The sequence below is a fragment of the Capra hircus genome, chromosome 7, assembly GCF_001704415.2.
Source record: "Capra hircus breed San Clemente chromosome 7, ASM170441v1, whole genome shotgun sequence".
NCBI lineage: Eukaryota > Metazoa > Chordata > Mammalia > Artiodactyla > Bovidae > Capra > Capra hircus.
Window position 1 is genome coordinate 107,400,820 of NC_030814.1, and position 70,533 is coordinate 107,471,352.

The window sequence follows — 70,533 nt, forward strand, 5'->3', positions numbered from 1 at the left end:
TGTTGCACATGGCCCTACACTCTGCTTCCTGAACCCAAAGGCTGACTGCAGCCAGGCCTGAGCACACGGCTCCTACCCCTAGACCCAGGCTGTTGACCCCCGCAGAGCAGGTTTTCTCTGTGGGTGCAGCTCTGCACACGCCCTGCCCAGTGTGCGTCAGCAGCTTCCGTGTCCCCCTCCTGCCTGGGGTCTTGAAACCTCACTTCCTGTGAGAGACTTAAGTGTTGGGAAGTTCCGGAGTATGGCCTCGGCCCCATACCTGCCTGGGGAGAAGCCAGGAGGCTGAAGCAGTGGTTGAGGGTCACATTAATTCTCTATACACAGTGTGGTTTTCATTCTTTCAGGGATTTATTAAGGCATTGAGCATAGTGTGATTCTTTTTAGCCAACTGAAATGAATACAAGGAAACATATCAGGACCCGAGGGATATGTTTTTAAGGTTAATGGTGAGGATGACGAGCTGGAAGAGAATTGAGAGGAACGTCTGTGCTGGAGGTAACCCACCCTGACGCAGTAGATGCTTTCTGCCCGTGTCCTCAACCAGAAGCAGGCTCGGGGCTCCTCGAAGGCATCTCGACGCTCTCACCACGGTGCCCAACAGGCACACCGCCTCCCTACCTGGTGCCCGGTGGCAGGAAAGCCCCCAGAGCACGCGGCTGCAGGGGACGAGGAGGAGGACAGGGCGTGGCCTGGCCACAGTGCAGGGCAAGCAAGGGCAGATCACAAGAGCCCCCGACACTGCAGGGGCCAGGAGGCCCAAGGCAGAATGAGGGGCTGGGCACCCCTGCCTTGGCCCCAACTGTGACTGTTCAGCCTTCTTTCCATTCACAACTCAATTCTGGGGAGAACTGGAGGGATGTGTCCTTAAGGAGAAAACAAAGGGAAGAGGGGAGAGAGGCCAGTCCGCAGGCCTTGGAGCCCTCAGCCCAGAACCACAGACTGCTCATGGCCACTGGAGGTGCTGAGCTGTCTCTCTACCTTCCTGTGGTCCTTGATCTTGAGTCCAATGTCTACCCTCTTCTCAAAGAAGTTCACCAGCACAGACTCTGTCAGGATGGAGGCCAGGATCTGCTCGAATGAGATGCACCAGTCTGTGTCAACAGCACCCCCACCGTGGGTGGTGGCCACAGGGCTGCGAGCCTCCCCGCCCACCAGCACTGTGTCGTCAGCCAGGTCTTCACACTGCAGGGAGCCAGTGCTGACCACGGAGTAGGAGGACGTGGACAGGTCGTCTTTGGTTTCGTCGTCGGACAGAGGCTGGGAGGGAGAGCCCCGCCCCTCCCCGCCGCCCCCCTCGCCCACCACCTGGCTCTCCTGTGGTGTTTTCCCAGGGTGGGTGTCTCCACCTGCTTTGGCTTGGGGGTCCCCTGCAGCTGGTGGCTGAAGTTCCCAGGCGGGGTCTTGAGGGGGGTCTGGGGCTGGTGGCTCATCCTCATCGGGGGCACTGTCCCTGGACTTCCTGCCTGGCCATGCAGAAAACCTCTTCCCCACCTCCCCGATGCGGAGTAACAGGCTGGCCACCGTGGCGATAGCGTGGTACAGGTCCTGCTCCATGGGGTCTTCACTGAACATGTTGTAAAGCGTCTTGCACAGCTCAATGAACTGCTCCTTTCGAGGGGAAAAACAGAAAAGGGGTAGGGAGATGATGAAAGGTGGGTCACACTACCTCCAGTCAGCCACTCACGGTGCTGGCCATTCCGATGGGGTGAGGGTGTTGCCTTGTTAGTTATCTTCATATTCCTGTGCCTTGACGTAACCCATTTCACAGGTTAGGACACTGAGGTGCAGAGGGAAAGGCTTTCTTTTCCAGCTGTCTTTCTTTCAGCACATGCAGAGACATCTGGAGTCTATGCCTGTTCTGTTAGCAGAGACAGACCTATGTCTACCATAACTTTTCAATCCCAGTGACGGCAAGGACTTCACTGTGTTTTAGAATCAGTTTGAGCGTCTTAGATCTTTAATTAGAAGCCACTTCAACTCTCCTTAACAAAGCTCTTTAGAGAGTGATGACAAGGTAAGGCAGCCTGGGTTAGTTGAGAGGGATGAAGAGGTCAAGTTCAGATCCCGAACCCACATTTAGGCCTCTTGGCCTGAGAATGGGATGAAGCCTGCCTCCACAGGGCATCCCATTCTTCAGGCCTGTGGGTGAAAGAGCACCCAGATGGCAAGGGGCCCCTCTGGGCAGAGCAGGCCGTGATCAGGCTGCCGCTCAGCAGCGGCCTTTGGTTAGATGTCTGTGGTCCCGGCTGTTAAGACCCTGGAGGCCGCAGTCCTGACCTGGAGACCCGCATGTGACTATCGGGCAGGGGGGCAAGCGGGCCTGTGTGCGCGGCTCGGAGCCAGGCCGGGGGGACAAGTGCCATGACGCCAGCTCATGAACGGCAGTGTGAGTTTCTGCCTATTGAGGCTGACCTTCCCTAGCGCTTCTCCGGTTCACGGATGCCGATCAAGTCAGCACCAAGGGAGTGTTCTGGACAAGGCCCTGGAACAACCGGCCCCTATCCTCCTAGGCGGTCCCTGACTGCCGCTGACTGGTGGGTCTAAAGGTAGGCAGGAGAATCTCTCCATTCCAGGGGTGCAGGGAGGGTGGGAGAGTCCAGACTTGGTCGGAATTTTCCAGAAACATCTCTTGGGTGTTCTGATTGGGCCTACCTGGTTCATCTTGGGAAGATCCTTAATCGTCTCCTTTTGAACCTCTTTCTCCTTGGCCCACATTCGAAGGTAGTGCCGATAGTCAGGAGGGCTAGTTCCCTTCTCCTCTGTGAGTTGGAAGAAAAAGATTAATCTCCATCTGTCAAACGAGAGAAAGAGGGCTGGGGGCTGGTAGCAGGGGATAAGGGGGTTTAAGGATTATCTGGCGTGAAGTTACCTGGGCCCTATTACAAAGCACCCTGGTGTCTGGGGAGGTAGTGATGGGAAAAACACACAGCAGCCCGCAACCTTTTGGCACCAGGGCCCAGGTTCATGGAAAACAGGTTTGCTAGAGACTGGAGGTATGGGGGTGGGATGGTTTCAGGATGATTCAAGTGCATTACATTCACTGCACACTTTATTATTATTATATCTGCTGCAGCTCAGATCATCAGGCGTTAGATCCTGGAGGCTGGGGACCCCTGCAGGACCACTCAAGGGTCCCCCCTGAGCTATGCTGAAGTAGGTTTGGGCTAAGCTCATGATGATGGCCCCATTATGTTCTCCCCAAGATGGTGATGGGACCACGTGGAGGCTGGAGAAAGGGTGGCATGGAGAGCCAGGGCACCCCCAGAGGGAGGCAGTGATGGCTGGGGGTGCTTGTGGCCACAGGAAATTCAGGCCTGGGACTGATGAGTGAGAGCTGGGTGGCTGATGGGTTGGGCCTTTACCTCAGCGAGAGCTCTGCTATCGGGCGTGCACCTGCCATAAGGTACGGGGGCTATTCTGCAGTGACAGGGCGACCAGATCCCACCCCCCCAGGACCTCTACCAGCATCAGCAGACACACTCACTCACACACACACACACACACACACACACACACACACACACACACACCTCTTCTTTTATCTTGGATGTCATTTCCAGCTTCCTCTCGCTCCTCCTGCTGTAATACTTCTGGACAACAAAAAGGACAAGAACATTCTTCTGTTATGACTCCAAACCACTAAGGTCTAGTCTGTGCTCTCCTGTGGACGTGGACCTGGTCCTGGGCCCTGGCCCAGCAGGTCCTGCAGGCTGCTGCTTCTCTGCCCCACACAGGGCCAGCTCACTCCACCTGGTTACGTTAAACGAGACAGCCACCGAACTCACACATTTCCTCTTTCCAAAGAATACGAGTCATACCACACAGTTCTTAAATCAACGACGATGCATGTTACAGGCAAAAATTCTGAGACCAACAATTTTATACTTTCCTCCGATAAAGGTCAAACTCGGGGGAGTCTCTGTTACCAATTCAACTTGTAACTGCCACGCCAGCTGATGAAGAATTTTACGTCCCTGCATCCTGTGCTCCACACTGCATCTCTCAAAGTGACACATACGTGTGCACCGTGGACCTGGGGAGAGCAGGCTGCCCAGCCCCCCAGACCTGCCCCCTGAGGGGGTGCGGCTGGGGGAACGTCAGGTGGGGACAGCAGGCTGCCCAGCTCCCCCAGACCTGCCCCCTGATGGAGTGCGGCTGGGGGAACGTCAGGTGGGGAGGCAGGTGCCAGCCCCGCCAGACCTGCCCCCTTAGTGGGTGTGGCTGGGGGAACGTCAGGTGGGGAGGCAGGTGCCAGCTCCCCCAGACCTGCCCCCTCAGGGAGTGCGGCTGGGGGAACGTCAGGTGGGGACAGCAGGCTGCCCAGCTCCCCCAGACCTGCCCCCTGATGGAGTGCAGCTGGGGGAACGTCAGGTGGGGAGGCAGGTGCCAGCCCTGCCAGACCTGCCCCCTGAGGGGGTGCGGCTGGGGGAACGTCAGGTGGGGAGGCAGGTGCCAGTTCCAAACGACCCTCGGCAGCCCTCTGGGCTCAGGGTTTTCATCAGAGAATGGACCGCTGCCTGGAGGTTACGTGAGCTCCGAGGACAGGGCTCTGTACCCCCAGCTCGTGGCCTCTCCTCAGGTGCCTGGGACAAGCCTATTTGCTTAGGTTCCAAGTATGACAGAAGATACCTCTGTTTTTTTAGTTTGTATAATTGAAATCAAGGTCCCCAAGCTTCACAGTCAAGTAAGCCTTTGACACTGTTAGTAGGATTGCTTTGGGCATCTTGATAGGATCTTTTAGTTTCCCTTTTGAGTGTGTATTATCCTTGATGTGTTATTACCTATCCCCCGTGAGCAATGGTAGGGTGGTGTTTTGGTAGGTTTTCTGGGTGCATTACACACTGCCCGCTTGACTGCCAGATCCCAGCCCGGAATACCCCACCGCCCTGGGCTCAGTGCTCCCTGCGGGCTTTAAATGCAGCACAGGGCTGACTTCTAACAGGCACTCAACACACACATTTTTCCTCAACTAAAAAGCTGTGTGGAACATGAAACTGTTTCCTAGGAAAGCCTTCACCACTTTTCTACTTCTACTCATCCGTGTCATCACAATGACAGCTTTGCAACAACAGTATTTCGTGTTTTTCCTATGACCACGATGACAGGATAGTTTTCCCATGTGGCCAGGAGGTGATATGCTGGTACCTATGCAACACCACGATGCTGTGTGTCACCACTTTCTGCCCCTACGACAAGAACGGCAGCTGCCGCTCTCCACCCAGGTCTGCAGCTGGCTATTCAGAACTTAGCCACACAGGAGCCATCTCGGGGACCAAGAGCTTCCAGGCCTCTTGACCATGCAGGGGAGTGTTCAGAGGACGAAGCCCAAGGCCCTGGGGAAGCCAAGTGCAAAGGGGGCACCCTTGCCCCCCGGCACTGACCTTGAACCTTCCAGGGCAGGAAAAGATCCAGATCGGAGGCCAGAGGAGACGCTGGAAGGGACAGCGAGGAGGAGCAGAGGCAGAGGGAAGGAGGAGCCAGGATCCAGGGAGGCAGAGACAAGAGAAGCAGGAGTGAGAATACTCCTGGGGCGCTGGCCTCTGTTCTACAGCTCCCCCGTGCAGCACACCCCCTACGCCCGGGGAGGGCTGCAGGCCACCCGCACGGCCCTCAGCAGCTCTGCTTGGCGCAGGGCCTGGGGCCAGTGGTGGAGAGTGCTCACCTTCTGAGGAGCTGTCCTCGGTGAAATAATGGGCTGCTTCCAGGGCTGACTCAGCCTCCTCGGGGCTCAGGGCTGTGTTTGGAGAGAGAGGAGAGTGACGGCAGGAGGGAACAACCTGACTCTCACCAGAGGAAACCTCCCCGAGTCCTGGACAAAGTCCCTCCCCTCCCCCACTGAGCGTGCCCATCAACACGGTGTGTCGGCACAGTGCTTAACAGCCGGTGACTGCTTCCGCTTAACTTGTACACTGTGTTTGAAACTGCAACACACATCCAGTCAGAGGAGTCGGCTGAACGGCCATCCTTTTCCCCACTCCGTGATGCTGTGGCCCAGAGGATCCTTTCAGGACGTGCGCGGGGCCAAGCAGGCACAGACAACCTGTTCTCACGTCATACCCTTGGGCACTGTCCCACACCAGTACGTACTGGCTTGTCTCACTCTGCGACAGTCTCTGTTCTGGTTCAGTTCTCCCCACTCTGTGTAGGGGGAGGGAGTGAGCAAGGTTTAATGGTGCATGGCCCGTGGGGAGGTGGTAGGTATGGGCCGTCACTAGGCCCCAGGTGAAGCAAGGTGGGCAGAGGTGGTTTGGGAGTGGCAGGGCCGGCCCCATGTTTCCTCATCTATAGGGTCCTGGCCCAGCGGGGTCTGCCCAGATCAAGCCTCTCTCAGCAGAATGAGAAGTGCCTGTGCCAATCTTCCCAAGGAGGTGTAACCAAGACCACTGTTGCCTGTTGCAACAGGGAAAGACCAGCCACAGGTAAGAATCCCTGTGCTACGTGTCAGGAGCAGGGCTCTCCAACTCTGGATGCAGAGAGCCCTGTAGGGAGCTTTAGAACTACAGTCTGGGCCCTGTCCCCAGTCAGTCAGGTCTCTGGGATGATAAATAACTCCGGCCAACTCTGAGGCAGCTCCCGACTCCATGGGGGGGGCAGGGTCACGGACAAAAGCAGGAACCCAGGACAGCTCTACCCCAGAGCAGAACCCCTGGGGCTAGAACTTTTGCCTGCCCCAGTCTCAGCTCCCTCTGTAAAAATACGGAAGCCCACCCCTGGCCCTAGCAGAATTCTGAGTGGCCACGTCCGCTGAGCCAGGTGAGCTAGGCTGACACAGGGTACCCACTGTCCGTGTCCCAGCGGGCCCCGCACTGCGAGAGAAGGCAGGGGAGAGAGCCACACAGGCTCCTTGGCCTCCCCTGGGCCTCGGCGGTGCCCCCAGGCCGCCCCCAGGCCGCCCCTCTGGTGACAGACAGGAGTCCCTGACAGATTTAAGGACTAGCCAATGAACTGAGAAGACTCAAACCTGAGTCTCTACGCCTGTGGCCACCCCCAGCCCCGAGACACCCGCACGTCCCCCAGGGGGCCTTGCTCTCAGACAGAGACTGGCCCGGCCTCAGCCCCATCCGCTGGCTGCCCTGCACTCTGTCAGGATAAGGGGGCCTCCGCTGTGCTGGGAGCCCAGCAGCCACAAGGCCCAGCAATGCGCAGAGGCCTGTGCCTTGGAAGGCCGCAGCTCCGGCTCTGCACCCTGGAGAGCCGTTGCCGGGGAGTGGGCGAGGTGGCGCTCACCTGGAGGCAAGTGCAGCTTGTAGAGAACCTTGAGCTTCTCCGTCAGGTCCCCATGGTACATCCCACCTGTGGGGAAAGGCCAGCAGGAAGGCAGGCTGGCAGGAGGGCACAAGAGCCCCATAGCCAGGCCAGATCCGAGTCCTCCTCCTCCAGGGGGTCCCAGCGGGATGCTCCTCACCACCCGACTCTCTCCCTGGAGAGGCCCCAGGGGTGAGCACCAGGCCTCAGGCCTGCTCCTTCTCGGGGGCCTGCAGACCCAGCCTCTGGCAGCAAACTGAGGGAGGGGAGGGGAGAGGAGAGGAGGGGAGGGGAGGGGAGGGGAAGGCTCCCATCACCTATCTCTGTGGGAAAACTGCCCTCCTTTATCAAGGGTTAAGGGCTCTAGGCTGCCCTGGGCTCACTATGGTGGGCAGGCTGGATGGGACTGGTACCTGGAAGTTTCCTGAGAAAGGGCAAGGGTAGGGACGAGTCCCTGCAGGCCCTAGAGCCACTCACTCATCCCCGTCACAAACTCCTTGAAGTTGATCAGCGAGTCCTTGTTTTCATCCAGGAGCCGAAACATCCGCCCTGCCAGCACAGGTGTGTGGGTGCCACAGGCCCAGGGCGTCAGGCTGGCAAAGAGCTCCCGGAACTGGTGGGCGTCAATGCGGTACTGCTCCAGGTAGGGCAGGCTGGGGTCCCGACGCACAGCCGCAGGGCGGCTGCTCCCCCAGTACTGGCTTGCTAGGTGCTTGGCCTGCAGGGGGCACAGCCTGGTGAGACGGCCTGGCCTCCTGGGCCCTGGGTGCTCAGGGTCACCAGGCTGACTGGTGTGTTTGCCTGCCTCCTCCATCCAAGTCCACAGCCTCCTGCACAGTGAGCGCTGGGCTAGACACAGCATCTCACAGAGCCTCCGGCGCTGGCACCGTCACCCCCTTGTTTAGAGCCGTGGGAGTCAAGACAGGGCCCGAGGAGCACCAGGCACAGCGGGCCACTGGCTGGATGACTCTGACCCGAAGGCCGTCCCAGGGCGGTTCCCTAGGGGGCTGAACCCTGGGCAGCGGGAAGGGCAGATGGGACATGACAGGGAGAGCAGGCAGGCGGTGCAGACGTGGCTATCTCTGTTTGTTCTTCATACCCTTTCCCGTTCCTCGGTTACCAGCACCTGAACTTCTCCTGGAGGAAAAGCTCCCAGCCCAGGCCATGGAGCGTGCATGTGGCCCAGCCTGGGGTCAGCCGTGAACGGCGTCCTGTAGCCACAGCACCTAACCTGAGTCACTCCAGCAATCAACCCTGGGCTTTTTGTTAAAACCACCTGGGAGGAGAAAGTCTCTTTTCATGGGGTTGTGGCAAGGATGACCCTGGAGGACAACGGTCCTGCCGCTCTGCAGGGAGAGCAGTCCCCGTGACGTCTGACAGCGGAGCTTGACAGGACGTCGGAACACCTAGACCCGGCCATGCCTGAAGCTGCGCATCCCTAGACTTTTCAGTTTCAGGAGCCAATGCATTACCTCTTGTGTAAGCTGACTTCAGCAAATGTTCAGCCGCTTAAAAGAGCACCTTGCCTGAACTCTGGAAAGGATTAGTCTACCACGTGAGCTTTGTAATAAGTGCATGTGAGGATGTTTTAAATGTTTTACACCTCTCCTGGCAGGAGGCTGCTGCACAGAGGGTGAATTTAGGGGGCTAGGATGGGATACTGGTCCTCCCTTGCTCTTGGCTGTCACCTTAAAAACCATGTAAAGGTCCTCCAGTTCTTCGATTGAGAAACCAATGTCCCCAGGTATAGCTCGGACCTAGAAGGAAAGAGATGCAAGACGTATTAATGAATTCCCAAGGTCTTGCTCTTTGAGGGAATCCCCATGTGGCACCAGCTACCCTTCTGCTGTTGCCAGCTGGGGGGCCTTTTTGTTCTGAACACCGAGTCCGGGACATGGGGTGAGGGGTGGTGATCTAGAAACTGCCATCTGGATTCCTAGAAAGGCCCTGGCGAAGCTCTTTGGAACATAACTTAGAACTTCCCAGTGATTTCTTCCTATAGAGACAAGAGAGCAAAATCCGACAGCAAGGTCAGCGGGCTGAGTGGGCAGGGGCTGAGGGGCTGTCACTAGCCAGGGGCAGGGGTTAAAGCCAGGCTGGCGGGCTCAGTCCAGAGTGGGCTCGTGCTTGGCCTTCAGGCATCAAGGCAAAAGAGAAGCTTCCCTGTGACCAATCTGCAACAGAAAACAGTGACCAGCCCTCTCCCCACATCCCCAAATCTGCACCTCCACTTCTGCATCCCAGTCCCACCCAGGACAGTGCTGGGGGCCCTGCACCCCGCTTCTCAGGGCAGTCTGGGGCGGCTCGGCAGACGCAGTCCACTTAGGCCCCATCCCAACCCCAGCTCCAGCTCGCGCCCTGGGGCCACGAGAGCCCGGGTCCATCCATACCACACTCCTCTTGGCTGTATCCTCCAAGGACTGGATCACTTTAAGCCTCTGTTTAAACCGCATCTGCTCAATGTCCTCTGCCCTCAGGCTGCTGAATTTCTACCAGTCAGAGGTGATTCAGTGAGATCAGGTGGAACCACAAAGCAGAGGCCAGCCACCCACCACGGCCAATTGCACCCACATAGCCTGATGGAGCGGTCTGGCCAAATAGCCCTGGTGAGTGCTGACCTCATATGACACCTTCAGGAGGTCAAAGATGTCCACCTCTTCAGGAGGGTCATCTCCACTGGTCAGCAGGGCATGGAGGTGTGGGATAGGAGGAGACACACTCTGCTTATTGACCACATTATCCAGGTATCTGTAAGGATTGAAGGACAGAAGTCTAGATCCCCTGCAGGTGACAGAATGTCTCACCCACAGCTGAATGATGTGGAGACTTAATCTGCCTAGACTCTCAACGAGAAAGCATGCTGAGGGCCGGGCATCCTCTAGGAGGGCGAAAGATGGGTCACTGCAGGGAGAGGCATGCCCTGGCGGGTGCCCTGGCAAATCAGGGGTGCCCCCTGGAGGCAATGGGAGAAGGCCTCCCCCCTGGAAGGCTTGGGCACTTAATTCTGAGAAAGCTAGGCTGGCCACCAGGGTCCCACGAGTGGGGACCCTTCATGACTCCAGACCCTACTACATAAGGAGAAAATTGTGTCCCAGTTGGAGGGATGACACACTCCCTCTGTCTGGTGGGTCCCTGGGGATGTGAGGACTCCCTGCTCTGACCAGGGAGAATCAGAGACCAAAGGAGTGCTCCAGGAGGAGGAGCCCTGCCAAGGAGCACAGTCTCAGGACTGGGCCTGACTCCCGGGGGACCAGCCCAGCCAGGACCCCACACCCTTCCAGACGCTTTGGCCGGGCCTGACACTCAGGAGGGAGAAAGCACTGGGTCCCCCACACCCCCTGCTCTGGGGGAAGGGCCCCGTCTCTGTCTGGTGTGGGAGATGGGCATGGAAACCACTTCCCACTCTGCCCACAGGCTGCCTGTCTTCCGGGCTCAGGACAGAGAGCCGGCATGGCCCACAGCAGAGCAGCCACAGCTCTGCCAGCCTGGGACCCTTGCAGGCTCCCAGTCAGCACCTGGGCCGGCTCAGCACGCAGGTGACAGTGTCCCCGGCAGTCCTGGGGGGCTGGGGGTGCTTCAGGCTGAACAGATACATGCTTATGGGCTGGCAGGACTGTACAGAGCTCAGGGCCTGGGCCAGAGGGAGGGCTCCAGAAGAGCACCTGCATATGAAGGGCTTGAAGGTCAGGCTGGGGACTTAGCTCCTTTGTCCAGAAAACCACCAGGGCCACAGGGGATCCCCACCTCCCCGGGGAGGAACAGAGTCAGATACTGATTAGGAAGAGCCCTGTGGGATTCTGGTGAGTGAAACTGGTGCAGAGCCAACTGTTACGATGTGGGCACAGGGCCCCGGGCAGGGCTGTCAGGGGCTGGCCCGAGGCTTTGGGGACCGAGGGAAGGGGCTGGAGCCCAGAGAGAGTCTGTGAGGATGGGGCGTGGGCACCAAGGGAGGCGGCGGCGGCCAGGATGACCTGGGCCGCAGGAGTGCCTAGCTGGAGATCGGCCCATGCAGCTACAGCAGGCCCAGCACGGGCTCCCCGTCCAGCTGCCCTGGAGAAACTGATGCTCCTGAGCCAGGGAAGGCGCACCAGGACGGCTCTGCGGGAGTCACAGACACCCAGCCTTTGGCGGAGATGGGTGGCTCGGCCTAGCCCCCCCTGCCTCCCGCCCAGCAAGCGCTCCAGGGCAGGGTGCTCGGGTCCGCCACTGCCTCACCTCTAACTGCTGCTTCTCCCGAGGAGTGACCGCTCCAGTGCTATCCTGTCTTCTCCCAGAAAGGAGCCCTCTCCTGCCTCTGGAACGCCCCCAGGTCGACCCCAGGCTGAGCATGTCCCAGGACGCTGACTGAGGAGTGCCCAGGACCGGGGAGGGGCTGGTCCTGCGGTCCAGGGGAGCACTGGCCGGCTCCCCAACAAGAGGAGGCAGGCTGGCGCAGTTACCTGCCCAGGACGGTCATGGCCTCGCCTTCGTCGCCACAGCCCAGCAGCTGCTCCACGTTGGCATCCAGGATGGCCAAGGCCACCTGCAGGATCACCTTGATGCCCTCATAGAAGAAGCAGTCAACGATGACCACAGCGCTCTCAAAGGGCATGACACTGAGGAAGAGGGTCAGGAACCAGGAGAGAGAGATGCTGGAAATCACCCCCAGGCCCTGCATCTTTTTGGAGAGCTGGGGCAGGAAGTCTCTTGTGAGCTCCTCAAAGATGCCTTGGTCCACCAGGGCCCCTAGGGAGAAGACAAAGGAGTCTGAATAGCGAGCTCACGCTCCTGGCTCAGGCAGGCCCTCATGTGGGACCCTGGGGTCTGAGGTCCAAGAAGCCCCCCTGGTCCCTGGCCAGCTCTGCTTACAACTGAGGGCTGGAAGCGGGCAGGTGGGGTGGAGAAAGGAGGAAAGGAAAAAATCCTATAAGTTTCCTTTCTACTGCTTCCAAACCACTGTGTGAAAAGATTTCTTTCACTTTACTTGGATTTTCTTTTCAGGAAATACTAATTTCTCTCAAGGGTGTCAGAAGTAAACAGTGCCCTGAATAGCTTATGTGTCTCCTGACCTGAAGCTGGGGAACAGAGGCAATTCTGAAGGACCCCAAGAGTGGAAACCCACCAAAACAACACAGGAAGGACATTTTAGATAGCAGATTTAATTATATATGCAACTAAATCTATTTACAAGGTCACAGATTCTACCCTTCATAACAGTCAACATGGGGGTGTATACTATATGCTCTAGTTATGATTTTGGAAATTTTCTACAATAAAAACGTTTAACGAGAGTTAGCTGGATGTAAATGTAGGCCCCAAGCTAACTTCTCTCACTTCCAGCAACTCCTAGGGAATCTGCATCAAGTCTGGGAGGGATGGTTCGGATCTGTGTTTGGCTTTCCACCTTCTAGCTGTGTGAAGATGTTGCGGCTTTCTAACCTATGGAGTGAGAGACATGACTGCCTGTGGCGAGGCTACAAGGCCTCCAGCAGCCCAGCTGGGGGCTGTGCGCTGTGTGTTGAGGAAGGCCTCCAGGAGCCCAGCTGTGGGCTGTGCGCTAAGAAGGCCTCCAGCAGCCCAGCTGTGCGCTGAGAAGGCCTCCAGCAGCCCAGCTGTGGGCTGTGCGCTGAGAAGGCCTCCAGCAGCCCAGCTGTGGGCTGTGCGCTGAGGAAGGCCTCCAGGAGCCCAGCTGTGGGCTGTGCGCTGAGGAAGGCCTCCAGGAGCCCAGCTGTGGGCTGTGGGCTGTGCGCTGAGAAGGCCTCCAGCAGCCCAGCTGTGTGCTGAGAAGGCCTCCAGCAGCCCAGCTGTGTGCTGAGAAGGCCTCCAGCAGCCCAGCTGTGGGCTGTGCACTGTGCGCTGAGAAGGCCTCCAGCAGCCCAGCTGTGGGCTGTGCGCTGAGGAAGGCCTCCAGGAGCCCAGCTGTGGGCTGTGGGCTGTGCGCTGAGAAGGCCTCCAGCAGCCCAGCTGTGGGCTGTGCACTGTGCGCTGAGAAGGCCTCCAGCAGCCCAGCTGTGGGCTGTCTGCTGAGGAAGGCCTGCCACCCCCACAGGGAGCTGCCAGCCGCGAGCACTCACCCACCACCCTGGTGTTGTAGTAGTCGGGCAGCATGCGCTCGCAGAGGGCCACCAGCAGCCAGAAGGCCTCCTCCTCGCTGCCATAGAGCAGGAGCACCGAGGTGACGATGTTCATGGCCTGTGGGCACAGAGAGAGTGAGGGCGGCTCACAGAGCTGCCCCTTCCCAACCACCAAGCCTGGAAACGACACACTGTCCCACCCAACTCTAGGCAACTTCCCAAAAGGCAACCTGCAGGAAATCAAGGTGACCAGGTGACAGCTGTACGATATACCTAGTGCCCCTGAACGGTGCGCTTCCGATGACGGCGATGGCAAGCTTTATGTTATGTGTGTAACACCCACACCCACACACACACACACACACACACCCACCCACCCACCCACACGCACACACACAGAACGACCCAATGCCTTCAGGACCCAGACCAGAAGCACACAGAAGATAGCTTAATAGACAGCATGAGGATGAAGGGAGAGACAAACAGTTTCTAATTTCATCTTTTTCTGGGATCAGGATCTTTCTGGGGGGCCGAGGCACAGTTGCAAGTGTGCGAGGCCGTCACTCAGGGCCAGGACCACATGCAGCTGCTCCTGCTGAGCCCCCGTACCTGGCAGTAGCCGATGGTGGGGTTTCGGAAAGCGTAGGCGGTCAGCACCCGGCGGAGGGCCGCGATCCCGAGCTCATTCTGGAAGGCAGGGTGCTCGGGCATCGAGCGGTGGAGGTCTCGCTCGATCTCCTCTGTGGCCAGGCTGTACTTCCCCATGGACTTCTCCACCAGCTCGGCATAGTAGCCGGGGTGAGTCACCATCTCATTCCAGGCCCCTGTGGAGACACAGCTGACAGCTGGCTCCCTCCTCCTCCCCGCCTGGGATTTTGAGGGCAGGGACAGGGCAGGGTGGAGACGTCGATGACTCCAGACGGGCAGGGGCCCTTGGGTACCAGGCAGAGCTTCCCTCATGACTGCTCCTGAGAAGAGTCACCCAACCACGTTTCAAATGGCTGACCTGCCCTCCTGAAAGCATTCAAGTGGCCAAGGGTGTGAATGTTGTCAGAGTCTGCCCGTGGAGAGGAGGCGTCAAGAGGCTGGATTTCCTCCCACAGCCGGTGGGAAGGTGTGCCCCTCCGGCACACACACCTCATCACGGCCGGGAGCCCCATTCCTGCCCTCTAAAGGTGGCAGTCCCTGCCTGCCCACTCAAAGGCCGGCCGGGGTCAGCGGAGCTCCTGCGTGGAGGCGGGGCGTGGGGCTGCGAGGCAGGGCAGCTCACCTGAGAAGAGGAGCCAGAGCTCGCCCCGGAGGCTCTCCGGGATGCCCTTCAGCACCAGCTCCCGCGTTCGCGCCGTGCGGTACATGCACATCCCGCGCCCGAACTCAAAGAAGTGGATATTCCACGACTCCTCTTTCATCTTCTCCTTGGCCTGGGGGAGCAGCAGACAGGGGGTCTGCGGGGCTGACCCAGCGCCACCTCCACCTCTCCTCCGAGGGCTGGGGTGGTGCTGCGCACGGCACCACTCTCAGCGTCCCTGGGCCCCGTGGGCGGTTGGAAGCCCATGGTCAGCGCTGTGGCACCGGTCAGGCAGGGTGTCCCCGGCACTGCGCAGGGTCGCCCGAGGGCCACAGATGCCACCCCACCCCCCAGCCGGGCCTGCACGGCGGCGGGGCTCCCCGTCCGGGCTTACCCCCTTGGCGCCCAGGTCCTCCACGGGCGTGTTTCTCTGGAAGAGTCTGAGCAGGCCCTGGGAGGCGGTTGGCGCCTCCTGTGCACGGCCCCCTGGGAGGCCACCGAGGGGCGAGGGCGGGCGGGCGGGCTGCTCCGACAGCTCCTGGGGCGCGGGGGAAGGCTGGGAAGCAGAGCGGCAGGGCAGGCCCTGAGCGAGGCTGCAGCCCCGCGGCCGGCGGGCGGCGCGCCGGGGCGGGCAGGAGCCCACGAGGTGGCCCAGCCCTGCCTCCTCTCTGCCCGAACACACTCCCGACTGCCCTCCGGCACCCAGGCCAGGCTCTGGGGCCTGTCCCGCCAGACCCTCTCTCTGTGAGCTCAGGGCCAGGAGAGAAGCAGCCCCCAGGAGAGTTCTTCTGAACTCTGTGTCCCCTACAAGGGCCTGATGGGCCACACTCAAGGGTACTCCCCGGGGAGCACCTGCTCCTGCCCCAGTGTCGGGGTGCAGACCCTACCAACCCCTGGAGACACAGCTGTCCTCGTGCCCCAAGCCCCTCGAGGCCCCTGGCCACAGTGACCAGCTCGGGGGGAAGGGCTGGGAGAGAGCCCCAGGGCCCCTCCGGGACACCAGGCTCTCCTTAGCAGTCTGCCACGCTTCTGACAAGGCTGCTGGGGCTCCAGGAGGCGGGGATGCAAGACAGACCCAGAACCAGGTGTGTGTGTGGGGAGTCCCTGGCCGTGGGCCGTCTCTAACCGTCAACAAGTCCCTGGTAGGGCTGTAGGCCCTTTCCCAGGGGGAATCCGGCCAAACAGCAAGAGAAATGGATCCCGGGGGGTTCTGGGAATATCCTGGGGGACATTTGGGGCTGGGAGAAAAATGAAGGGCACTGGGGACAACGGTCTAGAAGGAAGCCCTGATATTCAGGGTTCTTCCCTGGCTTTCTGGAATTGTGGCCCCTAGTCCCACCCAGCAGGGCTAGAGTCAGTTCTCAGGCCCCTTCAAGTACAGTGTAGATGACAGCAGACTTCTGTCCCCTGCTTGTGGTCTGGGTTCCACCTGCAGGCCCCTGACTTCAAGGTGAGCGCACGGTCATAGGCGACAGTCTGTGTAGTGAGCCTGCTCCAGGGCCCAGGGTCAGGTGGGCCAGAGCCAGAGCCCCCACTTCCTGCCCTCCCCTCAGCGCCCTCCCCGGGCGCCCGCCGGCAGGAACACCGCTACTGGATGGACACCGGCCACTGGCTCCCCCGAAACCACTTCTGCTGCCGCAGAGGCTCCCCATTTTTGGGGGACACAGCACATCTCTCTTTACTCTTGGCCCCACACTTCGTGGAGTCCCTTGAAGCATGGGGTGGTGGCCACAAGCTAATTAGTATTTGCCGCCCCTGGGCTCGGGGGCACTATGTCTGTCACTTTGCGGGGAATGTCAGGACAAGCCAAGGAGGATGCAGAGGGCGGCGCCACCATCCTGGGGTCACACACAACTGGGGACAACAACCTCCTGGCTGAAAGCCACGTCTAGTAGAGAGAGCCCAGCTCTGCTGACAGGCAGCTGAGCGTGCGGCCAGGGAGCTCTGCGTGCTTTGGTCAGAGCTGGGTTTCCGCCCTTGTGCTCATCAGCTCTGAGCCACCCCCCCACCGCCCCGGCCATGGCCCACCTGGTATGCAGCAGGGGTATGGATGCTCCCTATACAAGAACCACAGCTGTGACTGCTTTGCAGGGAACATATTCTAAACTCATCAAACTGTACTCTTTCAATATGCACATCAAGCTTACCTCAGTAGAACAGTTTTTAACAAAAAGGAAAAAAGGAAAGAAAATTCTGCTAGGTTCACGTCCATGGGAAGATCCCCCGGGGAAGGGAAAGGCTGCCCACTCCAGTATTCTGGTCTAGAGAATCCCATGGACCGTGCCCATTGGGTCTCAAGGAGTCAGACAACACTGAGCGGCTTTCACTTTCTTCTTTCCCTCACATCCATGGTCTGTCCCTCTGCTCACGACTGGTGTTTTCAAAATGGACTTTAGATCAACTACAAACACATTTTCAAGACAAACTGTCTGAATCCAGGGGCAAGACCCTAGACTGAAAGCATCCTGATGCAGAGATTTCTGCTTCTGGCCCGAGGATCCCAGCAGAGACAAGGACACAGATGGACTTTCAGGCCACAGAGCACTGCAGAGAATCAAAAACCCCAGTGCTGGAAAGGAGACTGACTCGAGGATGTGACCTCCGCGACGACCCTCCCCCGTGACAGACAGGCTCCTGGGGTGACGGTGAGCCCAAGCCCACGCATGGGAATCCTGTGTGTTCCTAATCCAGTCTCTGTCTCCTTCCCCTCAGTAACTGTCTTATCCATTCTTCCAGCACCAACCTCGCAAACCACCTGCCCTCCTCACTCCTACAGCCAACTATTTATCTGAGCATGCAGAAGCAGGAGCAATTTGACGGCCATCCACGGTCACTCCCGCTGGCCCGCGCTCCTGCACCTGAGGCTGTGCATGCCAGGCCCAACTCTCCCTCCACTTGAGCCCGAGATCCCACCGCTCTGGCCTCTAGGAGCTTCTTCCGGCATGCGTAGAAGATACCCCCTCGCCACTGGATTCGTTACCATCAGTGCAGAAATCATGCTGGTGTCCCTACCAGCCCTCCCTGTTCTTCACCTGGATGGTGCTCACACGTTGTGTCCACTTGGTGAAAGCGTGCCAAGCTGTGCCCTTAGGATCCATGTACTTTAGAGCATATACATCATACTCCGATCACAAAGGCAGTCCCTGAAGGCACCCCTGTGAGTCTCAGCTGGCCTTTCTACAGTTTCTGGAAAGAGTTGCCTAAATTCACTGTTCCTTTCCCTCTTCCTCTACTCTTTTTTCTTGAGAAAGTGTCAGCAAGTGTGCACTTATGTTCTAACAATCACCTCCATCCTAACGGTGTCCTTATCTAACACCCTGGGCCCCCTCTTTTTAGACACTGGCCTGCCCCCTCGGGACAATGCTGAAGTTGGCCAGCAGCTCTGTTTTTCCCCGCCCCATCCTTTCCCCTGCCGCCATATAATTTAGTGACAGACTTTTGTTCTTACTTAAAGAAGCAGTCAGTGAGCTTATTCTGCTCTCCACACTTCCCGCTGTCACGTCTGCATCACACTCTGCTGTCAGAGCACACAGAATCACACGTGTCTTGTCACCTGTCCCTCGTCTGTGTCTATGCCGTGTATACACACTCAAGGCTCCCACCAGGCCGCCTGCCAAAGCCTCTCCGGTTGTTTCTTGGTTGTCTGAGGTTGTTCACTATTAGACTCATCAAAACCTGATGGCTTCCCTGATTTCCTGCATGTTCCTGATGGCCTGTGGTCTTGATACCTAAATGTCAGTTTCCCAGATAGAAAATCCAGGGACCACAGCATTTTTTACTGTATATTTTTAAAATCTTGCTCTATTTATATTAAACTGTTGCTATGAAAATGTCTGATGCCTCTCTGATTTCCATTCCTTCATAAATAACTTGGTGTTTCTTGACTGACTGTCCAGAAGAATTTTTTTAATTTTTAGAGTCCCACAGTTTTACTAGATTATATCTCAGTAGGTACATATTACATACTACTTCGTACTGATTTTCCAGATGTACAAGGTGCTTTTCTACCAGGCAGGTTTAAGTTTTCTTTTATCTTCAGAAAACTTTTCTTGAATCAGAGTTTCTATCAGCTGTTATTTCGTGGCTCTCGTTTCCTTTTTGGGGAGCTGTGTCACATAGAAATTGGATCTTCTTGGCTTCAGTTGTTTCTCACATCTCTTGACTGCTGCTGCTGCTGCTGCTGCCAAGTCGTTTCAGTCGTGCCCGACTCTGTGCGACCCCATGGACTGCAGCCCACCAGGCTCCCCTGTCCCTGGGATTCTCCAGGCAAGAACACTGGAGTGGGTTGCCATTTCCCTCTCCAATGCAGGAAACTGAAAAGTGAAAGTGAAGTCGCTCAGTCGTGTCCAATTCCTAGCGACCCCGTGGACTGTAGCCCACCAGGCTCCTCCGTCCACAGGATTTGCCAGGCAAAAGTACTGGAGTGGGTTGCCATTGCCTTCTCCGCGTCTCTTGACTCTTTTCTCTCTACTGGACTCTCCGTTTTCCTTTTCTGAATCTTCTGCCTCTGGCGTGCAGCTTTTGCTCAGAGCACACTCCAGTATGGGCTGGTTGCCGCTCAAGTGCTCAGCAGCCATCTGTGGCTACTGTACTGACAGCTGCACTTTGATCCCATTCTCAGCACGCGGCCAGAGCAGCTCTGCTACAATACAGACAGACCACGTCCCTCCTCCAGCCCAGACTCTCCACTGGCTCCCACCGCACTCAGAGTCAAGGCTCGGTGCTTGACTGGTGGCCTACGGGCTCCATATGCTCCGGCTTCCCGCTCCCTCTCGCATCTCAGGCCTGAGTTCTGTCTGCGCTCCTCTCGGCAGCCCTTTCCCCAGATACTTCCTGGCTGGCCCCTTGCTTCCCTCAATGCCACTCGATCAGAGCCCTCCTGTCCCCTGGCAATCCTGATCCGTTTATCCTGTTTTACTTTTTCCACGGCCCTTACTGCCACCTGACACATTTGATGTTTATTTCCTTACTGACTTGTCTTTCTCACTAGAATATAAGCTCTAAAAGGACGTGAATTTTGTCTAATCAGTTTTGTTTCTAGCGCCTAGAAGAGTATCTGACACCTATCAGGAATGCAATAAAATGTGTTGGATGAAGAAGGGCAGGTGCTCGGAAGGGGCCATGGAGCCAAGCTTAGTCTGGCTGCTCAGGTCCTGCCATCTGTGGCACTGGCCTTGAAAAGGCAGTCCAACATTCCTGCTCACATCCCTTTCCACCAGGCCAACCTCACTACTCCTTGAAATCACAGATCAAGCCCAACCTCCTCTAAGAAACTTTCTTACAGTCTCCAACATGCACTGATTCTGCTGTTCCCTTCCCATCCATTCTCTGTCTACTTAATAGTTTACTGAGCGTTGATTAACGGGTGGAAAATTTATGGCTCCACTGCTACCTGGTGGGAATGTAGGCCCTGCAATGCCAGAGCTCCTGATTTTCCTGGAGCAGCCAGACAGGTGGATTTTCATATGGACTCTTCTAGCGTTTTCACAAATCTAGATTGATAATAGCACATACATCTTGTTATACCAAGAAGGAAGGAAGTGATCAAACAAGGTCACGGTAATGTCAAAAGGACTCATGCCACCTGAATAATCGTCCTCTGGTCATAGACAGAATGAGGATGAAAACTGTCCTGAGCTGAAACAAGTCACGTTGCTTAAATATGTAAGTTCATAATTATACTAAAAAGTAAACACAAAAGCTGAATTGGTCACATTTGGAGGACACTAGAAAACTAACTTGTCATTTTAACAACTGGTGAATAAAAAAAGGACTTATTCTGCCTTTTCTATATGAACTGTGCCTCAGGGTGACCAAATAGCTGATGAGGGTAAGTTTCTCTATACAAAAGTATTCCAGCTAGTGAACAGAAGAAATGACAGAATTGAGTGCTCCCATCTGCAATCCTAATGAGCTACCTGAGGCATTACTTAGGCAATACTTGTCAATGACCGGTAACAGCAAATAACCAGGTATTATACACCTCTTGGTAGAAGCACACAGCTCAGTCCTGCCTACAAGCGCCTGTTCCCCACCTCGCACTAACATAAACAAACCCAAAGTCGAGCTGGATCTTACCACTCAACCACCAACCTACAAGAAATAGGGCACAAAAGAACCTATTAAAGGCTCGCAGGGGAGGCAGTCAGCAAGCACCAGGCTGTGAGAAACTCTACAGCAGAAATGACCAGTTCCTGCAGTAAAACGCTGCAAGAAAAGAGAGCGAGGGAGAGGGAGAAAGAGATGGCAGCAGAAACCTGTAAAGAGATTACAGCAATCAACTGTAACAAATATATGATCTATGTGTCCTCAATTCAAATCTGATCAAACTGTAAAAAATCCATGTGCATCTGGGGAAATGTAAACACCAGTGAGGAAGTCGCTCAGTCGTGTCCGACTCTTCGTGACCCCACGGACTATACAGTCCATGGCATTCTCCAGGCCAGAACACTGGAGTGGGTAGCCTTTCCCTTCTCCAAGTCTTCCAGACCCAGGATTCGAACCCACGTCTCCCATATTGTAGGCGGATTCTTTACCAGCTGAGCCACCAGGGAAACCCATAACACAAGTATTTGATGTTAAAGAATTATTAATACTGTTGGTATAGTAAGGAGACTGCAGTAAAAGGTAACCCTGTAAGAAAGACTGAAGGGAGAAATGCCAGGTAAATAGACCCAAACGGGCAGGCCTCAGCCGTGTGGCTCAGTGCAGGATAAGTTCATGAGGGACAGAGATGAAGGGGGCTGGTCCAGGCAGAGACGGCTGCTCATGTGGAGTAAGGCTTGAGGCAGGCAGGCCGACTTGAGGGAGTCTTGGGGTCCAGAGAGGTCTGAGACCCTGGGCCCTGTGTGCATGGCCAGGACCCCTGAGACTGGGGTTGGGTGAGGCTTTCCAGCAGTGCCAAGTGGGGGCCCTCTCCACCCAAGGGCTCTCCTCCTGCCCCTGCCCCCACTCCGCTGCTCTGGGGGGCTCACTCACCTCTGGGGCTGCATCCACGATACTGGCTTTCCTCTCTGCTCGGCTGCCACCTGACGGCTTGGATGGCATCTTTTGGAGGAAGTCAGAGATCCTCTCAACCAAGAACTCACGGTCTTTCAGGTTGGCGAACAGAAAGGTCATTTTGCTCTTAGTGCTAATAGATAGAGGGCTGGGCAGGACGCTGGAGCAGTCGGCTTTTTCCACGATGGTCACCTGAGAAGCCAAAAACACGATCTGGGGTCTGCATCTTGGGATAGAAAGCCGTGGGGCTTTGTCGCTCAGCCTGCCTTCAGGGCGCGGGGCGGGGCGGGGAGGCAGGGCTCTGCAGGCCTGGGTGCTTCCTGACTCTGCCACTCACTGCTGTGTGCGTCCTGTGCACGTGGGAGCCCCGTTCTCTCCACTGCTGATGGGCGTGAGGGTGTCAGCCTCGGAAGACCAGCCTGAGGGGGATGAGGCGGAGCGTAGAGCCTGGGCCCAGCTGCCCCCTGACCAGCTCCCTCCAGGCTGACAGTCCTGCCCCCGTCCTGAAGCGAGGCAAGAAGTCATTCCCCTCCTCAGCCCTCACTCCTTCAGCACTTCCTGATGCGTGTCATGGGCCCAGTTCTTTTTTAAAAAATTAACTAAGCTTTGGCTGTGCTGGGTCTTTGCTGCTGCTCACAGACTTCCTCTAGCTGTGGCGAGCAGGGGCTACTCTCGCTGCAGAGTGCAGGCTGTTCTCTGTGGTCGCTTGTTTTGGCTCACCGGCCCTAGGTGGCGCTAGTGGTAAAGAACCCGCCTGCCACTGCGGGAGACTAAGAGATAGGGGTTCGATTCCTGGGTTGGGAAGACCCCCCTGGAAGAGGGCATGGCAACCACCTCCAGAATTCCTGCCTGGAGAATGCCATGGACAGAGGAGCCTGGGAGGCTTCAGTCTACGGGGTCCCACAGATTTGGACATGACTAAAGTGACTGAGCACAGGGGATGCCTGGGTGTGGCTGGCTCTGAGTGAGGAGCCCCTGGGAAACCCCCTGGATGGGACGCTGAGGCCAGGGCTGGGTAGGGGCCTCCATCCTGGCCAGCTGTGGCCACATTCCAAGAGCTGCCTGGGTTAGCCAGCGCTCTCTGCTGTCAGGATGTCAGGACCCCTCAGGAGAAGTGGAGCTGGGCTTAAGATGAGTCTGTAGCCAGCCCCCAGACCTCAGGGTCAGGTCAGGGCAGCTGCCAGAACAAACCCACAGGCCTAGTGCCAAACAGAGTGTGGGGCCTGGGCTACCCTGGGCCCCTCAGCCTGGAGCTGGGCTCCTTTAAGTCTTTGCCTCTGACTTCCCTTGGGGAAACTGTGCCCCCCGCAGCACAGTACCTCACACCTATTCGCGACTACACCCACAACTTCAGGGCTTTGTACAAAGGCCAGGGAGGTCCCACTGTTCTGTTTTAAACAGAATCAGACTACCGTGATTTAGGTTCTAACTTAAGAACCTCACTGTGCTTCAGTAATTAAGCAAACAGTATGCCTTGTTGGGATCTATCCTTGACCTCCGGGTCTGGGCCTTCTGTCTGGCTGGTGGTGGTGGGGTGCTCCCCCTCACTATCTACACCCTTCACTGCAGCACAGGACAAATGGCCTTGTTTCCACTAGAGTCACTGTGGAAGCCCAAGAAACTAAAGAAAAAAATCCCTGTGGTGGGTAAGAGCTAGCTCACAGGTGAGAGCTGACCCTCCTCCTGAAAGGCTGAGGGCTGACTTCCGATGACTGCCAGAGCCTGCGCCCCAGCCAAGGGGGTGTCAGGAGGGATCAGTGAGGGGGCTCTGAGAGTGACATGATGCAGGTGGGGCATGGTCAGTGTCCTCCAGGCCCAGCCAGAGCGGGGATATGCCAAAGGCCAACCGGAAGACCCAAGGCGGCCCGACAAAGGGACACTCACCTGCAGGAGGCCTCGGGGCTCTGACCCAGCGGGTCCTTTTCAAGGTTTCGTTATGTACCAGTGTGAGCTCTGCTGGCAGGCCAAAGCCTACCCTGTCTTCCCACCAGGGAAGGGTGACCTTTGAGCGGGCATCCAGTGCGCCCTACACCCCATGGGCCTGGTGGAGGACATGTGCTGAGGGAGGTGCTGAACCGTGTGCCCTCGCTGCTCATGCCACCAAACCCTGAGCGGCTTCCCAGGCTGGGGACCTGGCCGGGCGCCCTGGCAGGTCAGGGGAGAGCTGGCGAGGACGTCAGGCTCACCTCCCGCAGCGGTATGATAAGGTGGCACGCATCCTCCTCCTTGCTGGCGAAGCAGATGTAGCTGCTGGAGATAAACATCTGGCCGGGGATGTGCAGCTTGTTGAACGGGGTCCACAGGGTGCAGCTCGTGTGGCCGTCCAGGCGCTCGTCCCTGGGCAGCCGAAACGTGGCACGGTAGCACTCGTTCTTGGCTCGAGCGTCCAGGTCTCTGGTGGTGGGAAAGGGGGCAGGAGTCAGGGCTGACACACTCGCGAGGGGGCCTCATGTCCTCGGCTTCCACACTGGACTCAGGCTCGTGGGGGTCCTCCTGTGAGCAAGCTGTGCCCAGGGACCTCAGAGCTCAATAGAACATGGACACTGAATGATCCAGGAGGAAAATGCACACGTCCGTATGGTCAGCAGAGGCGCCGTCAACTACCAGCACGTCTGGTGTGCCCAGAAGATGCCTGCACCCACCCTGCTGCTTCTTACTGGGAAGACCCGGCCCCACCCGGAAACCGGGACAGGGCCTTCCGACAGGCAGGTGTGGAGTGAGGACAAAAACGCAGGGTGCTAGCGCTTCCCCAGCAGAGCAGTGGCTACGATTCCCAGCGTCCACTGCAGCGGGAGGGGGGGGGGGCAGGTTCAATCCCTGGCTGGGGAACTAAGATCCCAAGTGCCGAGTGGCTTGGACCAAATATCCTCAAAACACAGACCACAGGCTGCTGTTGCTTAAGAGAAACACACCCTCGCTGGGCCTAGGACGGTGTGAGGCGGGCCGGGCAGGGACCGATCCTTGTGAACATCCCCCGCCCAGCCCCCGGGGAGCGGCCAGCAGCCTGAGCCGGGCCTGGCGGGTGCCCTCGACAGACAGTGCCAGAGCCTGCCCAGTCCCGCCCTGCTTGCTTTCTTCCCAGAGGTTCTGAGAGCCACCCGGTCACTCGCGTGAGGCGAGAGCCATCCCTGGACAGCGTTCTGCCAGACGGTGCAAGAGTCTGTGCCTAGACCACGGCCTCTGAGCCCAAGGGCGTGCCTCTCACCGCGGCCGTCTCTGAGCTGCTCTCAGCCTAAGAGCATCCCTGACGCTGCCACGGAGCAGCAAGGACAGAGCTGCTCGGGAGGGCCGGGCCCGCGACTGCTCCTCGGTCTGCTGGTTGGCAGGGCGCTCGCCCGGGCCTGAGCCGAGCCGTCGGGCGGGCGGGCAGGCGGCTGCGCTCCCTGAGCGGGACTCGCTGAGGCCTTCCCGGCTCCCGCGGGGGGCGGCGGCCCCGGGGCGAGTTACGCGGTGCACTACCGCAGCCACCCTTCAGCGGGCCCCCTCCCACGCAGGGGGCCGGTGCGGTCCCGGCGGGCGGGCCGACGCACCGCTTCAGCGCCGAGATGTTCCTGTGTGGCCGCGGCGGCCTGGGCGGCGCTTTCTCCTCCAGGAAGCCCTCGCTGTCCAGCAGCTGCCGCACCGCCAGGTTGGCCAGCTGCTCCATGAGCTTGAAGGTCTCCCCGATGTTGAGGAACATGGAGAAGAAGAGCTCCTGGTCCCGCGTGTCCACGCGGATGCTCTCAGGGAAGAGCAGTGTGGCGTTCTTCTCCAGCCGGGTGACGTCCACCCACTGCACCACCAGGCTCACTGGACGCCGGGGGAGGAGGGGGGGGGACAGACAGGCATGAGGGCAAGCCCGCTGCAGGGCCGGGCGGCCGGCTCCTGACTCCCGCCCTGTGCCCAGCCCGAGCCCGGCTGTGCCGGGCTGACCCAGCTCCCAGTCCCAAGAACCTCCTGGGTTTGCCCACACAATGGCTGAAGAACAGCATGAATGAACAAGCAGAGGTGAGCGAGCTGAGCCCCGGGACCTGAAAAGCCCCAGCTGGGGGGAGTGTCCTGCTCTGGGGGCAAGTCACAACATGGTGTGGCCGGCACAGAGAGGACACTGGCCCTGCCTCCTGAGCAGATGTGAAGGCGCGAGAGGCAGGTGAGGTTGGGACAAGCGTGTGCATGGCTGGGCGCTGGGCGCGGGAAAGGGAACACAGAGAGCAGTGGAAGCCTTGGGGCCGCTTTCTGGGGGTGACGTGGCAGCAGAGGGAGCTGGCTGGGCATCTGCTCTTTGTCCTGAGGCCAGGGCTTCCTGGGCAGAGGGCCCCGCAGCAGGTGGATGCAGGGGCACACATCCAAGGCCCCATGGAACCTGCAGCTGCTCAGGGATGATGGGGTGCTGGCATGTTCTGCATGAAAGAGGGGAGGCCCTGTGCAGAAAGTCACCATGTGAAGAGCTGTGCTGGTTGATGCAGACACGACAGAGCCCTCAAGGGCCAGGTGATGTTTGGCTCACGTCTGGGAGTTCTGCTCATGGGTCACTGTCTTCTGGGGAGACTCTGGTGGTTGTGTGGGGACAGAACATCTGGGGGCTGAGGAGGCCGAGCCCTCAGGAAGTCTGGAAGTCTGGGGAGGAGGTGCACTTTCTAGGGGTGAGGCGGAGGGTGAGTGCAGAGGAGGATGCCAGCACCACCTGCAGGCTGGGGCAGGGAGGGTGGGGGTGACGCAGGGAGCCCCAGCTGCTTGCACTCACCCTCCTTGCCCAGCAGAAAGGAGTAGAAGCAGAGGTGGTTGACGGTCAGGTAGAGCCAGCCCTGCCGGGGCACACGGCCCTTCCAGTAGCTGCAGGAGTAGTAGTTGACCAGCTTCTCCCCCTCGGGCATCCCGAACTGCTTCCTCATTTTCAGCTCGGCCTCCTTGAACTTCCCAGGGTCCTCGTCTCCCTGGGGCTGCACATTCTTGTTCTCTTCTGCGATGATGCCCTGGAGGAGGACACGGGGAGTCGGCCAGCGGCACTCAGGGCTCTTGGACACTGACCCAGGGCCACAAGCAGGGAGACCCGACAGCTGCTCTGGCCACACAGAGCAGGCGAGTTCCCCTAACTCCCCGAGCTTTCTCTCTACTAGCTCAGAGCAAAGACTTTCAAATTTACATTTTAGTTCTTTTAATGTAAATACCTGAAAAATACATAAACATGGCAAAAAAAAAATGCAAATAGTAGAAAAGGGGGTTCAATGAGAAGGCAGTCTCCATCTCCTCTGCTGCTGTAACCACTTTGCTGATTTTCTCCCAAACAGGCTGGCACTGATGCACCTTTAAGCAAATACACACGTCTGCTCTTTGCTTTCCTTCTTTGCCCAAATGGGATCTTGCTGTGGCACTATTCTATGAAGGGCATTCCTCATGCCAGTGTCCCAAAGGACGTTCTGTATCTGACACTCCCCCCTTCCCCATACCAGGTGGCTGCTGCCTCTGGCCCTTGCTCAAGGTCTTCGCGCCAGCCGCAGGGCCCATCCAGCTCAGGGCCTGTCAGTGTTGTGCCCCGCCAACATCTTTAGTGGGCTCACAGTGCCCAGAGATATGCCCCTGGGCCACAGAGCCAAACCTCCTGGGGGTACAACAGGTTCTTAGTATATCTGGCTCAAAATGTACATGTAAATCTTCCAGGGGGTATGACTACTCGATAAGCTAAAGGAATTCAAGGCAAGTGGTGTGGCCCAGACTGCCGCTTCCACGGAGCCTCCTGGCAGCCTCACGTCCCTGCCTCCGCGAGTAGGAAAAGCAGCCAGGCGCTGGGGTGAGGACCCAAGAGCAGCACCTCCATTTCAGTACACACAGCACCACTGTGCCTGCAACCCCAGCCTCTCTCTCAAGCTGCCTGTCGACCTCCCCAGAGCACTGCTGCAGAAGCGAGCTCTGCGTCTGAGCACCCTCCTCACTACCGAGGCCCCACCTTTGCTTCTGCTGCCCTCCAGCGTGCCTACCGGGAGGCTGGAGAAGGGGCCCCACCAGCGGGATGGTGAGCGCCAGACAGCCTATGGACCGTCACTGGCACCTTGGCCTTCAGGCCCCCTTCCTGGGTCTCAGCGGGTGCCCCCACTCCTTCAGCTGCACCTGGGAGATCCCCAAGCAGGCTGCAAAGGGGCTGACATGCTGCTTTGCCTTTTTCTCTGCATTCCCACTGGTCTCTACTGGAGTACTGGTCCCCAGGACTCGGGTTTTGCGTGCTAGCTGACAGAAGTGCACTGTTAACAATCACTGGGTAGATTTTGAACAACTGACTTAAGTTCTTTAACAGTTTTAGGCATATTCAAGTTTTCTATTTCTTTGTCTGTTTCAGTTCTATTATGTGGCGGATCAGATAACAGTCCCGCTAAGGATGTTCCGCTGGAGAAGAGAATGGCAACCCACTCCAGTATTCCTGCCTGGAGACTCTCCATGGACAGAGGAGCCCGGTGGGCTACAGTCCATGGGGTTGCAGAATCGGACACGACTGAGAGACTAACACACTAAAGATGTTACATCCCAATTCCCGGGAAGAGTTGAGAGAGAGAGGTACTAACTGATTAAACAAGTCAGTCAGGACGTCAGTGCTGCTGGCATTAGAAAGAAAGGTAAGGACCAAGAACTGCGAAATGCACGGCTCCTGCTGTCGCTATTAGTCGCTCAGTCATGTCCGACTCTCTGCAACCCCCTGGGCTGTAGCCCGCCAGGCTCCTGTGTCCATGGGATTTCCCAGGCAAGAGTCCTGGAGTGGGCTGCCATTCCCGTCTCCAGGGATCTTCCTGACCCAGGGATTGAACCCGGGTTTCCTGTATTGGCAGGTGGATTCTTTACTGCTGAGTCAGCCAAGGGAAGCCCTACAAGGTTCCTAAGAGCTGGAAAAGGCAAGGAAGTGGATTCTCCCCTCGAAGCTTCCAAGAATCAGTCTTGCCAATTCCTTGATTTTAGCCTATGAGATTTTATCTCAAGACTTCTGACATGCAGAACTGTAAGATAAGAAACTTGTGCTTACTTAAAATCAGTGTTTTAAGCATTTGGCTGTCCTGGGCCTTCTTGCTCTCGGGCTTTTCTCCAGCTGCGGGGAGCGGGAGCCACTCTCCCGCTGTGGTGCTTGAGCCTCTCACTAAAGTGGCTCCTCTTGCTGCAGAGCACGAGCTCCAGAGCACATGGGCGTCAGTAGCTGTGGCTTCCTGGCTCGAGAGCACAGGCTCAATAGTTGTGGCACACAATCCCAGACCAGGGGTCGAACCCGGGGATCCTGCGTCGGGAGGCGGATTCTTTACCGCTGGAAGCCCTAAGAACTTCTGTTGCTTTAAATCACTAAGTTTATGGTAACTTGTTACAATAGCAACTGGAAACTGAAACATTATTTTAATAGTGTTCATCTTGTCTTAATTCTTATAATTTATGGGTGTAAAGCTGTTTATGGCCTTTTCTTTTTTTTTTAACTCTGCTTTTTAAAAATATTTCATTCCCAACATGGCTTGAGGTTTTTCTCTTTCGTCCTGTATCACTTTTGCCACAGGTTTGTTTATATCTTGGATCTGTTTTTTGATCTGTTGTTCTTCTGTATCATTTCTTTATTTTCCAAGAAATTAACTTCTCCCCTTTGTGACAGGCATACCCTGGAGATACTGCTGGTGTGGTTCTGAACCATAGCAGTAAAGCACATATAAACAAGTCATACAATTGTTTTGGTTTCATAGTGCATATAGAAGTTATGTCTACACTATACTGTAGTCTATTAAATATGCAATAGTATTATGTCTAAAAAAAACAAGGTACCTATGTTAATCAATAAATACTTTACTGCTAGAAAATGCCAACTATAATCTGGTGAATAATAGAGTCTTCGGTGAATAGTAAATCTTTCTGTGATCATTGTATTTCCGTCTTTCTAATTTCCTGGTTTCTCTGGAATTCTTCTAATTTACTGGACACTTGGCTCACTAATTCCCACCTTTCTTTTTTATCACATTATTATAAAACATAAAACTCAAGACTTTACATTTCCTTCTGTGTGGTGCTTTTACTACGTCTCACAAGTTCTGATATACAGTAGTATGTCTGTAAAGTCCAGTTCTCTCTCTTCTCTTTTGGCGGCACCATGCCTCTTGCGGGATCTTAGTTCTCCAACCAGAGGTTAAACCAGGGTCCCAGCAGTGAAAGTGCTGAGTCCTAACCACTGGCTTGCCAGGGAACTCCCTCAACATTTTCTCTTTCGTAAAACGCAATCTTTAATTAATTACTTATTTTCGGCTGCCCTGGGTTTTCGTTCTGTGTGGGGCAACCCCTCAGTCGTGCTGCGGGGACTGCTCGTTGCAGGGGCTCCTCCTGTTGGGGAGCACAGGCTCTAGGGTGGCTGGGCTCCAGCAGCTGCAGCTCGGAGGCTCCCTGGGCACACTTTCGGGGTCTGGAGCACAGACTCACGGCTGCGGTGCATGGACTCAACTGCTCCGTGGCACGTGGACTCCTCCCGGCCCAGGGATCAGACCCGTGTCTCCTGCATTGGACCCTGCACCGCTGAGTCACGAGAGAAGCCCCCTCACCTCAACATTGCCTAATTTCCATTTTTAATTTGACTCAGCAAGAGCTTTGGTCTATTTTGTTGATGAGTTTGTTTGGGCTTGGCATAAGGGAAACGTTCCATAATGTTGCTGTTATTATTATTATTGGCCAGCTGCTCAGGAGGAGAGTGAAGACTTGCCTCTGCTCTCTTTGCCTAGTTTCCTGGAGCTAGAAAGGCAACACAGGTCCTATCCTAACTCACCCCAAGGCACACAGAGAACTGCTGAGGAGCTCTTGGTGCTCTCTGCCCAGGTCTAGGAAGCTCTGGCATTATGAAGTCACAAGGGCTTGCCCAAAGCAAGTTTTTATCATGAACTCTGACCTAGTAAGGGCCCTCTGAGGAATCTAACCCAAGGCAATAAACCACCAGAAAGAAAAAAAGGCAGATACACACACACACATTCTCAGATAAATGCTCATTATGCTAATTATTCCCTAAAGGGGAAACAATCTAAACAGTGCTGTGATAAGTTTTTACACATTCATAATTATTTCACTACCTGTAAAATACTCCACTAAGACTATCACATATGACTGCTCAAGTCCCCTGAATATAAGGTGCTCAGTACAGTATTCATATAGAAAATAGTAAGTACTATGTTAGCAAGTAGGCTCACTCTCAATTAGCAAAGGAAAGAACAGCTGCTTTCCCTCTTAACACGGGATCGGGAGGCACTGTGTCCTGACAGTGCTTCAGGGAACGTCCTGACACATATGTCATTCTGCACATATGAATACACTCTAGGGTGAATTCCAAGGAATGCAATTGCTGGGTCAAAATATCTGTGCATTTTGAAGTAATGTTAGCTTTATGATAGAAAGATACTTCATATTATCCTGTCATTTCCATCTTCTTCCTCTGTTGGACACAGAGCTGTATATCTGCATATTTGCTCTAACACTCTCTAAGGGAATGGGAGCTCCCAGCTACGCTTAGTCAGACTCCGGTGGCTAGCCAGAAGATGCGGCCTGCATACAATGAGTTCAACTGCCCCTTTCAACACCAAGAGAACCGGACTGGACACTTCATTCCGCTTCTGCTTCATGGAGCAAAGAACTATATCATGGTGTCTGAAGTTTACAGAGGATGACACAGATGAATACTGCTAGCCCAAAGAAGGGAGTCAGAACCAGTATGGAGAGGGAGTCTTACGTGAATCTTGCCCTTGACGAAGGTGGTGATATCTTCCTCATTGTCAAAGATGGACAGCGTCTGGAGTAAGTTATTTTCCAGCCATTCCCAGTGTTTTGTGATCTCTTTTCGGGAAGAACCTAGGGGTGGTTTGGTGGAATAAAGAAAAGGAAAATCACAAAATCACCAGGCCTTAAACATAAACTCAGAGAGAGTTGAAAATGGGTGACCTGATTTGCTATACAAAAAAGATTACTATCTTTCACCTGTCTACTCTTTCCATATATATGTGTGTGTGTGTGTGTATATATAGCAAAAGTCATAAATGGTCCTGATAAAAACACAAAATAAAAAAATTTAAATAGAAAGAGAGTCACAAAAAAAGTAAAGCTTCCATTGCCCTCTAACACCAAGAGCAAGAGTGACTGTGAGTTTCTTGTGTCCCAGAAATAGTTAATACACATGCAGATTTGCTTACTTACTTTTTTGAGACAAAAGGACTTAATGTGGTCTTCCACGTGTAGGCGACTAGCCAGACAGTCAGACTTGGTATAAGTGACTGCAGTTCTCCCAAGAATCTAGGCCTCCACAGACGGCAGCGGGAGCTTCCTGCAGGACTCCAGGTCCCTGGCTAGCTGGTCTCCTGCTGGGCCAGAGGCCCCCTCCCTCTCTCTGAGCCAGATGCCCCATCCAGGCCTCTGACTGTTCTTCCTCCTCCCCCGAGTTCACATCCCAGCTGGACCGTCTCTTCCAGGAACCCTTTGTTTCACCCGTTTGACTCTTTCAGTTGCTAGCTGGCCCCCAGGGTCTGCCTCACCTAGGAGGGCGGTCCCTGTCCTCCTTAGGAAGAGGGCCCCTCAAGGGCACTGCAGGCCCCGTGGAGATGGAAAAACTCAGAGGCAGCCCAGCGCCATCCCAAAGACCGAGGCAGCTGCTTTCTCCGCCTCTACCAGGGAACTGGGAAAAGGAGCCTCGGGAGAAGTAGAAGGATGAGGCGAGTCTCTTCCCCATCCCTCTGGCACCCCAGTTTTGGGGGCTTTCCATGTGTCTGGCAGGGGGTTTGCACTTAGGAACTCTTTTCTAAATGACCTCACACAAGAATCAGGAAAGGAGTGAAGGCGCTGCTTCCTTTCCAGTGTCCTGGGACAGTCTGCCAACCGCAGGCACCCAGAAGGCCCCGCTGTCTCTGTGGCTGCAGGAAGGCCCACACACTCGGACGGGCGGTGGGCTGTAGCAGAGACGCGAGGTCCGCGTGACTGTGGGCGACAGACCTGATCCCTGGCCAGCCCATCCTTTCCTGCCTGGCCACAACTCTTCCACCAGCTGAAGACCCCATCCTGGCTCCATTCCGGCCAGGCCGAGTTGGTCCCTGTCATCTCCTCTGGCCCAGCTACCTGCTCAAGCTCTGTCTTCCAGAGTCACAGTCCAGCCTGTCTTGGTTAGGGCTGATTTCTTTTGTTTCTTTACATTTACCCAAGCAGTTCACCACACTAAGAAGCAACTGCATGGAAAGACCCTTTCCCACGGGTCTGTGGGAGACTGTCCATGTGAAGACAATTAAACCCAGAACCATACACTAACAGTGATAATCATGACGATAAGCATAACAACAGATGATTACTGCAAGAGATAACCATAAATAGAAGTTCCTAAATCATCCATGAATTTTTTTTTCATTTTTCTTTGCATATCTATTATGGCCTCCTTTCCCTAGTGCATAGAGGCCAAGGGCTAGTTGTTAGGAGAAGGGAGTTCTTTTTGCTTGCTTTTTTTGCTAAGAACTCATATTTGAATGTGAAGGTTGAATCTCGCACACATGTTGCTGGCACTCTAAAACAAAGGAATCTTGTTCACTGTACCTGCGTGGATCTGCCTACACTTTAATTATTAATATTTACATATATTCACATAAAAGAATTATTAATTAAAAGCAACTTGATCTTCATTTCAGTTCAGTTGCTCAGTCATGAGCGCACACCAGGCTTCCCTCTCCATTGCCAACTCCTGAAATTTGCTCAAACTCATGTCCGTTCATCCAACCATCTCAACCTCTGTTGTCCCCTTCTCCTCCTGCCTTCAATCTTTCCCAGCATCAAGGTCTTGTCCAACGAGTCAGTTCTTAGCATCAGGTAGCCAAAGTGTTTCCAATGAATATTCAGGACTGATTTCCTTTAGGAAATCATTTAGTACCAAGTAAATACTGAAACTATCTCTATGCTGGGTACTGATAATAAAAAATATAATAGCTAATTAAATTTTACGTGCTATTTCTGTTTTTTCAGAACTTTATATAAATTATCTTATTTGATTCTTAGAGCACCTTGGAAACAGGTACAGTTATTTTCATTTTATAGGATGAAGCGAAGGCACGGTTAGGTTGAGCATGTTGCCCAGAGTCACCTCGCTGGCAAGTGACCAACCATAATGCTAATCAAGGCTGCCTGCACCCTCACGGAGTTACTGGTCTGGTGCGAGAGTGGCAAGCCTTCAGTGCAAAAGTGCTGCTGGGGACGTGGCAGGTCCAAGGGAGGGAGAAGCGGCACGTGGCTCTGGGGAGTCTGGGAAAGCTTCTGTAGAGTGTGACATCTAGGCAGGTGCTCAACAGAGTGAGGGGAGGCAATGTGGATGCGGGGGGCGCTGTAGGCACCTCAGCCAGGGCAGCTGCGGTGAAGGACTTCAGGCCCTGCAAGTGTCTTGTCTGGCTGAAGGCCAGGTGTGAGCTGGGGGAGGAAGACAGAAATGGAAGCAAGAAGATCCTGAAAGTCCTTTGGTGGTGGTTTAGTTGCTAAGTTCTGTCCGACTCTTACAACCCATGCCAAGGCTCCTCTGTCCATGGGATTCTATAGGCAAGAATACTGGACCGGGTTGCCATTTCCTTCTCTAGGAGATCTTTCTGACCCAGGAATCGAACCCGGGTCTCCTGCATTGTAGGCAGATTCTTTACCAACTGAGCCACGAGGGAAGCCCCTTGTAGCTCTCCCACCAGACCAGCAACTCCTCGAGGGCATGAGCAGCCTAGATTAGCATTACAGTTTGGACACATTCCAGTGAGGTGGCTCTGGGCTACATGTTCAAGCTAAGCTGAGGAATGCCTCAGCTTCATCCTATAAAGTGAAAATAACTGTGCCTGTCTCTGAGGTGCTCTAAGAATCAAAAAGATAACTCATAAAAAGTTCTGGAAAAACAGAAATAGTACTTAAAATTTAAAGGGTAAAAGTCCTTTAATGGCAAGCTAAGGAGTCAAGATTCAGTGGGAGGCGTCAGGAGGTGTCTGTCTTTGGAGAGCTGAAGAGCCGTGTGGGCAAAAACAGAGCAGCCCAGGCGGGTGAGCACAGGGGCCTGGCAGGGGCAGGAGCTCCCCAGGGCAGCGCACCCCTCCCCGGGGGCTTCCCACAGGCCCCCAGAGCAACCGCACGCCTCTCTTCCCGCAGAGGTGCGGCTCGCACTGCCACCGCCCCCTCCATGCACTCTCTGCGAAGGAGGACCCTGAGACACAGACGGGCGCCTCAAGGACCCATTTCAGCACGAAGCAGCTCCTCTCGGCCCAGGCACACATCAACTGCCCCGGGCGCCCCCCACACAGGCAGCCGCGGGCTCCTGCAAGCGCCCCACTCAGGGTGCCCTGTACCCAATCCCAGCCCCCGTAGCTGCAATCCAGCTGCGAACACTCTCATCACGCCTTCTCCGGTCTCCAAGGAAAAACTTAGCCTGAGGAGCAGTGACACGGGCTGGGAGCACAGACAGGCGTGCAGCATGGGACACAGGTGCTCTGGGTCCGATCTAGGCTTCTGTGGGACTTCGGGCAAGTTTATTAACCCCTCTGGGCACACTTTCCTCATCTTTAAAATAGGGGAAACCAACGTTCTCCCTTCTGGAGTTGTTGGGAGGTTCACATAACTGGCAGGCAGGCAGTGCTGTCTGAGAGCCAGCTATGACTGCTGTTCTATCCCAGGGACCTCAGCCAGGCTGGTTCCCTGAAAGGGGACTTCCTCCTGGATTCTCAGGAGAGTGGCTGTTTCCGCTTAGGACAACTATAGCTGATTCTCGTTATTCACAGTGGTTATGTTCTACAAAGTTTCCTAGAACACTGAATTTGCCGATACTGCTCCCAGGGGAGCTACAGGGCTAAGTTCCTATGAGCTTCCGGTCGCGACGTTTTCATCAACTGATCCAAATACTACTTTGTCTTATGTTTTTCTGCTTAAAGCCATCTTATCTAATACATACTTTTAATACCCTAGGACTGAACTCATAGCCAGGGGCACTGTAACTCACGCCTGAAGGAAGCTCCTCTAACTCATATTTTCTCCGTAAGGCACATCCCAGCTTCTTGCCCTTAAAAGCACCGCATGCCACGTAGCACTTTAGCATTATACCTGGGCCGTTTTAAACAGCAGAGTCATCAACAGGTAACACAGAAACGTGAAGAGCACGGCGCTTAGATTTCTAAAAGGAGACGTGCTCATGGTTTGACCGCTGAAACAAGAAGGCGGAGAGGCGGCTTGCTCCACCTCAGCGGGGAGCCTGCGTGTCTGGTGATTCAAATACTTCACTGCTCTGCACACACACACTTCCACAGATGTCCAAAATCACCACAAGTATTGATTTTGGGGTTTACAGATAACTTTTACCGAGTAGGTGCATTAAAAAATTGTGTAGTACATGAAAAATGATCAACTGTATCGTCTTGTGAAAAGGTTAGCAGAACATGGACGCTGCCCAAGGCCAAGCCCTTGGAAAGGCACAGGGCTCACTCACCTCCACCTGCCTTGCATCCGTGCACAGCCATGCTGCCTTCCTAAGGTGGATGCTGGCCTGGCCTGTGCTGTCTGGATAAAGGGCAGCACCAGATTCTCAGCAGGCGGAGTCCCTCCCTCTCTGGGTCAGGCCCTGCCCAGCACCCCTGGTGATTCAAGGCACCTACCGCACGCCACTGTCCAGTAGACCTGCGAGTCCTGGGTCTGGTGGAGGATGCGGTAAGGGGCCACCCGGGCGCTGGAGTCCAGCACCACATCCAGGGTGCCCACAAGAAGACCTGGCAACAGGGCAGAGAGAGGGGAGGGTGAGGGAGGGCTGCGCTGGGAGCTGAGCTTGGCTGGAGGCAGCCACGAGGGGAGCACTGCCCCACAGCCCCAGCCCAGAGCGTGAAACATCGTGCGTCATGAGTCCACTACATTACTTCTTTTTCCTCAAAGGCCTTCAGCCAGTTTCTGATCCCTATCAAAAATCCCCTCCTACTTATTCCTGTTTATCCTCCTGACTCAGAAACACCTGCAGGCAGGGGCTGATTCAAGTTTTACAGGGCTCAAAGCTCACATAATCCAGGAGGCCCTCTTCAAGAAAAACGCAAAATCAGATTTGAAAACTAGCATTTGTCAGAATGAGGAAGTACAACAAACCAAAACAACAAGGACTTCCCTGGTGGTCTGGTGGCTAAGACTTTACACTCGCAACGCAGGGGTCCGGGTTCGGGGCCTGGGCAAGAAACCAGATTCCACATGTTGCAACTAAGACTCAGCACAACCAAACAAATAAATATTAAACAAAACAATACCACAAATATCACAAAATCCAGAAAAACAATGTGATTATTAACTGCCAGATACATTTCTTATGACATGTCTCTCTGACATTTCTGGCTGTATACTTTGATGTCTTTTTCATAAGACAATGATATTTAACATCATTTTCCACATCAACAACAGGAAGATAATGTTGCCTCAAAAGTCATGATGGAAAATAACAGGCAAATTTTTAGTATTGGCCAAATTGTCCCATTTTTTTTTCCATCTCTGAAGCATTTTAGGACATTTCGTTTTCCTTCTCATCACAATGTCATCAACATTTGTCAACATCACTATTTCCCCAATAAATCAGAGGAAATGTTTACATTTTGCAACTATTTTGATTTATTCCTCTTCATTAATTGTATGATTCAGCTAAACGAAAGCCTGTCCATTGTTCATATTTGAGGTTTGCTTATTGTTTATTTTTGGCTGCGCTGGGGCTTCATTGCTCTGTGTGGGCTACTCTCTAGCAGCTTCTCAGTGTGGCAATTTCTCCCGCTGCAGAGCGCGGGCTCTAGGGTATGGACTCAGTTGCTCCATGGACTCTTCCTGGAGCAGGAGGGCATAGAACATGTGTCCCCTGCATTTGCAGGCTGATTCTTTTTTGTTGCTCGTAAGGAATATTGGACCTATAGTTTTCCTTTTTTAAAAACTAACTTTGTTTCCTTTTGGCTGTGCTGGGCCTTTGTTGCCTTTCTCTAGCTGTGGTGAGTGGGCGCTGCTCTCCAGTTGTGCGGCAGCGACTTCTTGCTGCAGTGGCGTCTCCTGCTCCAGAGCCCAGGCTCTAGGGCACACGGGCTTCAGCAGTCACGACACACAGGCTCAGGGGCTGCGACCTGCAGGCTCCAGAGCCCAGGCTCGACAGCTGCTCTGTAGCATGCGGGATCTTCCCGGGTCAGGGATTAAACCTGGGTCTCCTGCACTGACAGGCAGGTTCCTTACCACTGAGTCACCAGGGGAACCCCAGCAGGTGGATTCTTAACCTCTGAACTACCATGGAAGTCTCTGTTTTTTCCTTTTAATAAAATGCTGCTTTTGGTATGCTCTGAAAATATTTTGTGACCATTTTCGTATTGATACCAGAATAATTACTATTGACTTTATTGCTTGACTTTAACACTTGTTTCATATTCCATTTTAATCTGCTTTTTCACCCTCCAGTCTAACAAAATAATCAGTTACAAAAGAAGGTAATTTTCACATACACCCAAGTCAGGAGTCTGTAATGTTTATTTTACTGAAATGTTCTAAAATGCCTCTGTAAATTGCAGTTTAAGTGGCATATTCAAGCCTTTTCAGTGTTTGGAATAAACTTTTTTTAACTGTTCACGTTGAGGTTTCTCTTCTGGCCTCAGAAATTTTAATTCCTATATCGTTGGCATATCTATATTGCAAGACTTGAAATGTAATGGCAGACCATGTCATCACAGTCATCAACGAAGAATCTAGGTTGGCATCTGTCTTAAGACAGATCGAATAAAACCACACTGTGAACTGTTTCTCCTGCAAGAAGAGTGTGTTCAGGAAACCATAAAGTCCATCATGGCACAGAGAAGGCCACAGCAAAGGCCATGGCAGAACTGACCAAACATAGCTAACGCAGAGTTCAAGGCATGGTCCGCAGGGGAGAACTGGACAGCCTGCTTCGGGGGACACGGAGAGATGAGGGTGGTAGAAAGGGCCCTCTCTGCACAGGAAGTCAGAGCACAGAGGGACCCAGGCTCGCACTGAGACGACCTGTGGGAACGCAGAGCAAGAGCAAGCCCTGAGACTGAAACACGGGTATGCTGATATACCTGAAGGTACTGGGCACCCGAGCATTCAATTTCTACACAGGCTTCGAGGTGGACCACCGGTCAGTCTCTCCAGAGGGGCTGCTGCCTAACCTCCACTGAACAGCCCAGTCCAGGATGCAGATCCGGCACTGGCTCCTGACGTTCCAGAGGCCTCTGGGAGGGGGCTCAAGGCACTGAAGACAACAGTCTTCCTGGTAACCTCACACACTTCCAGGTCAGGAGGTGGCCCAGGAGAGGCTGAAGGAAGCGTTCTCCCATGGAAAGCCTCCGTCTGCACCTGACAGGGCTATATTAGCTGCTAATGTTTAACATTAGGACATTTCACAGAAAATTCTGTTGATAATTAGAAGACCCGGCAACACTGGGCCCGAGGTCCTCAATGGCAGCAATGGGCCGCCAGAGGAGCAGGGGCACTGGTCTGGCTAAGGCTGATCCGGGTCTGCTGCGGCAGTGCCTGGGCTGCGGACACCACCTGGAGAAGGGGTGCCCGGGGACATCCCCGGGAGCCCAAACGCCACACACCCCAGGACAGGCAGTCCTGCGTAGTGCCCAGACAGACGGGCAAAGAGGCACCCTGCCTAGGTCATCAGAACACACATATCGGTGACCCAGCTAAGCCTCGTTCTGCAGGTCCAACGCACCAAGAAGCGGGAAAGACGGATGAGGAGAAGCTGGAGAGACGGAAGCTGAGTCAGGCAGCAGCTGGGAGGAACTCTGATCTCACTAGAAAGGCAATTCTTCGGTGAGCGGGGAAAGGAGGAGAAGGAAAGGAATGCTTGGGTCCCTCGGCCCCTCCTGGGAGGCCCTGGGGGAAGCAGAGGCCCAGGAGATCCCGCGAACTCTCCGCCGTGAGATCCGTTCCGGGAAGCTGCACCAGCCTCCGCGGAGCCCCGGGCAGGTCCCGGGCACCGAATCCGGCAGGGGCCGCCGCCAGCCTTCTTCTGGCCTCCCCGCTTGGCCGCAGGCTCCCCGGCCGCCCGCCTGACGCGAGCGCAGATGTCTTCCTCGAGGCCCCAGCCCCGTCCTTTCCTGGCGCCCCCCCGGCCGGCGCCCACCGCCCGCCCGCGGCCCGCTTCCCGGCCTCCCGCCCCGCTCCCGGCCCGGCCCCGCGCCTCCCGGCCGCGCCGCGCGCCGACGTGCGCGTCCGCAGCGACGCTCCGCGGCCCGGCCTGGCCGGCGGCCGGCCCTCGCTTGCCGGCGCTCCCTCCTCGCCCGCCCCGCGGCGGCGCCCACAGGCCCGGCCACCGCGCGCCTCTCACCCGTGAGGCCGCCGCCCTTGCCGTGGCCGCGGCGCCGCTGCAGCACGAAGAAGGGGTTGGCGCGCTCCGTCACCCACAGCGCGTTGGCCACCAGCACCTCCTCCGGGCCCAGCCACATCGCGGCGCCGCGCTCACCCGGCCGACGCGGGCCGGGCGGAAGCGCCGCCGCCGTCGCCTCGCGGAGCCGAGCGGGCGGGGCGGGGCGCGCGGGCCGGCGGCGCCCCCTGGCGGCCGCCGGGGCAGCGGGGGCCTCGGGACTCGCAGCGCGTTCCGCTCTCCCCGCCCGCTCGCAGGACGGGTGAGCCCGGCCTTCCCCGCTTCCCTCTTGGCCTTCTGGCCACAGGCCTTCGCGCGGCCGGCTCATCGAGGAGCGGGTTCAGCCCCGGGGCCAATGGCCTGTGGCCGGAATGGTTGAGTTCACAGGTAGCAGGGCGCCTGGCGTTTTGTAAAAACCTGTCCAGGGTTTGCAGGGAAAATGGAATAGCCTTTGGAAATACATTTTTAGCTGACTGTTCAGAGCAAACCAGGGCCTGTTAACATTTGGAAAGGGTGGCTGGAAAAGTGTTAGTCTGTTGTGGTGACTCATTTTGACGCTTGGGCCTAAGACGAAGGGAACCTCAAGGAGTCCAGCACGGGTTGTTAGGAAGCCCTGAAGCCGGCGGGGTCCTCAGAAACCAGTGCAGTCCCCTCACTTGATAGATGGGGTCACTGAGGCCGGGTGGGCTTGGGGTCGGGGGCAGCACCTGGCCTGGGGCCCCGGAGGCTTGTGCACAAGCTTGGGTAGGCAGCAGAGAGAGGCTGGACATGTGGATCCCTGCTATCCCAGTGCTTGCCTGCAGGGTGGACTGCCTCACAGTCCAGAAGACTCTTAAGAGTACTGGAGTGGGTTGCCATTGCCTTCTCCTTTGAGTGAAAGAGGGAACTGTTAATGTCGCCTGGGGCAATAGGCATGAATCAAGATTTGTTGTTTGGTCACTTAGTCACGTCTGACTCTTGCGACCCCACGGACAGTAGCCTTCCAGGCTCCTCTGTCCGTGGGATTTTCCAGGCAAGGATACTGGAAAGTGAAAGTGGCTTAGTCCTGTCCAGCACTTTGCTACCCCATGAACTATATATAGTCCATGGAATTCTCCAGGCCAGAATACTGTAGTGGGTAGCCTTTCCCTTCTCCAGGGGAATCTTCCCAACCCAGATCTACTCGCATTGCAGGCGGATTCTTTACCAGCTCAACCACAGGGAAGCCCAAGACTACAGGAGGGGGTAGCCTATCCCTTCTCCAGAGGATCTTCCCGATCTTCTTCTCTTCCCTTCTCCAGGATCTTCCCTTCCTGCCTTGCAAGCAGATTCTGTGGGTCTCTTGCCTTTAAGACAGGAGAATCTCCCTGCAAGGCAGAAGACCCCGGTTGGCAGATTCTGTGGGTCTCCTGCCTTTAAGGCAGGAGAATCTGCCTGCAAGGCGGAAGACCCCAGTTTGATTCCTGGGTCAGGAAGATCCGCTGGAGAAGGGATAGGCTACCCACTCCAGTAGTCTTGGGCTTCCCTGTGGCCCAGCTGGTAAAGAATCCGCCTGCAATGCGAGTAGACCTGGGTTTGATCCCTGGGTTGGGAAGGTTCCCCTGGAGAAGGGAAAGAATACTGGAGTGGGTAGCAATTCCCTTCTCCAGGGGCTCTTCCTGACCAGGGATCAAACCTGCCTTTCCTTCTTTGGCAGGGGGATCTTTATCGCTGAGCCACCAGGGCTAAATGGGATACAGGATCTGTCTGCTGGACTAGGCCGCCTGAGTCCTCCAGGAAGCCAGAGGGAAGGGGGCACTTTAGAATCATTCATAGAGGCTTAAGGTGGTTTTGAACTGGGTTTCTATCACTGGCATTTAAGAATCTAATATTAATATGAATAGATATAGGTATGAATAGGTAGTTTTATGGTTAACAGCCAGAGTGATTAAGTCTTCTGAAATATTGCTTGAGAATCTGAACCAACTTCCAGAATGCAGAGGCCTGTTTTAAGACCTTGGAAGCTTAAACTGATCTGTGTTGTACTTTCTGGAAAGTAATCTACCCTTAAGAATTTGGTAGTACAGTTGACCTTTGAACAACTAGGGTTTGACATGCACTGGTCCACTTATACTCTCATTTAAAAAAAAAATTTAAACACTACCAGTACTGTGTGATTGGTGGTTGGATGAATCCTCAGACGTAAAACTGTAGATAGAGGGGAACCTTGGAGAGAGCCGTTAAGTTAGGCTCAGATTTTTCAGCTTCTCAAAGGGTAGGTGCCCTTAACTTGTGTTGTTCAAGGGTCAACTGTACTTGTTAACCCCCTGAGGGGAGGTAAAGGGTTATTTTGTGCCTTCCTTCCTCACACATTACCGGTGGGAAGGTGAAATGGTGCAGCTGCTTGAGTGTGCACTGGAGGGCTCATTAAAGCAGATGGCTGGGCCCCCCCTCAGAGTATTTGCATTTCTAATAAGTTCCTAGGTGATATTGATGCTGCTAATCTGGAGATAACCTTTGGAGAACTATTCTTTATGAGAAGGAAAAAAAAATTTTTATTGAGCACTTAGAATGTGCTAAGCCTACTTCATTTTCCTCCCTTAATTTCAAAGATGGAATTCACATTCCCATAAACCTCACTGCTGTAAAATTCACAAGACAGTGATTAGTATATTCCCAAAGTTGTGTGACTGTAAACACTGTGAAGGAGGGAATCTGATGCCAGGAGGAAGGCAAAGCCCTGATGGGAACAGGCAGAGAGCACAGCACGCTAGGCTGGGAGGTGGCAGCAGAATTCCAGGATATTTTCATCATTTCAAGAAGAAACCTCTTAGCTCTTCGCAGTCATTCCTTATACCCCAACCCCTTCCACCCCCACCCCCACCCCCAGAAATCAGTCTACCTGTATCCTTATAATTTTGCTTATTCCGGACATTTCATATTTTGGAGAGGGTGACTGACAACATGGCGTCAGCCAGGCTCTCCTGCCCCACTCTGTCACAGCCTCGTACCTTATGTTCTATAAACAACGATGACACTGACCTGCACTGGGCCTGCACGCCTACTTGGCCACGGGCCGCTTTTGTCCGGCGTAGTATATCAGTAGTCTTTGAAGACTCCGGGCTGCCGCTTCCTGGAGAGAATAAGCATGCCTGCAGTCCCCTTGGCTCCTCGAGTCTTCTTCCGGCTTCCCCTGTTGTGCCTTATCTACCCTGGGTTCAGTGCCCAGAGTGAGTGGCAAGACACGTATAAAGGAAGTCATACGGTTCATACGGCCTTTTGTGTTCTGCCTCTTTCACTTACTGTACTGTAGTCAATGTTCATCTGTGTTTTAGCATTCTTTTTTATGCCTGAATAATATTCCATTGCTTATGTATACCACATTTTATTTAGCCATGTACCAGTTGATGGACATGTGGGTTATTTCCCCTTTCTGGCTGTTATGCATAACACTGATATGAACATCTGTGTGCAAGTTTCTGGGTGAACATGTTTTCCGTTCTCTTGGGTAGACCCATAAGAGTAGAATTGTTGAGCCATATGATAAAGCTGTGTGTTTGAGGAGCTGTAAACTGTTCTCCAAAGCAGTTGCACCATGTCACATTCCCACCAGTAATGTGTGAGAGTTGCACTTTCTCCATATCTAGTCAACACTTGTTACTATGTTTTTTATTATAGCCACCAAGTAGATATACAGTAGTATCTCATGTGGTTTGGACTTGCATTTCCCTAGTGATTTTTGATATTAAGCATCTGTAGTACTCTTGCCTGGAAAATCCCATGGATGGAGGAGCTGGTAGGCTGCAGGCCATGGGATCGCTAAGAGTCAGACACGACCGAGCGGCTTCACTTTCACTTTTCACTTTCACTCTTCACTTTCATGCACTGGAGAAGGAAATGGCAACCCACTCCAGTATTCTTGCCTGGAGAATCCCAGGGGCGGGGGAGCCTGATGGGCTGCCGTCTATGGGGTCGCACAGAGTCGGACACGACTGATAGGACTTAGCAGCAACAGCAGCATTAAAGAGATAAAACTGAAATCCAGACAGGCGATTTGCCAGTTTCATACTAATAAGTGCAGAAGTAGTATTAATGTCCACACCTTCCTGGTTCCAACTCTTTTCTACATGTATTGGACATTTGCTGTTCTTGCCCCAACCTCCATTTCTTCCTGCATAGCATCATGATTTTGCTGTAGCAACCACGTCTTTCAGCTCTCAGCTCCTGTCTTTTCAGGGGAAGCTGAATGCACTTGTGGCGGCAAGAGCAGAGCCAGTTCTGGCCTTGGCTAAGGGCGCATTTTACCTCCGTGACCACAGGGGCTGGTCCGGTGAAGGCCATGTGCTTCCAACCAAGCCAATCGGTCAAGGAGATACCATTCTGGTCTCCTGGGGAGGCAGGCCAGCTCTTGTGCTGATGAGGCTATGACTAGCAGATGTGTCCTGGGGTCAGTATTTGCGGGCCCAGACATTCCATAAGTGATATATGCATACTCGTGGCATTTTAGCTTTTGGGAAACACCACACTATTTTTTTTTACTTATGCCAGTTTGGGTTGGGGTTTCAGTCATTTGCAACCAAGAGAGTCCTCACTGATACAGGTATCCACCAACAGTACTCCATGGGGCCAATGCATCTTTTTCAACAAGTTTTTATTGAAATGGTTATATTAGCAAATCCTGCACATACAGGTATACACTATTGGCATATAGGAATATACCATACAATTTCACTACTTAATTATACTTACATCAACTGTACGGACCTAGAAGTTGTGCTGCCCAGAACATTTTAAAGGTTGCCAAGAAATCAGCTCACATTGTATTTGTAGGTATCTGTGTTCTGGTCAAAGTGACCCTTCCTTATAGTGAGTCCCCAGATTAAGCTAATGATCAATTTTACTTCTTGGATATTTGGTATGTGTTTTTTCTGGTACAAGAGATCCAATGGCAAATTAAAGTCAGGTATACAGTCTCCCTTTCATCCCTCAAGGTGGGAAAATAAGTTGTTGGCTACATGTAGGTATATCCCAAGCCTCCCCCACCCCAAACTACCTGTGCTATAGTTAGAAAAATAGTTTTGTATGCCACCCTCTGAGATGTTGTGCATGGTTTGCAGAAACTCGGAGGAAGAGGCGCTGAGCTCTTTGAATGGCCGAAATATGAAAGCGCTAACTTTAACATGAGTATAAAAGCTACTGAAGGTAAAAAAAACAATTGTGACGTATGTGGCCTAGGACTTGGACCAACGTCTTCTCTTGTTTAGGAACAGGATTGTTCTATTAGATGATGGGGCTCCCCATATTCCAAATAGCATTTCCTAGCTTGGAGTCTTTTCCTGTTTTTATAATCACTGGGTCAAGTTTCCTTAACTAGAGTCACTGCCACTCAGAAGTGGACCCTGCTTTCCGTTCTCAGCCTAAGACTCCAGCTTCTGGCCCTAAGATTGGGCCAAGGGTGCCCCTCCTCCAACTGGGTCGGCAAGACAGGCCTGGGCTGCCAGGGAGTGAATGGACATGATACCCTCTCACTTCTCTCTAGGATGGCTGTGTCATCTCAGGCTGGGTACCTAGCAGAGGAGTCGGGACTCTGGCACTGGTCACACCCACTGACCTGGTCCTGTGGCATGCTGGTGGGCAGTAGGCAGTGAGTCTTTCTGCTTAGGAACAGCTTGCTCAGCTGGGAAAGAAGTGGCCTGAGGTGTGATGGTTTACCTCTTCTGCTTCCACAGACATCTTGGCTCAGTGCTGCCCCGTCACTAGAAAACTCCTTTAGCGTCACATAGTGTAAATGCGTGTGTGTGTGTGCATGCTCAGTCGTGTCCAGCTCTTTGCTACCTCATGGGCTGCAGGCTCCTCTGTTCATTGAATTCTCCAGGCAAGAATACTAGAATGGGTTGCCATTTTCTTCTCTAAGTGTAAATATACGTGGACATAATTATGGATGAAGGATAAATCCTACAGCAAATTAGAATTCGCTTTGTGTTAGGTTAAATTTGTAAAAATAGCTCAGAACTATCATCTGTAACTCTCCACAGATGCTGGTAGCTCTAAGTTGCTAAGAGCTGGACAGAATGATTATCACGAGGGGTAAGGAGCTGATGAAAGCTAGTCAGACTTCCCAGATGACCAGCACGCCTCTTGCCTGCACACAGTCCTGCCCAAGTGGACTATAGCAGACTGGTGAGAAGTGAGCCATTTCGGGCCAGCATTAAATGAGTGGGTGACCCTAAAAGCTGTGTCCCAGCGGATCAAGACCCCACTGCAGCTGATAAAAGGGTGCTAATGACATCCTCCAGCTCTTGGCCCTTCCACCGAAGAAGAAGGGGTGTGGTTTGTGAAGGTGCTTACAGCTGAGCCGGACGCCACCCTGGGCCTGAGTAGGCATGCTCTGGCTGCTGCCTCTGAGCCACCGGCAGTGCTTCCCCAGGCCTGCCGTTTCCGAGAAAGTTACTCCTTTCAGGCTGCTGAGCCGGGTCTGTGTCACCTCAGACCTCTGTCTGTCTGTGGACATGCGTGTGGGTGATCCAGTGGGAGGAACTAGGAGACCTGGGACAAAGGCCTGAGTGATTGCAGCAGCGTGGAATCCTTCGGAAACACTGATACTCAAGTCTGCAGGAAGTTCAGAGTTTGTTTGTTTTCTGTTTGTCACAAAGTATCTTTCTCTCCCCCACAAGTCAAAGTGAAGAAAGCATGGCTTGAGCTATTGTGAACTGCAAGGGGCAAAACCCCAGTTAAGTCCCAAGTTATGAACCGGGAGCCGCCCAGGGCCTTCTGGGACCATGAGAGTCAAGTCTTGGGCAAATATATTGTTCTTTCAGCACTCGAGGCCAAGGACATCGCCTCTCCTCCACGATCACTGAAGGCTGGTGGGAGGCAGCTCTGGAGAGTTCAGGTGACTGCTTTTACCCCATGTCCACTGAAGACCCACTGAACTCTTCCTCAAGGTTCAGCCTTTGGGGATCTTTCAGGGTACCCCTAAGAAAGAGGGCAAACCTCCTAACTTGACTCCCAGAGGAGTGATAGGGGCTGGCCAGCTGGGGACACGGTCTCTTGTGGGAGAAACCCTTCTCTTCTGGTTGTGGGAACTGGCACGCTTTGTTTTTCCGGCTGCTTTGTAGGACAGTTTAAAAAAAAAAAAAGCATAATTTCATGAAGGAAACACAGGCACCTTACCTCTGTAGCCTTTTCCCCTGAATTTTCTCTGTAACAAAACTTAAAATCTTTAAGGCGTGCTCCAGTCCTGCTGAAAGAATCTTAACCACATCCATGGATGTTCCATGAACATGACATTCATTTCATCCTTTTCCAAATAGACTTTGGAGTGATTTACCAACAAGGCCAAAAGGAATGGCAAAAGTCGACACATCTCACTTTTAACAACTGCCTTTAACAGGGAAGACACTTATTTTAAGCTGTGGATGTCATAGCAGTTGCCCCATACATGGAGTTGGGAGTGAATTCTGAGTTTGATAACCCCAAACCCCATCTCTGGGCATTAGTGAGGCTTCTCCTGGCACAGCAGTGAAGTGGCTACCACTTTCCTTTTTTTACCACTTTTCTTGAATAGGGAAGTTCTGCTCAGTGGTTTTTTCTAAGTCAGTTGCTGTCTGTAGCCCCTTCTGTCCTCAAATGTCATTGTCCTGGTTCTCAAATCAGTGGGCGATTTTCACCCTATTCTGGCGTCCATCATCATCTCAGTTTAGCTTAGGACCCCCAGGCCTATCTATACCCACTTTAGGAGACTCTAACCTCAGTGAGTGTGTGTGGGAAGGAGGGGAGGGAGAGATTTGGGACACCCGAGGCCTGGATGACATGGTGCCTACTTTGGTAGCTCTAGGTATTGTGTCCATTTAACACAGCTTCCCAGTATTCTGATGCCCAGTGGAGCCACACACTGATCACCCTCGCCTCCCCACATCTCTGCCTGAGGTCCAGGGCTGTATCTCTGTGCCTCCCCTAGAAGTCTTGCCAGCCCTCAGATCTAAGCTGTTCCCATGTCTCTGTCCCTCTGTGTCCCCCCAACCCCCTGGGTCACTGAGACCAGCGCTAGGCTTCCGATTCAATCTGATGACTCCCTCCTCCCGAACTCTCAGCCAGACGCCAGCACCCAGGCACTGCAGGCCTACCCGGCTCATCCCCTCCAGCTCCTCCTCTTTGCAAAGCTGAGATGTGAGCCTTCCCCACAGCAAAGCTCTCCCTTCCAGGAGGTGAACCCAAGGCCTTGCTGGTCTCAGTCCCCTGGTCTGCACGGCATCCTCAGCAACCACAGGTCCTGCTGGCGGGCTTCCTGAGCTGCACCACACCCTTCCATCTACGCCCTGAAACCTCTTCATCACCCACCACCATTTCATTTGGGCTCACATCTCAGCTGGCTGATAAGGTGCCAGTTTCAGTAACAGCCTAACAATCACTGGATTCACCGTAACTCCCTATATATGTGTTTGGCACCTAGTGAGAACTTCCTACCTTCTCCCTCTCAATGCTGCTTCCTGGAAATGGTGCTTTTGTTTCATGAAGTTTATGAGCACCAACCATTGTTACAGGTGACCGGATATTAACACCATCTCCTTGTTTTGCTGCAGAATCACTGCTCAGATGATAAAGGCGAACAGCAAGCAAGATAACATTTGACTTTTTTCCATTAAAACCAGTTTCATATAACACAGAAGTCAAGCAAAGAACTGGATGTGAGGGGTATTAAAATATGAGAAGAGCTTATAAAGCCCACAGTAAATATCAAGTTACTCAAATTTAGTTATTCTATTTTGCTTAAACTCTTTGTAGCCCCACAGAGAAGTTGGGCTATCAGCTTCAGATTGGTGCATCAGTCTACATCAGGGTGTTCAGGGAAGTGTGTCCACTCCTCTGGGCCAGGCCTTTCTTCAAAAGTGGGACTCACCAGACTTTGTCAAGACAAGCTCCCGGTGGTAAAGCCTGTCTCCCCCTGAGAAGGCAGAGGCGGGCAGCCCTGGATGGACACGCTGCCCACGCACACCACCAAGCCTAGCCCTTGCACTGTGGACAGCTTGGCGGTTACTAGACCAAGTGCCTCTGCTTGCTCCTTCTCTTTCCTGAAAGGAAAGCAGGGCTATGGGCAGTTCTTCCCTTAGGAAGTTAAAAACCACCAAATTGTAAAGTTTGCATTTTACCTGTCACAACCCAGTTCCTCACAGATCAGCTAACGGATGAGGCTGCTCCAGGCCCAGCTCCGCGCTTGTCCTGTGGTGCCTGCTGGCTCTTCACCCAGCTTGGCCTGGAGACAGGGTGGAGGCCATGCCCGTCTTTACAGAGGGGCCCCTGGGAGCCAGGCTCAGCTCAGAGCAGTCTCCTGAAGGGTCAGAGGGTTTGTGGTGTAAGAAGCTCACTCCTCTATCCCTCCCACTCTTCAAATAGTACTCTCTGCCCCCTTCCCCCCAAACCCACAAAAAACAATCAGAGGTTATCATATCATCCCTGGCTAATAACCACTGCAGCTGTAAGGCTGGCAGACACTGAGATACGGGGCAGAAGCACCTCTCTGCACCCCAACTTTCCAAGACACTCTGCTCCATGAACCTCAAGCTTCTCACGGGCAGGACTGCCTACAGTGAGAAGTGCTTTCTCTGCAAGCAGCCTGGGGTCCCGCCCTCTGCCAGGATCCCTGGGGGTGGGGTGGGGGCTGGGCAGAGGATTTCCCCTTGGCACAGCTTCCAGCAAAGAGACAACGTGTTGTTTGGGACAAAAAATGCTACCCTCCCTATTCCTGGGAGATATGACCTTCCAGAAGTTACTGTCTGTCTCTCCGGACAAAAGCAGGACATTCTGTAGCTGAGTAGGAAAGTGGCCCCAAGTTTTAGGAAAGAGTTGGGATCTGAAGCACTATTCTGAGAGAATTTCCTCATAAGAAATGCCTCTTTGGTTGTTTGACAATGAATGTGTGCCCTAGATTTACCAGAAATTCAAATATTCTATGAATAGGCAGACTTTTAGGGTCTAAGTTTTTAGTTTCTTCTCGAGTAATTTCATTTCTTTTCAGTAAAGGAATGTCTGGAGTGAAATTTAACATATATGGTTTCATAATGCACAAATCAGAAGATACTCCACTGGGACCTAAGTTCTGGTTCAGGGAAACAAGGTCATGGTAGTGACACCATGGTCAGAACTGAGCCACCTTCTCTGGAAGATGGCCAAACCAAACACTGACGCAGGTGCGTGTCTGGAACCTCCGACAGACCAAGCTCTGCTCTCCTTGAGATACATTCTCTCACTGTAAAGCCAGGGGGCAGACCCGTCTTTCTAAACAGTACTCTCTTGGAACTGTTTATCAAAAATATTTTTATAGTACAAAGACTAGAGTACAAAGGAAAACCAAATAAAAGCCCTTGGTTAAAGCTAAAAAGAAAAAGCTGTTAACTCTGCACTGCTCCAGCCTCAAACGATAGCATGCTGCTGGTCACTCGGAGGTGACATCACACCCTGATTCTCTGAGGCGTTTCGTTCCAGGCACCACTGTGTCTGAGGCATCTGAGCAACACATCACAGCAGGAGAAGCCAGCTTCACAGGAGAAATGGCAAGTGTTCCCCTCAAACTCTGTCCTACAGAGTCAATACGATTAACAGGGCAAGTCTGCGTGGCTTGCTGCCAGATCAAATTCCAGGCGCGTGGAACTGAAGTCACACACTGAAGTCTCACACAGGAGCTGAGGGCTTCCATGTACATCTCTATGTAGCTCATATCCAGAGGAGAAACAGGTGAACTATGGTGCGTTCTTGAGCAAAAAGGATGCGCAGTCAGCTTTATCAGTTAGCTCACTGTGGTTCTGTGTTGGGAGCACTCTGGAGATACACGTTTCTTGAGATGGTAACTTGAACATGGGAAGAACACACGTGTCTCTGATGTCTGCAATGCCTTGAGCTCCTGGGCCTGCTTCAGCTGAGGCTGACGGAGGGGACTGGGCTGGGGGGTAGACTTAAGAGGGCTGCTTACGTGGTATCTCACAGCAAGGAGGTGGTTGATTTTTCTCAAGAAAGCACTCCGAGCTTTTTGATTCTGACAACCACTGGCCATCACCCAGGGGTCACTATGCCCAGCTGGCCTCCTGAGCACCCCCTCCCCATACCCCTCAGCAGTTGCCAAGAAGACAGGTCCACCGGCCTCAGGGACAGGACTTTCCGTGTCTCAGTGGTCACAGAAGCACTGCTCACCTTATGCCACGCTCTGCTGGGGGGCTAGCAACAACATGGAGAGCTGCCCACCCTGCACAGCCTGCAGCTCCACTGCAGCGCTCGGGGTCAGCCTCAGAGGAGGAACAAGAGACGAGGCTTTCTATTAGGAAACTTTAGAAGGAGGCCCTTTAACAGGAAGTAAAGTAAGAGACAGGAAAAAGCAGAGCAGGGCACACCAGCAACGTGTGCCCTGCACCAGTCAGAAGCAGCGCCTAAAGGCTTTAGTATGCTGTATAAGCGGGGAGCACAAAGGTTATCTAAAAACCCCAGCGTCACCCCAACACAGATAGCATGTGATTATTCAGAGCCCACTGGCAAAGCAATCCTACCCCCTGGGCCCCGTGTCTTCTCCGGAAACAGCCAGGCTTCTTGGGGCCCATGTTCAGTGCCCAGCTTTGGGGAGGTTTTCCGTGCCGTGAGGCCACCTGGGCAATAAAGCTGCCCTCAAAGCCTCGCCTTGGGGGACTTTGTAACCCTGAGCCCCAACCTATGCCTGGAAAGCACTGCCATTCTCCCAAAATGGACACAGACAGAAGAATACGAAACAAGAAAGGTGATCATAAATCAAAAGGAAGGGACAGTCCACTTAAAAAATCAGGTTTTGTTCTCATCATACATGTCCAAAGACGGTTCGATTGTGGAGAATTCACTTTCATACACCAGGCTTCGAGGGGACAGAGAGTTCCGATGAAAGAAGTGACCACCTGGAAAAGGAGCAAGAAAAAGGGACTTAATAGGTCATCAGGTCTATACTCCCCACCTGGCTTGAAGGAAAAAAATGTGGATTATCTTCAAAGCATCACGTTTTCTCAAACATGTCCATTTAGGGCTCTTACGAAAAGAATACAGGCATCCCTCAGTGTAAGCACACTTTAAATATATAAATGTCAGTGCTTGGATCCTCGAGAGACTGACCACCGGAGCTCTTCCAGCAAAAGCTGCCTGGTGCTCTTAAAAAGATTCCGCTTATACATTTGAAGGCTTCTGTTCTGAGCTAAGCAGGCCGGTGGAGGTAGGAGAGGGCACAGGGTTATCAGTTGGGCAGACTGACAGGTCAGAATGCATGAAAAACTATCTATCTATATCAAAGTCCCTTTACATGATTAACTCTACACATGTGAAGACCAGTAATTTCCAGTCCTTTCTCAGACAGCCACTGTGAGCCGATCCATGTCTCTAAATAATATTTATACATATGGCTGATTCATAATATTGTACAGCAGAAACTAACACAACATTGTAAAGCAATTATATTCCAATTTTTTTTAAAGGTGGAAAAAAAAAAAGAAAATCCATCAATCAACTGGTGCGATCTTTTTCTGGGCAGTTGATTTGTCTGGTTGTGGCAGGTCTCAGTGGCGGCGCGGGGGGGTTTGTTGCGGCGTGCAGGCGCTCTCACTGTGCCACGCAGGCTGTCCCACTTGCTGCACGTGGCTCCACAGCTCCCGAGCTCGGCAGCTGGGGCCTGTGGGCCCTCTAGCTGTGGCACGCAGACTTAGCTGCCCTGCAGCCTGCGGGATCTTAGTTCCCCGAGGAGGGATTGAACCCATGTCCCCTGCATTTGGAAGGTAGATTCTTAACCACTGGACCACCAGCGAAGTCCTCAGTTGTCTGTCTTCACACTAATACAACACTGTCCTGATTACTACAGCTTTTTGAGTCTTGAAATAAGGTATTATAATTGCTGTAACTTTGTTCTTATTTTTTAAATGATAGGATGGACAGGGAGGAGAGGAAAGATATTATACAGAGTATAGTTTTAAATGAAACCATTCCATGGTCACTTCTTCTTGTTTAACTTTCCTTATTAAAAACTTCTGCATTTAAAAAACTGGGATGAATTAAAAGATGCTTGCCATCTGTATAAGCAGACCTCTTAAGAGAGTCCCAAGTAAGAGATGGGATGCTTGATCTCTGATTGCTGAGTCTCAGCGCTCAGAAGAATCTGCACAGTCCAACTGGGCTTAAAGCTTAAAGATTTAAAAAACGAAACAAAAGAAAAGAGAGGAAGAGGAAGTTTTTTCTCTGCAGGAAGAACTAAAGCCTCCAGAAGTGGAAATGAGCTAAGTTTTTTGTGATACTGAGTTGATCAGCTGACACCAAATCTTTGGTAATAAACCATGGGTCAGAATTTACTTAGCAATCTACCCAGCTATTAACCAGTTTGCTTGAGAAAAATAAAATATCAAGAGAGGAACACACAAGCAGCTGAATTTTAGAAAAAAGCATGATGCTGGCTTTGCCAAGAAAGTATGGTAAATTTTTCAACACCTGGAAACACCCTGTTTACTGATTAACTGATTCTTATTATTGGCGACACAATGTCACTAACTAAACTGTTAATGGAGGTGTAGCCTGTACACAGATGTGCACAGTGTATAAGTTTACAGCTAGGTGAGTTTTCACAGAGGAGATACCCGTGAAATCACTGGGTCAAGAACGAGAACCCTACCAGCACTCTGCAAGGACCTCTGTTGATCCCAGTCACCAGGCCTTCTCTTTCCCTCTGAGGGAAACCACAATTCAGACTTTTCAGATCATGGTTCAGTTTTGCCTGTTTTTAATTTCACATAAATAGAAACAGAGTATATATTCTTTTAAGCTTGGACTTTTTCAGACAATACTATGTTGTGACATTCATCTGTGTCATTGAATACAGCAGCAGCTTGTTCACTTTCATTGCTGTGTGATACTCCACGGTATGACTGCCCCACAATTTCTTTACCTAATCTTCTATTAAAAAAAATAAAAATAGAAGATTTTTGTTCTTTCATCTGCACTGTGTCTGAATTGTGGCATGTGGGGTTTTTAGTTGTGGCAGGAGATCTTTTATTTGTGGCATGTGGGATCCAGTTCTCTGATCGGGGATTGAACCTGGGCCTGCGCTGGTGGCTTGGAGTCTTAGCCATTAGATCCCCAGGGCAGTCCCCCAATCTTCTATTAACGGCATTGTTTCCACTGGGAGCTATCATGAATATTGCTGTTAGGAATCTTTTTGTGTGGGGGCTTCCCAGGTGGCACTAGCAGTAAAGAACCTGCCTGCCAACGCAGGAGATAAAAGACTTTCATGGGTCAGGAAGATCCCCTGGAGAAGGGCATGACACCCCATTCCAGTATTCTTGCCTGGAGAATCCTACGGACAGAGGAGCCTGACGCGCTGCAGTCCATACGGTTGCGAAGAGTTGGACACGACTGAAGTGACCCGGCACACATACACACATATTTTTATGTATCTCTTGCACACATGTGCACCCAGGTCTCTTCAGTTTAATCTAGGGGTGAAATTGCTGGGTCCTAGGTAGATGTATATACTGGCAGTTTTCCAAAGTGGCTGCACCAATTTTTACCCCCAGCAGTGGCCAAGAATTCCAGTTTCTCTGTATCTACACTAATCCTTGATATTTTTCTGACTTAAAAACTTCTGCAGTTCTGGTGGGTATATAGTGGTATTTCATTGTGGTTTTAATTTATATCCCGTGATGACTAAAAAGGATGAGCACTTTTTTATATGTTTTTAGGCCATTTGCATATCTTGCTCATCCTGAAATGTTTCTTTTGCTCATTTTGTTATCAGGTTGTCAGTCTTTTCCTTTATTCTGAGTGTGAGTCCTTTGTCCTGACTTCATGTAAGTAATACATAAGTATTACTTATTACTTTGCTATAAATGTTATAGGTTTTCTTCTAAAATACTGTATTATGACAGACAGAATTTCTTAATTTTAGTGTGGATCCATTTATCTTTTATTTTATGTTCAGTGCTCTTTTGATTCCTATGTGAGAAACTGCCTAGCCCAAGTTTTGAAGAAATTGTTTTATCTTTCAGAAGCTTCATTGTTTCACTTTCCACATTTAGATCTATGTTGCATTTCAAATTCGTTTCTGAGTATGGTGTAAAGTAGGAATTGAGATTCACTTTCTCGTCTTAGGGCTTCCCTGATAGCTCAGCTGGTAAAGAATCCACCTGCAATGCAGGAGACCCCGGTTCAGTTCCTGGGTTGGGAAGAACTGCTGGAGAAGGGAAAGGCTACCCACTCCAGTATTCCTGGGCTTCCCTGGTGGCTCAGCTGGTAAAGAATCTGCCTGCAATGTGGGAGACCTGGGTTGGGAAGATCCCCTGGAGAAGGGAAAGGCTACCCACTGCAGTGTTCTGGCCTGGAGAGTTCCATGGACTGTAGAGTCCATGGGGTCTCAAAGAGTCAGACACGACCGGGCGACCTTTGCTCTTCTTTATAGATATTCAGCTGATGTACAGCCACTGATTGGAAGACCATTCTCATGCTCACTACTATACAGTGCTACCTTCATATGATCAAGTGTCCATAGACGCATGGTTGTTTTGGGACCATATTCTGTACTATTAAGCTATATGTCCATCTTTGTATCAATACCTCACAGTCTTAATCACCGTACCTTTATAAAAAGTCTTACCATGTAGTTTTGTATCAGTGAAGAACACTCTATTAGATAAGGAAGAATGGGTGTCGAATTTCAGCAAATGCCTTTTCTGTATTTATTAAGATAAAAATATGACTTTTCGCTTTCATTCTGTTAATGTGTTGAATCCCACTGATTCTCACCCTTGCATTTTTTAACAAATTTAACTTGGCCGTAATTTTTCCTACTCATATATTGTCAATTCATTTAGTTAATATTTTATTTGGAATATTTATATCTATATTAATACAATAAATTAACTTGAAATTTTCCTTTCTGGAATGTCTTTGTCATGATGTGGTGTCAGTGTTATGCTGGTCTCGTTGCGGGACTTGAGCCCTGCAAGGAGGAATAGTTTGTTCCTCTTTTTCTGTTCTCTGGACAAATTTGTGTAGGATTGTTTTATTTCTTCCTGAGATATTATAAATAATTCACCAGTGAAACTATCTAGGTCTAGAGTTCAAATTTTAAAAAAATCATTTTAAAAATTAAAGTATAGTCTGATATTATAACATTCATAATATAATATATATAATATTATATTAGTTTTAGGTATACCACATGGTGATTCAATATTTTTATAGATTATACTCCATTTAAAGTTATTATAAAATGCTGCCTATATTCCTTGTGTTCCACACTCTATGTACTTGTATCTTATTTTATATATAGTAGTTTGTACCTCTTAATCTCTTACCCCTGGAGTGTTTCTCTGAAGGAAGAGTTTAAATGATTACTTTATTACTTAGGTTTAGTAATAAATTCTGGAGAAGGAAATGGCAACCCATGCCAGTATTCTTGCCTAGAGAATCCTGTGGACAGAGGAGCCTGGTGGGCTGCTGTCCATGGGGTCGCACAGAGTCGTACACGACTGAAGCGATTTAGCATGTATGCATGCATTGGAGAAGGAAATGGCAACCCACTCCAGTGTTCTTGCCTGCAGAATCCCAGGGAGAGAGGAGCCTGGTGGGCAGCCGTCGATGGGGTCACACAGAGTCGGACACGACTGAAGTGACTCAGCAGCAGCAGCAGCAGCAGTAAATTCAGAGAATTTAGACTTCCTGTTTCAGATTTCCTGTTTCTTCCATGTCAGTTTTGGTACTTAGTATTTTTCAAGGAACTTGTTCATTTTATTATTAATTTTTTTATTATAGTAAAAAACATAGCATAAAATTTGCCATCTTGACCATTTTTAAGGGAATTGTGCTTGTGCTAAGTTGCTTTAGTTGTGTCCAACTCTTTGTGACCCCGTGGACTGTAGCCCAGCAGGCTCCTCTGTCCATGGGATTTTCCCGGCAAGAATACTGGAGTGGGTTGCCATTTCCTCCTGCAGGGAATCTTCCCAACCCAGGGATCAAACCCGCTTTCAGATCTCATGCATTGGCAAGAGGATTCTTTACCAGTGAGCCACCTTATCTATGTTGCATTTCGTCACTCAGTTGTGTCTGACTCTTTGCGACCCCATGGACTGTAGCCCACAAGGCTCCTCTGTCCACAGGGATTCTCCGGGCAAGAATACTAAAGTGGGCTGCTATGCCCTCCTCCAGGGGATCTTCCCCACCCAGGGATCGAGCCTGTGTCTCTCACATCTCCCTGTACTGGCAGGCAGATTTTTTACCAATAGTGCCACCAGGTAAGCCCTTTCTCTTACAGTGTATAGTTGAGTACTGTTAATTATATTCGTTGTTGAGAAGCATCTGCAGAACTTTTTCATATTGCAAATCTGAAACATATACCCATTAAACAACAACTCCCCTTCCCCCCTCCTTCTAACCCCTAATAACCCTCATTTTACTTTCTGTTTTTAGGAAATTTATTATTTTTATTTTTAGTGTATTAATACATAAGCTCTGCAGTGATATCCTCTTTTTTGCCCCTCTTTTTATGGGTCATTTGAGTCCTTTTCTTGATTATCAGATATTGTCAATTTCATTAGTCTTTTCAAAGAAACAACTTTTACTTGATTTTTTTTCCTCTTGATATTTGCTTTCTATTAATTTATGATCTTTATTATTTCCTTTATTTGATTGTTTTTATTCTTTGATAGGAATGTTTACAACACTGATTTCTAGCCTTTCTTCTGTTCCAATATTTGCTTTGAAAGCCACAGATTACCCTCTAAAATAGCTTTAGCTGTATTACACAAGTTTTGGTATGTTATTATTTTATTCAATATTTTATAATTACGACTGCAATTTCTTCTTTGCATTTTTAAAGCTGTTCAGTTCAGTTCAGTCGCTCAGTCGTGTCTGATTCTTTGCGACCCCATGAAACGCAGTATGCCAGGCTTCCCTGTCCATCACCAACTCCTGGAGTCGACCCAAACTCATGTCCATCGAGTCAGTGATGCCATCCAACCATCTCATCCTCTGTCGTCCCCTTCTCCTCCTGCCCTCAATCTTTCCCAGCATCAGGGTCTTTTCAAATGAGTCAGTTCTTTGCATCAGGTAGCCAAAGCATTGGAGTTTCAGCTTCAGCATCAGTCCTTCCAATGAATATTCAGGACTGATTTCCTATCTGGAGAAGGAAATGGCAACCCACTCGAGTACTCTTGCCTGGAAAATCACGTGGATGGAGGAGCCTGGTAGGCTATGTCCATGGGGTCACAAAGAGTCAGACACGACTGAGTGACTAAACTTTCTTTTCCTTTAGGATGGACTGGTTGGATCTCCTTGTAGTCCAAGGGAATCTCAGGAGTCTTCTCCAATACCATGGCTCAAAAGCATCAATTATCTGGTGCTCAGCTTTCTTTATAGTCCAACTCTCACATGATATACATATGTTAACTCAAAATGGATGAAGATCTAAATATAAGAGCTAAAGCTATAAAACTCTTGGAAGTTTTGTGACTTTGAATTAGGCAATGGTCTCTTAGGTATGACATATAAAAACACACTGAAAGAAAAAAAAAAAGACAAATTGCACTCCATCAAAATGAAAAACTTGTGCTTGAAAGACTGAAAAAAAATCTTGATGTAGAGAACGGATTTTGGACCCAGTGGGAGGAAGGAGAGGGTGGAATGAAAGGAGAGATGGGCACTGACGTAGACACACTACCGCGGGGAAACAGAGGACTAGTGAGAAGCTGCTGGGAGCTCGGGGGCTCAGCTTGGTGCTGTGTGATGGCCTAGAGGGATGAGACGGGGGCAGTGAGAGGGAGGCTCAGATGGAGGGGATATATGCATACTGAGAGTTGATTTATGTTGCTGTATAGCAGAAGCCAATGCTACATTGGAAGGAAATTATCCTCCAATTAAAAAAAGGGTAAAAAAAAAAAGAAAATATATCTGATAAGGGTGTGGTATCTGAAAGATATAAGGAACTCTAACAACTCAACAAAAAGACAATGCAATTAAGAAAATGGGCAAAGGACTCAGAGACATTTCTCTAAAACACATATACAAGTGGCCAGGAAGCACATGCTTGCTGATTGGGCTAGACGCTCAATGTCATTAGTCACTGCTGCTGCTGCTGCTGCTGCTGCTAAGTCGCTTCAGTCGTGTCCGACTCTGTGCGACCCCATAGACGGCAGCCCACCAGGCTCCACCATCCCTGGGATTCTCCAGGCAAGAACACTGGAGTGGGTTGCCATTTCCTTCTCCAATGCATGAAAGTGAAAAGTGAAAGTGAAGTCGCTCAGTCATGTCCAACTCTTAGAGACCCCATGGACTGCAGCCCACCAGGCTCCTCCGCCCATGGGATTTTCCAGGCAAGAGTACTGGAGTGGGGTGCCATTGCCTTCTCCATCATTAGTCACTAAGGAAATACAAATAAAAACCACAATCAGGTGCTACTTCACACAACACCAGAACTGGCTATAATTTTTTAAAAAAGGAAAATAACAAGTCCTGATCAAGGTGTGGAGAAACTGGTGGGAATATAAAATGCTTCAGCCACTCTGGAAAACAGTTTGGAGTTTCCTCAAAAAGTTATGGCAACCCACTCCAGTATTCTTGCTTGGTAAATCCCGCGGACAGAGGAGCCTGGTGGGCCACAGTCCATGGGGTCACAAAGAGTGGGACGTGACTGAGCAATTTCACTCCAAAAAATTAAACACAGAATTACCATATGACTCATCTATTCCACTTCTAGGTATAAACCTAAAATAATTAAAAGGAGGGGTGCAGGGCTTCCCTGGCGGCTCAGTGGTAAAGAATCCATCTGCCAATGCAGGGTCCAATCCCTGACCCGGGAAGATCCCACATGCCTCGGAGCGACAGCGTCTGTATGCCACAGCTACTGAGCCTGTGCTGAAGAGCTGGGGGGCAGCACCTGCTGAGCCCACGTGCCGCAGCTACTGAAGCCCGGGTGCCCCAGAGCCTGCGCTCCGCAGCAAGAGGAGCCAGTGCCGTGAGAAGCTGGGGCGCCACGGTGAGCGAGCAGCCCTTGCCCCCTGCGGCTAGGCAAAAGCCCCTGCAACAACGACTCAGCACAGCCAAAAATAAATACACTTTTAAAAGCATACTAAAAAGAGGGCTGCAGACAGGTTCTTTTTTCTTTATTTTATTATTTTTGGCTGTGCTGGGTCTTCCTTACTTCGCTTGAGCTTCCTCTAGTTGCAGCGAGTGGGGGTTACCCTTCCTTGAAGTGCACTGGCTTCTCATTGTGGTAACTTCTCTTGCTGCAGAGCAAACAGGTTCTGCATACAGGTTCAGGGGCATGCGCTTCAGTAGTTGCAGCACGCAGGCTCCGTATCGCGGCATCGAGCTCTAGGGTGTGCGGGCTTCAGTCCTTGTGGCACGCAGGCTCTGTATCGTGGCCTGTGAGCTCTAGGGTGTGCGGGCTTCAGTCCTTGTGGCATGCAGGCTCTGTATCGCGGCATGCGAGCTCTAGGGTGTGCGGGCTTCAGTCCTTGTGGCACGCAGGTTCGGTAGCTGCGGCATGCAGGCTCTGTATCATGGCATGCGAGCTCTAGGGTGTGCGGGCTTCAGTCCTCGTGGCACGCAGGTTCGGTAGCTGCCGCTGGCAGGCCCTAGAGCGTGGGCTCAGTGGCACATGAGCTTAGTTGCTTCGTGGCGTGCGGAGTCTTCCAGGACTAGGGATTGAAACCATGTCCCCTGCGTTGGCAGGCAGATCGTACCCACTGTGCAGCCAGGGGAGTCTGCAAACAGGTTCTTGTATACCAATTCATAGCAGTATGATTTACAACAGCCAAAAGGCAGAAGTGGCCCAAATGTTCAACAACAGATGAATGGATGAACTAATTGTGACATATATATATATGTCGATATATATATGACTATTATACTATTATTCAACCATAAAAAGGCATGAAGTACTGATACATGCATACTATGGTGTGGATGATCCTTGAAACATGCTAAGTAAAAGAAGCTAGACACAAAAGGTCACATATTCCATATGATCCAACTTATATGAATGTCCAGATCAGGTATACCCATGGAGATACAACACAGATGAGGTGGTTGCCAGGGGCTGAAGGGAGAGTGGAATACAGAGTAAGAACTTAATGGGTAGGGGGTTGCCTTTTGGGATGTTTAAAGCTTTTAAAAACTAGATAGAAATGGTGGTTACACAACACCATGAATATACTAATACCACTGTCCACATTGATAACTTTTATTCCTCTAACTGCTTAAAAAAAAATTTTTTTTTTGGTCTTTTCCTGTCACTTTTACTGTTGGTGTGGTTTTCTTGAATTAGTGGTTTGGTGTCTTTGGTTAGTTTTGGAAAATTCCCAGCCATTATCTCCCCAAATATTGCTCTGCCTCAATCTAGATCCTTTCCTTCTATGACTTGAATTACATGTAAATTAGACTTTTTCATCATGATCTAAACTCTTATGCCTTTTTCTGTATTTTTCTTTTGCCTTTTGTGTTTCAGGTTAGCAGCAGCCTGAAATATTTTCTTCTGGCCTGTATTTCAGTTCATAAATCCTTTCTTCAGTGATGTCTAACTTAATCACGATGGTGTGATCACTGACCAAGAGCCACACGTCCTGGAATGTGAAGTCAAGTGGGCCTTAGAAAGCATCGCTATGAACAAAGCTAGTGAAGGTGATGGAATTCCAGTTGAGCTGTTTCTAATCCTAAAAGAGGATGCTGTGAAAGTGCTGCACTCAAAATACCAGCAAATTTGGAAAACTCAGCAGTGGCCACAGGACTGGAAAAGGTCAGTTTTCATTCCAATCCCAAAGAAAGGCAATGCCAAAGAATGCTCAAACTACTGCACAATTGCAGTCATCTCACACGCTAGTAAAGTAATGCTCAAAATTCTCCAAACCAGGCTCCAGCAATACGTGAACTGTGAAATTCCAGATTTTCAAGCTGGATTTACAAAATGCAGAGGAACCAGAGATCAAGTTGCCAACATCCACTGGATCATCGAAAAAGCAAGAGAGTTCCAGAAAAACATCTATTTCTGCTTTATTGACTATGTGAAAGCCTTTGACTGTGTAGATCACAGCAAACTCTGGAAAATTCTGAAAGAAATGGGACTACCAGACCACCTGACCTGCCTCTTGAGAAATCTGTATGCAGGTCAGGAAACAACAGTTAGAGCTGGACATGGAACAACAGACTGGTTTTAAACAGGGAAAGGAGTACGTCAAGGCTGTATATTGTCACCCTGCTTATTTAACTTCTATGCAGAGTACATCATGAGAAATGCTGGACTGGATAAAGCACAAGCTGGAATCAAGATTGCCAGGAGAAATATCAATAACATCAGATATGCAGATGACACCATCCTTATGGCAGAAAGCAAAGAAGAACTAAAGAGCCTCTTGATGAAAGTGAAAGAGGAGAGTGAAAAAGTTGGCTTAAAGCTCAACATTCAGAAAACTAAGATGGCATCCAGTCCCATCACTTCATGGGAAATAGATGGGGAAACAGTGGAAACAGTGAGAAACTTTATTTTTTGAGGCTCCAAAATCACTGCAGATGGTGACTGAAGCCATGAAATTAAAAGACACTTACTCCTTGAAAGAAAAGTTATGACCAACCTAGACAGCATATTAAAAAGCAGAGATATTACTTTGCCAACAAAGGTTCATATAGTCAAATCTATGGTTTTTCCTGTGGTCATGTATGGATGTAAGAGTTGGACTGTGAAGAAAGCTGAGCACCGAAGAATTGATGCTTTTGAACTGTGGTGTTAGAGGAGACTCTTGAGAGTCCCTTGGACTGCAAGGATATCCAACCAGTCCATCTTAAAGGAAATCAGTCCTGAATATTCATTGGAAGGACTGATGCTGAAGCTGAAACTCCAATACTTTGGCCACCTGATGCGACGAACTGACTCATTTGAAAAGACCCTGATACTGGGAAAGATTGAAGGTGGGAGGAGAAGAGGATGACAGAGGATGAGATGGCATCACTGACTCAATGGACATGAGTTTAAGTAAACTCCGGGAGTTGGTGATGGACAGGCAAGCCTGGCGTGCTGCAGTCTATAGGGTTGCAGAGTTGGACACGACTGAGTGAATGAACTGAAGTTCAATTAAACCTTCTATTGAGTTGTTACTTTCAACTATTACAGTTTTCAATCTTCACATTCCATGTAATGCTATGTTGTTTCAATTTAGTTGCTGAAATTACCCATCTTGTCATTGGTTTCCTAAAAATACTTAAAAGTTATTTTAAAATCTATGTATTATATTTCCAATAATTGTATATCATGTGGATCTTTTTTTTTCTCTCTCTCTTTATGGTCATTTGGTCTTCTGGTATACCAGCTATTTCTGATGGATTGCTAGAGATCATATATGAAAAGTATTGTGATACTCTGAGGCTGTTGCTGACAGTACCTTGATCCAGAGTATTTCCTGTTGCCTTGGAAGAGGGGAACATCACTTTTAGGGTAAGGGTATATCACTTCAATCCAAATAGCAAATAAGCAAATTCAGAGCTGGGCTCCAATTTTTGAGAAGGCTAAGGGTGAAAAAGTTGGCTTAAAGCTCAACATTCAGAAAACAAAGATCATGGTATCTGGTCCCATCACTTCATGGGAAATAGATGGGGAAACAGTGGAAACAGTAGCTGACTTTATTTTTTTGGACTCCAAAATCACTGCAGATGGTGACTGCAGCCATGAAATTAAAAGACACTTACTCCTTGGAAGGAAAGTTATGACCAACCTAGATAGCATATTCAAAAGCAGAGACATTACTTTGCCGACTAAGGTCTGTCTAGTCAAGGCTATGGTTTTTCCTGTGTTCATGTATGGATGTGAGAGTTGGACTGTGAAGAAAGCTGAGCGCCGAAGAATTGATGCTTTTGAACTGTGGTGTTGGAGAGGACTCTTGAGAGTCCCTTGGACTGCAAGGAGATCCAACCAGTCCATTCTGAAGGAGATCAGCCCTGGGATTTCTTTGGAGGGAATAATGCTGAAGCTGAAACTCCAGTACTCTGGCCACCTCATGCGAAGAGTTGACTCATTGTAAAAGACTCTGATGCTGGGGGGGGGGGGGGGTTGGGGGCAGGAGGAGAAGGGGGCGACAGAGGATGAGATGGCTGGATGGCATCACTGACTCGATGGACATGAGTCTGAGTGAACTCCGGGAGTTGGTGATGGACAGGGAGGCCTGGCGTGCTGCGATTCATGGGGTTGCAAAGAGTCAGACACGACTGAGCGACTGAACTGAACTGAACTGAGTCAAATTCTGCTTCATCCTCTAGTTGTATAGCATAGCCCTTTAGGGACTCTAATGGAAAGCCAAGGGTGTTTACCATGGTTCATTCTCCTTGGTAGGTCTTGAACTCCAAGTTTTGTCTACAAACTCGACAGGACTGCTTAAGTTCTCCTCATCTCAGTCTATCAGCCACCACATTTTGCCCAGTTCACAGCTATTGTTTATGAATTAGCAAATGCCTCACATGCTCAATACTGAACCTTCCTTTTCTCTGGGCTTGTGGCTCCCAAAGTCCTCACTGCACTGGTAGCTCTTCAATGTCTTAAAATGCAATGTTTTAAAAATGCTTTTCCCATATTTTCTGGTTGTGCTTGGTTTGATGGTTGGACTGCAAAAAGCTAGCATGACATTTCCAGAAGTGGAAACCTCATCAATTTATTATCAATGGCTTAAAGTTCTCTTAGTGTGGATTAAAGTCCCTTCTAGACCTTTGAGTCCTGAAACTGATGAATTTAAAACAAGAGAAGGGTTTGCAGTTCTCTGTAAAATGTAAGCACTTGATTGTGTGTGTTGTCCTACTTGCCGTTTTTTAATCTTTCTTCCCCAATTAGACCATAAACTACTTATGGATATAAATTAGATATATCGTATTTCAGCCTCTTCACATTGTGTCACTAATACTCTATAAAATTGAGTTGACTGCGATGTATACCATTCCAATGAGCAACCACTAATTGTTGTTTTTCAGTTGCTAGGTCATATCCCACTCTTTGCGACCCCATGGACTGCAGCAGGCCAGGCTTCCCTGTCCATTGCCATCTCCCAGAGCTTGCTCAAACTCATGTCCATTGAGTCAGTGATGCCATCCAACCATCTCATCCTCTGTCGTACCCTTTTCCTCCAGCTTTCAATCTTTCCCAGCATTGGGGTCTTTTCTAATGGGTCAGCTCTTCACATCAGGTGGCCTGAGTATTGGAGCTTCAGCCTCAGCATCAGTCCTTCCAATGAATATTCAGGACTGATTTCCTTTAGGATGGACTGACTGGATCTCCTTGCAGTCCAAGGGACTCTCAAGAATCTTCTCCAACACCAGTTTAAAAGCATCAAGTCTTTGGCGCTCAGCTTTCTTTATGGTCCAACTCTCACATGCATACATGACTACTGGAAAAACCATAGCTTTGACTAATATGGACCTTTGTTGGCAAAGTAATGTCTCTGCTTTTTAATACACTGTCTAGGTTTGTCATAGCTTTTCTTCCAAGGAGCAAGTGTCTTTTAATTTCATGGCTACAGTCACCATTTGCAGTGGTTTTGCAGCCCAAGAAAATAAAGTCTCTCACTGTTTCCATTGTTTCCCCATCTCTTTGCCATGAAGTGATGGACTGGATGCCATGATCTTAGTTTTCTCAATGTTGAGTTTTTTTTTTTTTTTCAATGTTGAGTTTTAAGACAGCTTTTTCATTATCCTCTTTCACTCTCATCTAGAGGCTGTTTAGTTCCTCTTTGCTTTCTGCCGTAGGGTGGTGTAATATGCATATCTGTGGTTATTGATATTTTTCCTGGCAATCTTGATTCCAGCTTGTGGTTCATCCAGCCTGGCATTTCTCATGCCAGGCTCATTAAATAAGCAGGGTGACAATATACAGCCTTTACGTACTATTTCCCAATTTAGAACCAGTCCATTGTTTCATGTCTGGTTCTAATTGTTGCTTCTTGACCTGCATACAGATTGCTCATTGTACTCTAGCTGTAGACGAGAATATTTATACACATAGAAGTATTGTTGAACAAAGGGCTGTTTTGTATGCAAATTATCCTCAAATGGCTCAGAAGGATAATATGTGTGTGTGTGTGTGTGTGTGTATGTCTCTGTGTGTGTCTGTGGGTACAGAGAGAGAGACCAGAGACAGACAAATATAGTAAAACAATGGAAACCTGGGTTAAGGCTATATTGAAATTCTTTATATTCTTCTTTGCAAGCTTTAAGTATAAAATTATGTTAAAAAAAGTTTGGGGGCAAAAATGTAACCCCAATCTGACATAAAAAGCAACTTAACTCCAAGTGGATTAAAGATGTCAGTGTGAAAGTTATCAAACTTTGACAATAAGGAAGGTAGGAGAATGGGCCTCCCTGGGGGCTTGAGTGGTAAAGAACCCGCCTGCCGATGCAGGAGACATGGGTTTGATCCCTGGGTTGGGAAGATCCCCTGGAGAAAGAAATAGCAACCCACTCCAGTACTCTTGCCTGGAGAATCCCACGGACAGGGAAGCATGGCAGGCTACAGTGCCTGGGGACACAAAGGAGTCGGACACCACTGAGCGACTGAAGAGCCTGAGGGTGCGCGCTAGGACCCCTGCTGGGGCTCACCGGGGACACGCCACATCTCTGTGTCCACTGCAGACCCTGTAGTCCTGGGGACCTGCGGAGTCTTGCCCTGCCACAAAGGCCTTTCCTTCCTATGGCCCTGTTCACAGCTGACAGCCTTCTGTGTCACCTGGTGTGTGTGTCTCTGCAGGGTCCCTGGGTATGGAATATGCCACCTCCAAAACCCAGGTTTTCTCTTCCTTTCATCATGCATCATGATAGGAGGTGCAAAGTGCAATGGCCTGTATTTAGCTCCAAGAGGATGTCTGAGATGCCACTGCCTGGTGACCTCGCCAAGGGGACAAGCCCCCGACCCTCTGGAGTGCCTGCGTCTTACCAAAGCCTTGATGTACTCAACGCTTCCTGCTCACCAGGTCAACACTTCCTGCTCACCAGGTCAATTCACACCATGTCATCAATAAAAGGACCCATGAGTCAAGCTGCCAAGAGTCCCTTGTCAGTGGAGACACACAGGATTGGCTTAATTTTCCCAGCAATGATGACAAACACATGTGGAAAGCTGCCACCTGGGGAAGCTCATAAGAGACTCAGCATCAAGGTTTTTGTTGGCAGCAGGTCAAGCAGGTGCCCTCTGCTGGCATGTAGTAAGATTCCAGGCTCCAAAAAGAAAGCAGGTGTTCAACACAAACCCAAACAATTTTGACACAGTGAGCCATTTTTATTAGTTAGTGGTGGGAACCCTCCCCAAATCCAAGTTTGCAGATGCCAGCCAAGGGCCAGCTTTGGAAGCAGGTTGCAAGGACATCGGTCTCAGGACTGTTAGCTGTTTCTCATACACTGCCAATCACCTTATGTTACCACGCTAATGAAGCATACAGGAACCAGGGAATTGACTCAGGGGTCTTGGAACCAGTGAAAAAGACCCAGTCTGGGACTCTATTTGGGAATCCAGAGTACGCTTGGATTGTCACCTGACTCCTAGGTTGCCCCCCATGCTCCAAGAAGGAAGTCAGTGATGGTGCTTCAGGTCCCTGGATGTCAGTGTTAAATCAGCTCTGTTTCCCACTCTCCTCAAAGGCCCAAGAGTGTGTATCCCTCTTTCCTTAGAGCATGCCATTTACCAAGGCAATGACGGATGCACTAGTGATGGGGGCATAAGCGTTGCTCAAAAGCCCATAGTGGCCACCTTCTGCAGTCTGAGATGGGGCACAGGAAGTGATATTATAGAACTGGGTGAAGCTCAGACGGTAAAGAGTCTGCCTGCAGTGATGGGGAACCAGGTTTGATCCCTGGGTTCAGAAGATCCCCTGGAGAAGGAATGGCAGGCAATCCACTCCAGTATTCTTGTCTGGAAAATCCCATGGATGGAGGAACCTGACAGGCCACAGTCCATGGAGTCGCAGAGTCAGACAAGACTGAGCGACTTCACTTTACTTCATGGGAAAGAAAGAAATAGTAAGAGTCAGAAATAACAGAGGTTAGAAATTCGGAAATTTTAAAATAAATGCTTAATTGAAATAAAAAGAAATGAAAGAGGTTAGACGGCAGCACAGAACTGTCGGAAACCAAGCGTCATTGATGACCATGACGGTCAGCAAGATCAGGATGCTGGGATGGGAGGGGCAGCTTCCAGAGCAATGTTCCTAGTGGCGGGAGAGATGGACTGCTGGACAGCTGCAGCCAAGACAGATGGACAAGCAGAAAGCCAGGTTAGCTGCCCCAGGGAAATTCATAATCCCTTATCCCATTTCCAGCCCTTAATTAGTTCTCAGACCCAGAACCTACTGACTGAGGTCAAGGTCAGGCCCCTGGTGAAAACTGCAATGCCTGGTCAGTGTTGCCTCCATTCTTCCCGTAAGTGAAAGTTGCTCAGTTGTGTCCGACTGTTTGCAACCCCACGGACTATACATCCGTCAAATTCTCCAGGCCAAATACTGGAGTGGGTAGCCTTTCCCTTCTCCAGGGGATCTTCCCAACCCAGGGATTGAACCCTGGTCTCCAGCATTGCAGGCAGATTCTTTACCAGCTGAGCCACAAGGGAAGCCCAAGAATACTGGAGTGGGTAGCCTATCCCTTCTTCAGGGGGTCTTCCCAACCCAGGAATCGAACTGGGGTCTCCCACGTTGCAGGCATATTCTCTACCGACTGAACTATGAGGGAAGCCAGAAAGGTAACTGCCCAATTTTTCCAAGGTAAATGTTCTTGCTATCAAGATAGGAAAGTTTTTTTTTCTTCTAAATATATTGACTCAAAATATTATATTAGTTTTGGGGGTCTAACATAGTGATTCAATATCTTTAAACATTCCATCCGATCCCACGAGAGTTCTTTATATATTCTGGTTACAGGTCCTTCGTCAAACATAGGCTTGCAAATATTTTCCCTGAGTCTATGGATTGCCTTTTAATTCTAGTAGTATGTTTGAGCAAAAATTTTAAATTTTGATGAAGTTTAATTCAGTCCTTTCCCCTTATGGATCACTGGTGTTTGTTCTAAGAAACTTTTGCCTAAGCCAAGGTCGCAAATTCTTTCTCCTGTGTTTTCCTCAAGAAACTGTTATTGCTTTAGGCTTTACAATTCAGAGTATGGCCCATTTTGATCTACTTCTCAGATATGTGTGAGATAAGAATGCAAGGCTGTTTACGCACCTCTGTATGTCCTGTCCCGGCAGCGTTTGTTGAAAAGGCTAGCCCTCTGACACGTCTGATGAAGGACTGTTACCTAAAGGGCACCAAGAACTTGAAATGCAGCAACAAGAAAACAACTCAATTTTTTTAAAAAAAGGTCAAAAGGCCTTGACACACACCCCACCGGAGGGCATACAGATGGCAAATAAGCACATGAAGAGGTGTTCCACATGACACGTCATCAGGGAATGCAGATCAAAATGACGAGATACCGCTGCAGATCTCTGGAATGGCCAAAATCCAGAGTGCTGACACCACTGAATACCAGGCAAGATGTGGAGCAACAGGAGCTCTCGCCCATTGCTGGTGGGGGTGCAGCCGCTTTGAGAACAGCCGGCTGGTTTCTGACTAAACTAAATAGACTCTTACATATGATCCCGCCATCACAGTCTTTGGTATTTACCAAAATGAGCTGAGAACTTACATCCACGCAAAGACCTGCACACAGAATAGATGCCTACAGCAGCTTCATTCATAACTGCTCAAACCCGAAGACGACCAAGATGCCCTTCAGCAGTGAATGGGTAAATAAACTGGCACACCCAGACGGTGGGATATGATTCAGCACTGAAAAGAAGTGAGCTACGTGGAGGAGCTTTAAATGCACACTACCAAGTGAGAGAACCCCATCTGAAAAGGCTACGGTGCTTCCAACCACATGGCATGGAGAAGATATAACTGTAGAGCTGGCGGAAAGTTCCATGGATTCCAGGGGGAGAACAGAAAGGCAGCCAGGCCACCTGGGTAGCCACTCACTTGCTCATTCATGCTTAGTTATGTTTCTCTGAGCATCTACTTCACATGGGCAGGGCTTGGGGACCAGGCAGAGGAGAGTCATCTCCTCCCAGGTACTCCTGGAAGGGTAGGGAGACGGAAATCCAACAAGGAACACAGAGAGGGACAGGGTTGCCAGGGAAGGGTGCTCAGAGACCCTGGGGGCGCGTAAGGGACCCCAGGTGCCCACACAGAATCACGCTGAGAAGGGCCAAGTTCAGAGCCATGAACTGTGAGCCGTGGATCCCAGTGTAGAGCACGAGCTGGGAACAAGGGGACCAAGTCAAGAGCAAGATGTGACGTCATCCTGAAGGTTATTTCTCTGCGTAAAGCTTAGGGTTGTGGTAAGAACTGTGGGCACACATCACTTCTGTGGCATTCTTGCCCAAATGAATAACCTCAGTCTAATCATGTAAAGACATCAGAAAATCCAAACTGAGGGGCATCTACAAAAGAACTCACATTCCACAGCAGTGCTGACATGGTAAAAGATGAAGACATACTGAGGACCCATCCTGATGGCTCAGACTGGAGGACACATGATCCTGGTCCAGAAAAAGGATGTTATGGAACGACGCGCTGGGATGCGGATAAGGTCTGAAGATTAACTGTCAGTCTAGATAAATGTTAGTCTCCTGG

General features: G+C 51.3%; 1 protein-coding gene across 4 annotated transcripts; it reads right to left on the reverse strand.

Annotated features, from left to right (window-relative positions):
* TBC1D9B (TBC1 domain family member 9B) lies at window positions 327–40,062 on the reverse strand. 4 transcript variants are annotated; one of them, XM_018051610.1, is made up of 22 exons: window positions 39,881–40,062; window positions 36,183–36,293; window positions 31,280–31,398; window positions 26,309–26,537; window positions 25,116–25,374; window positions 23,772–23,979; window positions 21,565–21,777; window positions 14,981–15,142; window positions 14,569–14,719; window positions 13,908–14,122; window positions 13,299–13,416; window positions 11,685–11,970; window positions 9,864–9,993; window positions 9,636–9,734; window positions 8,934–9,002; window positions 7,723–7,963; window positions 7,228–7,293; window positions 5,663–5,734; window positions 5,382–5,432; window positions 3,531–3,590; window positions 2,653–2,759; window positions 330–1,608 (listed from the first exon to the last, which is right to left on the reverse strand). In XM_018051610.1, the coding sequence occupies exons 1-22, from the start codon at window positions 39,996–39,998 to the stop codon at window positions 922–924; spliced, it is 3,771 nt and encodes a 1,256-aa protein (XP_017907099.1). In that variant the 5' UTR covers window positions 39,999–40,062; the 3' UTR covers window positions 330–921. The 4 variants fall into 4 exon arrangements, with proteins under 4 accessions (XP_017907102.1, XP_017907100.1, XP_017907101.1 ...); XM_018051613.1 differs by lacking the exon at window positions 14,981–15,142 and having other exon boundaries at window positions 327–1,608; XM_018051611.1 differs by lacking the exon at window positions 5,382–5,432 and having other exon boundaries at window positions 327–1,608.

Excerpts from the sequence above, each read along its gene's own strand:
- TBC1D9B (XM_018051610.1), bottom strand. The coding sequence starts at position 39,998 with ATGTGGCTGGGCCCGGAGGAGGTGCTGGTGGCCAACGCGCTGTGGGTG. Across the intron at positions 14,123-14,568 it reads GCTCTGGCTCCTCTTCTCAG|GGGCCTGGAATGAGATGGTG; the intron begins GTGAGCTGCCCT and ends GTGTCTCCACAG. Across the intron at positions 13,417-13,907 it reads CCACCATCGGCTACTGCCAG|GCCATGAACATCGTCACCTC; the intron begins GTACGGGGGCTC and ends CTGTGCCCACAG.